Source organism: Amborella trichopoda, chromosome 9 (genome assembly GCF_054954075.1).
Source record: "Amborella trichopoda isolate Santa Cruz 75 chromosome 9, AtrichopodaSantaCruz75HAP2 v2.0, whole genome shotgun sequence".
Classification (NCBI taxonomy): Eukaryota; Viridiplantae; Streptophyta; class Magnoliopsida; order Amborellales; family Amborellaceae; genus Amborella; species Amborella trichopoda.
Genome location: NC_142344.1, coordinates 19,890,638 through 19,962,726, shown reverse-complemented (window position 1 = coordinate 19,962,726; position 72,089 = coordinate 19,890,638). Strand labels below are relative to the sequence as shown.

Genomic DNA, 72,089 nt, shown 5'->3' with positions numbered 1-72,089 from the left:
TCTAGAATGCCACCCAACACAATCTTTCTAGTATTGCATCCGCTTCTCTATTCAGAAAATTACCCACTGTGAGACTTAGGTTGAATAGAGGAAACGAGGTTTTTGTGTTACCTTGTTTTTGGAATTTGGGTGCAATCTGCCGCACCTATTAAGTAGATGTTGGAGATCGTATGAACGTACAATCTATTAGATTTTAAATCAGGTAGTTGTAAGAGTGTCATTGTATAGGCTCAAACTTCAAACTAAAAAAAAAAAAAAAAATCAAACCGAATTTCATGACAGATCCCAAACCATCAAATTTGATATTTACTGGCTAGAAGTAGTTGTGATATTCTTGTAACAAAAATAATGTCTCCGAATATATATGTTATTCTAAGGTACTAAGTGAAATGTCACCATCTACATCAACCGAAATATCTTTTGAGTGCCAAGTCACTTTTGTTATACACGTTTGCAAGGTGTATACTCTATCAAGGGCCCCAAGTAGAGTTTGCTTCACGTTGTAGAGGAAGGGGGACACAGACAAGCTTCTGCAAATTTTGTCCATCTTTCATTGCTTTGCATTTTTATCCCTTGGTCTTGAGTGTAAATAACGAGCAAATTTATATGTGGAGTAACAACTAAATTAGTGGACCAACCAACCATTTGATAACGATTAAATAAACATATCCAATAAATTAACCTACCAACTAAGCATGTGATATATGCAGGGGCTGAATCTAATTTGCTAGCCTTCAGGTGTGGTGCATGACATCCCAGTAGACGTTGATATAAGATTTGGTTGCAGAATATTGACACGACCTTTGGTCGCACGAAACATAAAAAGGCATTTGTTTACTATAAAGTTTGAAAGAGAAGTAAAGTACTAGGAAGGAACAATTTTCCTTGTCACAAAATAAAATAAAATAATAATAATAAAAAAGGGTGGAACAATTTTGATTGGTACAACCAAAAATGCCATGAGGTGCTTAATGAGAGATAGAAATGGATTAACAAGAAAATAAGAAAATATTATAAAAATTAATGTGAAAGGAAAGTATATATTGTATACCTGATTAATATGAAAGGTATATATTGTAATCCGTATGTATGAGAAAGATAGGTACAATATCTATATTTTATGGGAAGTCTGGGTATAGTTTAAGTGTCTCTAATTTATTTTCTATTTTCTCATCTGCAATTTGTCTATATATGACAAGTTTGTATATTCATACAATTAATGGACACTGAGTCTCTTTAGAGAAATCTGAAACACTTCATATGGTATCAGAGCTAAATTCATCTTAGTTTTGTCCATTCCGCGTCTTTGAAGTATTGTTACCGATTTTCAAGACAAGTTTGTAGCTCACTTAGTCAGTACAACTTTTGTCGAGTCGTATTTCAACTCTCTACGAAACAGTCATTGAGTCGTGTTTCTACTCTCGGCTTCCTCTCTTAAGGCATTGTTCAAAGCATCTTGAAGGTGGACCTGCTGCTCCATGGTTTGCAATCGTTTTTGTTTGCAATGCCTCGGGCTTCCGTTCTAGCTTTGCTATGTACGGCATCTTCTTGTCCTTTGATCATGTTGTTGATTGTCCATTGCCCAAAATACCCAAGACCTCCTAATACCTACTATCGGATCTAGAGAGAGAGAGTGGCTCTCCTCAAGACCTACTAAACCTGCTTGAGCAAGGTCGTTTTCTATTGTGGTAATTGGTTGTTTATCTCCCTTTAGAAATTGATGAGTTGGGTTTGTAACTTTGTAACAGTTCTCAAATTTTGCAACCACAAGCCTTACTTTCTCTCTCAATCCTTCCTTCAAGCATACCCGTCATTTTGCAACCACAAGCCTTACTTTCTCTCACAATCCTTCCTTCAAGTATACCCGTCTTATGCCTTCATCCATTATTTTGACTGAACAACCACCATTACCCATACCCATGAGAGAGTTGCTGCCGTGAGAGAGAGTTGCTTCTGATCTGAACTCGCCGTAAAGAGCGAGATGATGAAATGGGTTGCTTGTCCCAAACAGATGTCTCAACTCCTGCTTCTGCTACCATCAGCTCCAAATAACAACATTCGCCAATCTTGCACCATCTTTCAAAGTTCGCCAACCAATCTTTCAATACCAATATTGCATCGTCTTTTGTTGCACCGCCTTGCACCTTCTACCTTGCACCGTTTATTTTGTCGTACCCCTTGAAACCACTAGGAAACAGCCTAAATTGCCGGGAAAACCCCTGTGCACTAGTGAAAAAAAAAAAACCGTCTTTGCCTTTCGGCCCTCGCCTCTCTCTCGTTGGCTCACGCTCAAAATATCTGTTATCCATTGCGTGCAAGCTTCCTCTCTTTTTCTCTTTGTTGTTTCTCTTGGTTGCCTCGCCCCTTTGCTTTTCCTTCTTTAGCCACTTTTCACGTACTTTCAAATGGTGGCCCATGGTAATCTTTGGGGATCCATGTATTCAGCTGATCTTGCATAAGGTGACGGTGGAGGTCTTGTAATAACCAGTGATTTATTGCGTTCCTTTAATCTTGGAACTGTAAGACTCAGTTCTCTTGTTCGCCCAATACATAAGTCATGTATGTTCCTGTCTGTATGATTGAGTCTGTAACTCTGTTAGTCATTCATATTTGTTCTTTTCTATATGATTGAGTTTTCCATTACTCAATCTTGTCTGATGTTCAAGTTTTTGTCACTCGATCATGTCTGTTCTGGTCTACGAGCTGTTGAAGCTTTCTCGGACCTATACTGAGTTCTGTTGGCTCTTCCAAGTGTTATTCTGTTTTCTCAGTTGTCTCGACTGCTTTGTCTGGAATTTTTTTCTGATTGATCGAGCCTACTCTGATATGGTCCTCAGTTCTTGATGCTATTTGTTCCTGAAGCTTGTTGATTCGTTGTTGATGTTGTTTTCTATGCTTGTTGATCAAGCAACTTGAGAATGACAACCATTGCATCTGCTAATCATGCTCTACACCTAAAGATCAAACTGTTTGTTTCTGCAAGTAGTGTTCAAACTTCATCTTCTCTCATAGCATCTTGAGTTTGAGGGGGAGTGTGAAAATAATACATATATTGTGTACCTGGTTAATATAGAAGGTATATATTGTAACCAGTATATATGGGAAGGGTTCTGTACTTTATGGTAAGTCTTTAGGTATCTCTTATTTATTTTCTATTTTCTCATTTGTAATTTTTCTATATATGACAAATCTATATATTCATACAATTAATGGACATTGAATCTCTTGAAAAAAACCTTAGACTCTTCAGAATTAGGAAAATAAGGAAATTTTATAGAGTGGAATTGATTTGACATACCTTGGCTTCACTAAAATGCTATCTGATGCGACACACAAGGGTATCATTAAGGGTTTATCGGTTACAATCAATAGCCTAGTCATCATCCATTTATAACATGATGATGATACCTGACGTGTAATTTATAATATGTTGATGATACCTTACTTGTAATTGAAGGAGAGAAAGGTGATGTCAAGAACAAAAATCAATATGTATAAGATTGCTCTATTGGATATTAATTTCCTAAACGAGGAAGTCAGAGAATGGGCTGATTGGATGGAGTACCAAGTGGAAAGCCTACCTACAATGTACTTGCGTATTCCTCTAATATATGTTAGGTTGTCAAGGGCAGCATGGGGTCCAATCATACACAGATTTTATTGTTAGTTGGATAAATGGAAGTGTTGGGTTTATATTGCCATTAAAGGCCTCATGAGTGTGTATTAAAATAGTTTTATTATAGTGAAACATAAATTCAGTGGCAGTGTGGTCCCTCGAGGACCATACTAAATGATTGATGTTTGCTTATACCGGAGTGTGCTTATCGATCTAGGCCAGTCGGTTGGAAAACCCAATGTACCTAGGCATAAAGAATTAACCGATGAGGGTTTTGGGTTAGCCCTTGATAAGGTCGGAGCTTATGCTTAGATGAGAGAGCCGAGGGACTGTGTGACCCTTGTATGTGATGGTAGGCCTACTGAGACGGGGGTCAAAACCTCATCCATGTTCCATCACACGGTATGCATATTGATAGATCGTTCGAGAAAACTAGATATCCACCTTCTGGTGAAGTGTATGCATGTGCTAGAGATACCCCTATACACCATAGAGCTGTGGTCGCATCAAGTCGTGGGGACCTTGACTCGTCTCTAGGGAAGGACTTGTAATCCACAGACTGGGATTGTGACCCCTTCATCGACCTAACTTTGGTGACCCGCTAATGAGCCCCTGCTTGGACTGTGGGACATGGGAAACACTAGGTCGGTTCGATAAAGCTAGTGTGGTCTGTTGTCCACAGTTGAAGGTGGAGTACCTCATTATTTGCAGATTGAATTCCTAAAACCATATGGATCATTTTCCCATCATATTAATTTAATTATGTTCATTTTATTATTGAAATGATTTTAGTTTTATTATTTAAATTTATGTGAATATCTCAATATTTTATTTATGTTTTTTTTTGGATTTATAAAAATACAGTTATTGATTTTACAAAGTTGTAAAAATTCAAATATATTTTAAAATTATTTTATTAAATTTTAAAATATTTACAAAAATTTCAATGGGGGCCCAAACTGCACATTGGCCCAGCATGTGGCATGTAGGTGGGGGCCCACATGTGCCACAAAAGGGTAGTACGCCCCACCCTTTGGATTCCTCTAGTTTCTTTGTGATCAAGGTCTTTAAGATTATGGTAATTTTGATTTGAGGCATGTGGTCAAATCTTGGAAAGGATGTAGCGGCCATGACATATTTTGTAATATGATAAGTATGCTTTAAAAGGGATATGGTCAATTTGAATATATAGTTAACATTGACCTTATCTTGTTTAAAATTTTTGGTAGTATTTATTTACTTGATAATGTTTGACATATCCTTATGGAATAAGTGATATGATCGTGCTATTTTATGGAATGCATGGTATCTATTTTATCTAAATATATTGATGGGAAAATGGTTTAAGGAAAGGGGGATAATGGTCCAAGCACCTTTCATAATGTTGATGGCCAATCTCTGGATTGGATGACTCAGATCTCTCACACCACAAGTCACTTTGATCAACGGTACAGATTCAATCTCATGAAAGGGGCAAACTATGAAAAATCCTAAAGAAACCTTAGATCTTATTTTCTCTATAAATAGGGAAGTTCTTTCTCATCTCTAAAAAAATAACAACCTCTCTCTCTCTCCAATTGTCTCTCTCGCTCTTTGAGGGGCACGCCCCACTCTCTCTCCTCTGAGTTTCTCTCTCTAACCCTTTCTGTCCTAAAGTTTCAAGGGGGGCCACACCCCAACTCTAGCTACTACTCTTTTTCTCTCTAGACCTAAGAAGAAACTAAAGATTGTAGAAATTAGAGAAAAGCCTAAGTTATTTTTGGAGGTTAGAGTTTTGTGGAGAATTAAGGGTGGTTACATAGTTTTGCCGAAATCAGCTTTCCCGATTCGAGATTGAAGCTAGACAGCAGATCTTACGCCATTGGATGTGGTGACTCGGTGTGGGGTATAAGAAGCCCGGTTGATGTAATCTTCGACATCTTTATCTTATACTTATGTGTTCTTTATTTCATATTCTCAAACATAGTATTAGGTTGTATCAATGGCATCAAGTAGTTGAATTTTATTTTGTTATTATGGTATTCTATTTTGGAATATCTATTAATTGTAGTAACACCATCTTTGAGTGATCTTGTTGCTAAAAGATAAGGAGTTATTATTAATATTATTAAATAATAATAATAATAATTATAATTCATTGACAAAAGATCACATAGGTCTTTATTTTAGGAAGTGCCATTATTTTTTCATTTGGTGGTCGTCTTACCCTAATAAGGGCCACTTGTCCATTATTCTGGTGTATTACTTCTCACTCTATAGAGCTCAGCTACATCTCTTGAAATTGCTGGAAAATATGATGATGAATTTTCTGTGAAGTGAGTCTCAAGAGAGAGAAATTTCACCTTGTTCTCCCTGGACATGAGGGTGGCCTGGGCATCCGAAATGGTCAAGGCAGTTAATGAAGCCCTAGTGGCAAAGTGGTGGTAGAGAATTATTAATCGGTCCTCACAGTCATGGGGAGCAGGTCGTTATTGACAAATATGGTTGGTACACAGAGCACCTGCTCCCCAAAAGGCTTGTAAGCGGATCTTTGGCATCGACGGTATCCAAAGGCATTGATTTTGTAAGAAACCTATTTTTTAGCACACAGTAGAATTCTTGTTGGAGATAGGGCTAACATGGTTTGTTGGTCTTCAAAATGGATTTGATAGTTTCCCTCGAAAAATCAACTCTCTAAAGCATATAGAAGATTAACATAGAAAGCTGCCCTCCTAAGGTGTCTGAGACAAACCAACAAAGTGGTTTGGGGTGTTACTTTGGATGTCAGAACGGTAGATGTTGCCACAAAACAACAGTATGCTGATCTCTTGCACACTCTGTAGTTTTTTTACTATCCCAAGAGGCATGATAGAGTGGTGTGGGAGTTGGAGGACTTTATTGTTAAATTCCTATACTAGTGCCTCATAGAGGATATGGCAGTGGATTTTAGAGAAAAGTGAATGGTTTTGGGTAATGCCCTGAGAAATTATGGTTTTTTTCCCAAAAAAAAACATAGGTATTTTGTTTTTCTTTCTGCAAGGGTGGTCCCCTCCTTTTCCAAAAAAAAATAGGTATTTTGTATTTTCTTGAACGTTCCAAAAATAGGTCTTTATTCGTGGAGAATGGTAATAGCAGCAGTTTTTTCTAGCATATATGGAAGGAAAGGACCTATAGGACTTTTGAAAGTAAGGCAAGAAGTAAAGAATAAGGCAAGAAGTAAAGAACAGTTAAGCATGGCCGCACTTGCATCCGTAGCCTCCAGGGTACAAGGTCAGTCTGCCTAAACGAACGTATCAAAGGTGTTTTTTCTGACCTATCTTAGGGAGCTCCTAGCTTTCCGGAAGAATAAGGTTTTAATGTGAGGATCTTGGATCTCTCCTAATCAAGGGTGGTTTAAATTGAATTTTGATGTTAGCATTTGCCAAAGTGGACAGGTGGCAGAATATAGAGGCCACTAACGAGATAGTAGTTCCGGTTAATGAGGCGGAGTTACGGGCTCTTCACTTTGGAGTTGTTAGACCGGGTGAAATACAGAAGAAGACACCTCCAATGTCATCCAATGATGCAAATCCCTAGAGACAACTCGTTGGCAATGGAGTCAGATTATGGATGGAATCAACCGTAACCTCCAAGTGCGAGAACTATGTTTCACTCATGTCAATCTGAAACAAAATTTGGAGGCTGATTCTTTGGCTAAAGTAACTACGCCCCGATGACGTGACACCGTCATTCTTTTTAGCTCTCTCTCGCTATATATATATATATATATATATATATATATATAGGTTTTCTCCTTGATTTCTCCCCTCTTTTTTCCTATTATCTTCTCTTTCTTTCTCCATCTTATACATTTCATTTACTCAATGAAAACTTGATAACATTAAAAAAAAAAAAAAAAAAGAAATTGACAAATACGCTCTCAAGTCAGTTCGACACTTCAAATGTCAAACCACATTTCGGGTAGAAAAAAGAATTGAAGCTAGTTTTGTACTTGAAGTGTTGAACCAACCTAGTGTAAACGGAGCCTAAGTAGGTTCGGCACTTGAATTGAAGTTAATTCCGTACTTGAAGTGTTGAACTAACTTCGATGGCTTTGTTTTCTTCTTCTTTTTCAAACCTAAGGTTTTGGTTCGGCATTTCGAATGCCGAATTGATTTGGGTTCTTTATTTCTTTTTTCTTTTTTTATCTAAGGTCGGTTTGGTACTTGGAGAACCAAACTGACTTGGTTTCATTTTTGTTTTTTGCTTGCGGTTGGTTTGGCACTTGTCAAGCTAACTTCGATTGTTATGTTTTATTTTTTATTCTTTTATTTTCAACCTAAGATTGGTTCTGCACTCCAAGTGCCGAACGGGTTTGAATGCATGTTTGTCCTAGATCAATTAAAACTCACTTGGGAGTTAGATGCAAAGACTGCCGAACAGGGTTGAACGAATTTTTGTCCTAGATCGATTAAAATTTTCACTTGGGGGTTAGATGCAAAAAAACCATCACCAAGGATGTTTTTTTTTTTTCTTTCTTTTGTTTTTCTTTTATATTTTATTTAGAGTGGGTGGGAGTGGTGAGAGTTCAATCGGAAAGAGCTTTCTATCACATGGAAAAGTGCTTTCCTACCTTAACAGGTATGAAGCCAGTTTATCCAAAATGCGACATGTGTTTACTGCTTTATCGTGGAAGAAACCTGGAAAAGTGGTACTCCAACTACAAAGAACCTTTCCAAAACAAGGGTGCCATGAATCCCGTGACACCACGGTGCGATTTTCTTGAACGTGATTCACAACTGGATCACGTGCCATTAAGATTGAGGTGGGTCCTGTACGATCATTCATCATGCGAAATCCAAATAAATAATCGTGCCTTTTCTTCCCCGAAGGAGTTGCAAGAAATTCCTTAACTCTTTGATTATTTTTTATTAACGAAAATTGACACCTCAACTCTTCATCTTTAATTCGGTGTAATAATATAATATTCCTGTTGGAACGTAAAAAAAAAAATAATATTGCTGTTGGAATGGGAAGAGATGAAAATGGGTGCCCAATAAAAAAAAAAGGGTGCGGTTTGCATAGAGCCCAGGCTCTAAACAATCAAAGCAAAAGCACATCTTCAAATAATATTGAGAAATTTGGTTTCAATACTTTGAAATCTTTCTGGTAGCATTAAAATATATTTTTATTTTTAATTATAAAATTTAAAGTTTAAAAAATAGTGCACATCGAGCTAATCTATGAAAACTTAAAAATCTTGAAAATTGACGGTCCAAAAATACGTTACAAGATGCATAATTTCTAATTCTTTTATGATGTCCATGCATCTTGATGTTGAGATGATCACTTTAAGGATATTTGCGTATCAAAACAATCTCTTCTAGTAAAATTTTTGAGGTAGGATCTAATTTGATTGTTTAGAGCCTTGGCTCTATATACACTTTTTTCCATAAAAAAAAGGGACTGTATAAAATGAGACCATTTACCTTGTATCTCACAATTACTTATAACCATAGTTCGCAAAATCGGCTGGTTAGCTCGGAAACACTAGGGTTCTAAGTAGGATTAGGCCTGGTTTTGTAGTACCAGTAGTCTAACGAACGCCTCAAAAAAACTTTGGGTCCAACACCGGCCAGTTAGGCCTCGAGCCGATGAATTTTATTAAAAACCGATCGATTTCTGCTAACTGGACAGGTTTAACGCTAAAACGGGTGTTTTTTAAAAAATAACGGACATGTTTTTTTTAAAAAAATGGGCATTATTTGAAAAAAGGACTGTTATATAATACAAGAACTCGTGAATCTACCTTTTACAGCTTTTTAGATTCAATTTTCTGCCATTTTTTTGTAGTTTTTAGTGCTTTATTACTGTATAACGCTATCAAATCTCTATAAAACATTGAATCTAGAATGAAAAATCGAAAAAGAATGAGATTTTGCGGATTGAAGTGGCAGATTTTCAAAGCATTGAAATTTCTGCCATTTTCTCAATTGCAACTTCAATACTGCATGGATCTTCATGAACCTTAAGGGCTTTGAATTATTATTGAAGCATTCATCATTTATCTATTTCAATTTGTCCGAAAAGAGGAAGAATGGCTGTTGATTTCGGCCCGAAAAGCTGTTGCTCGAAAAACTATGTTGGATAAAAAAAAGGCTGATTTCTGATCGATCGATTGCTCGTTTTTTATCAAACTGAGCTATGTATTTTGATCATCAAGGTTTCATCCATCAAATATAGTAGGTATGTTGATTTATTATTGAGTAAATTTTTTTTTATAGATTTTTTTCCTGTGTTTTTGTCATAAATATTCATGAACTGAAATTTCCACCATTTTTGCAGAACATTATCTATACTGAATGGATCTTCATGAAATTTGTGGCATTTGAATCATAATCGAAGTATTCATCATATCTCTCGTTCAATTTGTTAAAAAAAAGGAAATTAGAGGTTGATTTTAACTCAAAAATTTTGGTGTTCTTGATGATTTTGGCTAGATTTTCGGGTTTCTTAATAAAATTTTGTTTTTCAATAAATTGCGTTTTTTTTATAAAAATATGTTTTTTGTGATGAATATGAGAAAAATATATATATTCTTACTTTTTAATGTTATATATTTTTTCTAGCAAAAACATAAAATAAGTGTATGATATTGTTGCTCGATCTTTTGCTCGATTTTTTTAGTTATTTTTATTAAGTGCATGACGTAGTTGTATTTGTAATAATGGAGGAAAATAGTGCATCTTTTATCATACGAATTGAATTTCTTTCTATTTTGGGTTAATTCTAGTGTTCTTGATGATTTTGGCTCGATTTTAGGTTTTCTTAATAAAATTTTGTTTTTAAATAAAATTATGTTTTCTTATAAAAATATGTTTTTTGCGATGAATATGACACGCGCGCGCGCACACACACACACACACACACACACACACACACACACACACATATATATATATATATATATATATATATATATATATATATATATATATATATATATATATATATATATATATATATTCTTTTTTAATGTTATGTATTTTTCTAACAAAAAAATAAAATAAGTGTATAATATAGTGCATGGTAATGTTGTTCAATATTTATCTTGATTTTTTTTGTTCGATCTTTTTAGTTATTTTTATTAAGTACATGATGTAGTTATTTTTATTAAGTCCATCGTCTATTCTAACACATCCCCATCTACTTACTATATGGTACAAGAAGGAAAAGTATATCTTGTATCCTAAAAATTATAAGATTTTTATTTATGATAGAAAATATTGGGTACACTATGGTAAATAACATAGTTTATAAAACTATATTGACGTCAAGAACAAAGTAACAAACTATGGATGAGGCAGTGGCATCGCCTAAACTATGCACCACATGTGCACTCACATGTGCACTTACATCTGCATACATGTATACACTTGTTCTTTCTTCTATTTGAACAATATACAAGCATATATTGTTGCATCATCTATAGTTTACTTTTTTTTTCTTCTTCTATGGCCTATAAAGAACTAGATATAAATCTTCGATACAAATATTTCAATTTTGAAAATGAAATTTTGGATGAACTACATTTATTTGTTTGTTTATTTTGTGTGTTTACTTGTATGCTTAATTACCTTGAGTTGCAGTAAGTCAAGAGGGATGGATCAATTTGTAAGGCTTTATTTAATTTTTGGGTCATCGAAAATGTAAAGAGCATCTTGCTTGGGTAAAATATTGAGGCAAATATGTCCCAAATAAATATGCTATTTTAAAAGAAAATTAAAATTTAATGGTAAAATAATTTTTTTAATGAACTTTTATGTCCATGAAAATTTACAAGAAAATAATAAGATGAGGAGGGGAGATGTGGTGTGGCAGTATGGCATAAAGGTCAATGATATATATATATCTGTACTTAGGGTATTTTGGTAATTTGTACCATCTATCTGGGACTCGATATATATTGTTGCGACTCGATATACATTGTTGCGACTCAATATATATTGTTGCGATGGGGGGTTCATTTAGGGTAAGGGAAAAATGCAGATTTCTTTGTAATCAGAGATAACAGAGATGCGTGAGGAAGAGAGCTAATGTAACCCTATTATCCATTGCCAGTAAATAAGCTCTCATCTCCCGTGGACGTAGGCACGTTGCCGAACCACGTATATCTTTGCATTGTGGTTGGTTGTCTCTTTCTTTTGTGTTTGTTTATTCTTTCTTGTTTTCATGGATTGCTTTTCATTTCTATAAATGGTAATGTCACCAGTTGTAAAGATGTGCCACTGACAGTAAAACAATAAATGTTAAAATTAATTACTGATGGAAAGAAAAAAATGTGTAGAGAAAAAGTGATGCAGAAGTAGGGAGGGGGTAAGAAAGTCCTATAGATGAGCTTGATGACCAAGAAGCAGAGTTTGAGGCGCACATGGAACGAGTTAAGACTGCCAACCTCCAAGTGCTAAATTAGAGACAAATGGAAACTCAAGAGATGTATGGGAAAAGGGATCGTGCATCCACTAGCCGTCAGCATCAACAACCTGTAGTACCAGGTCGGGGAGGATGCGGGTCTTCATTGCTTAGAGTCATATCTAGCAGATTGATGTGTAGTTTCTCTAGTCGCCTATCCTCTTATTGTTAGCCATCTACTACTCACTGACATGAACCCATAGATGTGTCACCAATGACCTATGAACCCTCTGGACTTGACCCCCACAAGCTACAATATCATTATAAAAAAATTAAATTTTCGTCAGCAGGTATATTAGTGGAAAAGACAAAAAAGATGATTAACATGTTCTGGTATGCTAATGCACTGCTATTTAATTCTGCGAGTTTAGACTATAGCTGAGTCTATAGCTCATTTTCTAAGCCCCACCTCATATAGCCCCACCTCATATAGCTGACCACATTTTTTATAGCTGAGTTCACTATTTAATTTTGAGAGCTCAGACTATAGCCCCACCTCATAGAGCTGATCACATTTTTTAAGCCCCACCTCTTCTATAGCTGAGGCAGGGCCGAGTATTAGAGGCCCAACTATGAAGGAGCTTGCAAGGCTATGTTTAGAAAGTGATGTTCGTGATGTAGATAAGCATATTGTATAGTTCAAGGTCTGCTGGTCAGGTACATGAGTAGCTACCATGACAGAGGTTGGAAGGACAAGTCCCACATGCATCTTGTCAAATTTTTAATAGGTTTCCTTAGGGGCATTGTTTACCACTCTAACATTAGTATATCAAGAAAAACACATATTAGAAGACTAATATGCACACACATTAACAAAATTGTAGATGAGGTGGGGCTTAAAAATATAGTCCAAGTAGTGATTGACAATGCTGCGAACTACAGAAAAGCAGACTTGTTGCTAATGGAGAGAAGACCTATGCTTTATTAGACTCCATGTGCTACCCATTGTATTAATTTGATGCTTAAGAAAATAAAGAAGCTGAAGAGGATTAAAACTTGTATTTTAAAGTGCAAGCTGATTACAAGATTCATATATAATCACACGTGCTTCTATGCTTTGATGAGGGAGCATTGCATGTGAGAGATTATCAGGGCGATCTCTACTATGTTCGTCATAACGTTCCGTACTATACAATCAATATTGGGCAACAAGGAAGTCAATGATACCCTCAAACGAGTCGCAGACTAATAGTGCAATAACGAGTCAACATGGAAAGTAGAAACCATCTTTGTCGATTGAAGGTTTTTGGCTCGATACAACCATGTTGTTTCTATAATTGAATCTCTAATACAGGTGTTGAGGTTAGTTGACTCTTATGATAAACCAACAATAGAGTTTTTGTTCGACGCACTAAGATGCCCGCAAGGGAAGATATATTTTATAATAACATATAGATTGATGAGATATTGGAGATCGTTGATCGTAGGTGGAGAGACCAACTACATCCGGGATGTGGTAGATAATTTATGATTCCCAATTCATGATTCTTTTTCAACTGTGAGTAAATTTACTGTAATTAATAATATAACAAATCATGTGGAGGTTCTTTCTTAACCCACAGAACTTATACTCCAATGCCACCTTAGATGATGCAGATATCATGGAGGGGTGAGAAACTGCATCTACAAGCTTGATCCTAATATTGAAACATAGATCGAGTGTATACAGCAAGTAAACCTTAATAAAAAAGTGTCTGTCATAAAGTTTCAATTCAGAATAATGCATTATATTTCTATATTGTACAAATTTCTTGTATATGCATCTTGATATTTGTAGTTTATCATATACATGGAAAAAAATGTGGAATTTGCATACAATAATGCAAAAAAAAACAGCTGAAAAATTGCACCCAAGTTAGTTTTAAGTTAAAACTTATAATAGTTTAGTACAATACTATTTGTGGTTTTTTAAATCAATTTCTTTGCTATTATTAAGTATCTATGTGTTTGTCTGTTTCAGCACAATGGTGGATGATACACAGAATTCGAATAAAGCAATTGCAAATGATTGCAGTTAGAGTTATGAGTCAAACCTGTGCTTCCTCGAGATGTGAGAAAAACTAGAGTACATTTCAATTGATACACGCCCTGAGGCGGAATAGGTTAAAAACTCATATGCTGCACAACTTGGTATACGTTCATTACAACTTGAAATTGAGAGAGATACATATAAAAGAACCCCCACAGACTACACGTGGATCAACCTTGATTACATCTTCCGGAAGGACCTCGCCGATGAGTGGGTATCATAAAGGACCCTACTACTAGACCAGGATTTTCTTAATGATGCAGTTGCCGATATGGATGATAATGTGGATGTCACGACACCCAATGAAAGAGACACGGTAGTGGACATAGATACCGCCTATGACAACTATACAGATGATGAAAATGAGGCACAGGATAATGAGGAGACAGATGGGACAATGGAAAACGACTAACAAGGTCCAGTCATCCAGGAATGTGAAGGGACGCAACATGATGCGGTGCCTGATGATCAACAAGATCCAATGAAAATGAGGCGCAGGACTACAATGAGACAATGGAAAATGACTGGCAAGGTCCAGTCGTCCAGGAATGTGAAGGGGTGCAACATGATGTAGTGCCCGATGATCAAGAAGATCCAATAAGATTGGCTCGGGAAGAAGTCCAGGCATCAAGGCGTAATAGCTACTCGACAAGGGAGAAATGAAGCCGTAGCCAACATCATAACCTGGTTATTCATGATGATGACAATATTAAAGCTGTTGAGGGCCATAACCTATAACAAGGTGGGGGTAATACAGAGCATGGTGAGGGAGACCACGAAGGCTGGTGGAGTCTAGGGGACTTTGGCCACGAAGGTACTGTGGGAAATGTTCCTGATTAACGAGGGGGCACAACTGCGGCATTACAGATTCCACCAGGCCTTACTCAGATTTTTCGCCCCATGAATCTTGATAGCGAAACGCATCAGTACCTTGATCCCCCTCGCCACTCTCATTACTACTAGTCATTGTTAGTTGGACTTTGTAACTTCATCAATTAAATTAATGTCAAATTATAAATTGTCTTGCATATCTCCATAGTATTCAAATATTAATTTATATAAAAAGTTATTTCAATTTTTTTTTTTTTTTTTTTTTTTTTGGGGGGGGGGAGGGGGGGGGGAGGTGGTTTTGACCCATTTAAAAAAAAAAAAAATCTATTGGACTGATTAGTCCGGTTAACCGCCAGGTTAGTCTTGTTCCAGTTCTAACCGCTTCCAGCCCCAAATCCGGTTAACCATTCCGATTCGATTTTACGAACACCACTTACAACCATCTGATGTGCAATTTGATAGCTTGGATATGCCACAATGTTTAAAAAAATTGTTTTTAGTAATTTACTTACGGATTTTAAAATTTTAGGTAAAGTATAAAATGCTTTGCTTATAGGCAAAAATTACAAAAAAGGTCAGTCAACCTGTCTTTTTTATTTTTTTCAAAACTACCCTTCTGACAATCTGAATTTTAATTTTGGTTTTTATTATACCCCAAACTTTAAGGCATTTTTCTACTTTGCAATTTTCGCATAAAAGTTGACCGACTTTTTTTATAATTTTCGAAGTGAAGAATTTCATATTTTACCTAACATTTTAAAGTCAATAGGTAAATCAATATGTCTTCCTTTCCGATACCCATTTTAATCCGATACCCATTTTAATTGGTGTTGTCTCGAGATAATACATGCCCATATTCAAGCTAAAGCATGGTATGCAAAGAGAGATATGACAAATTTATATTCAAGATACAATGAATCGAAGTAACAATCGATTTTTACTTTGCCCAACGTAATAAAACAAAAGAGTAAAAAAACACTGACAAGACTAGAGAGTCACCATAAAATGATTAGTTTGCTGTTTTTATATAGAGTGCATAAGAACATGGTCTATTAAAAAGATTCGCTTGTAAATCATGATATTTCAGAGAGCATCATGTCTTGTCACTGTTAACAGCCATATTTATTATTAACCAATGTTTTGAATACTGAACTGCTGGCTGGAGCAGTCAGCTGTTGACTTGGATTGGCTCGACAGGTTTTACATCATGCAAGGATTTTTGTATCGAAAATTTAAAAAATTGAATAATAGGTTGGAAAAGGGCAAAGACTAAGGATCCTTAGACATGAACTGGTACCCCACCAGTTCAAAGCTAGCCCAAGTGACTCTAAACTAGCTCAGTGGCTTTTAAAACACATGATTATAGACAAAGAGATCATTTTTTTTTATTACATAAAGGTCATAACTAGTCCCACTCATTCGATGTCAAGTTAGATAGCTTAGGATGGGTCAAAAGTTTGAAATTTTTTTTTTAGAACTTTATGTCTATTTAGTGATACTCTTACAATCATCCAATTTGAAATTTAAAAAGCAAGGATGATTGTGACTTCTATATACAAAAAAATAAATGTTGTCTTTGAATATTTTCCCTTAAAACGTTATATTAACCAACATGCTCTTCCGCATAATCATGTCACCATCAATCATTAATTGCAATGGTAGTAGCCACTTAATTTCTGAGGCCCTTGAACCCTCATAAAAGTTCTAATCAAACAAGTTCAATAATTAATGATAGCAATAATTAAACAAGTTCTATAAACGTTTAAAGCAAACGACAATAAAACAATAATAGCGAACAAGATTGATTTGGAAGATCACTTCAATCAAATTGATGAGATGATCATACAAAGCCTCGATTGGGCATCCCTCGAAATATAGTAATAGATAACGCTTCCAAGTCACCGCATCTCATATCAATATTTCATATCGCCACTTGTTATTGTTGCGCTTATATATATATATATATATATATATATATATATGAAAAATTTTGGGTGAACCCACTAACTCATAGAATAATATAAGCCCAATGGTCTAGATTGAATCTGATTCGATCTGACTAACACAGATGTCTGATAGTATTTGATTTTTATTTATTTTTTTATAAATCCAAATTACTTGAAATTTTAAGCGTGTGTTCTTCTCATCAAGCCGCACTTAATTGACATATATATAGAGGAAGATACTACAAAACGCCTATAGGTGAAAATGATCAGTGATTTCGCCTACCCTCATCACCGTCTAAAGTTCATCGCATAGCCACGATTGTCTGGTAGTGTTTTATTTTTATTTGTTTTTTCTACAAATCGGAATGACCTCAAATTTGGAGCATATGTTTATCAAAAATAGGTGAATCTACAAAAAATATCAAAAAACTATTTTGCATGAAAAACTTGATCAAAATATCCCCTAAAATATTTTTGGGGTATTTTTGGTCAATTTTTTTCATGAATTCTTATTTTTATATTTTTATTAGGTGCATCTCACTAAGATGTACACATCCTCTAAATTCCAAGTCATTCCGGTTTATAGAAAAAAAATGAAAAATGAAAAATGAAAAACTACCGAACAATCGTAACGGTGCGATGAACTTTGAACAGCGATGAGGGTAGGCGAAATCACTCTTCATTTTCTTCTATAGGCATTTATATGGAAAAGTCTTCCCAATGCCTATAGGCGAAAATGAATGGTGATTTCACCTACCCTCATTACCATTCAAAGTTCACCGTACTGTCACGATTGTCCGGTAGTGTTTTATTTTTCATTTTGTTTTTACAAATCGGAATGACTTAAAATTTGGAGTGTGTGTTCATAAAAAATAGGCAAATCTACGAAAAATATCAAAAATATATTTTACATGAAAACAATTAACTAAAATACACCTTAAAAGTTTCGGGGGTATTTTGATCAATTGTTTTTCACGAATTATTTTTTTATATTTTTATTAGGTGCGCCTCACTAAAATGTATACACGCTCTAAATTTCAGGTTCAATCTGGGGCTACATATATACTCAGATTCAATCTGGGCCGTTGGGCTCATTTTTTCTTGTGAGCCTATTGGCTCACAGGATCATTTTTCTCTCTCTTTCTCTCTCTCTCTCTCTCTCTCTCTATATATATATATATATATATATATATATATATATATATATATATATATATATATATATATATATATATATATATATATATATATATATATATATGCAATGATTTCATGCAATGGTTGTATAGTCATATAATGCAACAACCTTTAATACCATGTTAGAGCCATTTGTTTGATCCAAATTTTAAAATATATACTCTTTTCATCATAATGAACATTCACAAACAAAAGAAAAATTTGAAAATACAACCTAGAAAGTATTTTTTTAGCCCAATTAATATAAGTCTTCCATTTTGATAAGATGCTTAGATCTAGGCTTTAAGAGTAATCATTGTTCTTTTCAAAAATTTTAGATTATTTTATTATCATTAGATTAACAATATTAAAAATAAAAAAATAATTTTGAATTCATAAAAGCCTAGATCTTGAAATTCATCTCATGGATGGTCTAGATTCATTATTGGAGGGGACTCATTTTGACCATATATAGGGTACAAATAAATTTTTTAATTGATTATTGAGATAAAAAAAGTGTGGGTGTAAAATTTTGGGTCATACAAATACCACAAATATGGTTTTCGTGAAGTGTGATTGCATTATACTATGATACAACCGTTGCATGAAATCACTGCTCTCTCAAAACTTGTAGGGCAGTGATTTCATGCAACAATTGTATAGCAATAAAATGCAACAACCTTCAATTATATATAATTCTCAACAATGTTTGAAAATTCAGCTCAAGCCGATCAGCCCATTCCCCAGCCCAATACTCGCCCGAGTCCGGGTAACGAAGCCTGAGTAAGACTAATTATTGTGGCAGCAGAAAATATTAAAAATAACAAATACAAAAAATCTAAAAAAAACAGGAAAAGTATATTCAAAATAAAATTTTATAAAACACAATTAATTGTGGTTAAAAAGTAGTAAAAAAAGAGATTTTAAAAAAAATGTTTGTTACTAGGGGTATTTTTGAAATTTTGTAAAATATAAAAATTAGTATTCATAGCCAAAATATTTTCAAATATTTTCCAAATAATAAAAAACATAAATGAACATTTTAAAAATATATTTCTTAATTTTTTATAATTTTCTATAATTTTATAACTTTTTTTAGTATCCTCAGGTTGGACCTCCAACTTGGGATAACTCTGGCTTGGCAAGAGCCCAAGCCCAACTAACTCGGCCAAGTCAGAGCCCACTTTTCGAACACTGATTTGTGATATTCAAGCGATATCAAGACAGCGGATCTATTATCTCTCTTATCATAACTTGTATAGTTTCTACTTTCATTTTCAGAGAGTATCACAGGAATCAGGCTTGGGCTCGATTGTTAGTTGTTGGTAGCAGCACTAATTACTTCCACTACTGATGTATCCTGAATATGATAATGGAGGCATCCACTATCGTTCCCAGATATCGATGATGGTTGATTTCGTTGGGAGTCAATCAGTCAGGATCGAACCAGTTTCAGGACAGTATACGTCAGGGTTTCAAAACTTAAATCAGTGAGGTGTATCCTTCACCCATAGATGCATATCAGATCATTGGATTGGCCATTCAGATAGAATGTGAATTGATTCAAATCAGTGATTAAAAAAAGGTAAAACATAAATGAAACAACTACAAAAACTAAAATAGCGGTTTAAGGATTGAGGATTTAGAGAAGGTGTGTTTGAATAAGGTTGCCACCATAAAAAATCAAAGTAAGGTACACTCCAAACTATATTATAGGATGCAAATTTGTTATCGTAAATTCTTAAGAGGGCACGAGACTCTATTTTTATAACTAATTATAAAATTTAAACTCCAAAAATAGTTCAAATTAAGCAGATCTATAAATGCATAAAAATTTAAAAAATGGACAGTCCAAATAATATAGCGCAAATTGCTATTTTCGAGACTTAAAATCTATTTTTTTCCCTATAAATACATTTCGATATCGAGATAATCATTTAGATGGTTTTTAAACATCAAATTTATATTTTTCAAGGGGATTTTGAGGTGCACCTTAATTCTACATTTTATGTTGTCAACTTTATATGAACTTTTTTCTTACAAAATCTAAGAAAACATTAGATAAGCATAAAAAAAAAAAGAATTACAAGGGGTTTCAAGGAGAACAAGGCTGGGACCCAAACCATACTGAGATCGGTTCCATCCAGACTGATTCCCATTTGGATCAACGATCCAGATAAAAAATTGCAGTGTTTTAAAGCATAGGTATGGGTCCGGCCTAATTCCCATCTAAGACCCCCTTCATATTTTTGTTTTCTTTTATACCTTTCTAATATTTTTTTAGGTCCCTTCTAAATGTCACCCATAAACTAGTATTTTAACTTTCATGTTTTTTTTTTTTTTAACTATTTTTGGATAACGGATTCATACTTGAACCAAATCGCCAGTCCAATAATCCAACATGAATTTGTGGGTGAACTCTCCATTCCACCAATCCAGAATTTGAAGAAACTAAATTATATGAACTTTCCATTTTTAGTAAAAATACTGAATGGTCAGGCCCAATGCTGTGGTTACCATCTAGCAAGCCCATGACAACCCCACATACATTTAACGTTTTAAAGTTAGGGAAAATTATAGGTACCCCTTTAAATCAACTTTGTAGACATCATATCCTCCAATTTTTTTAATATCACACCTTAGACCCTAATACTGTTTTTTTTTTTTATTTAACCTAGTAAAACAAGTCAAAAAGATTAAGACTAAAATGTCATTTTTCTCTCTTTCCCTATGTTTTATAGTCACGTGTTGTTAGAACATCTCATCTCTTCCTCTATGCCTGAACTCTATCTCTCTCTCTATACAATCTCCATACAAAACCCATTTTGTTCTCTTTCTCTTTCTCTCACTCTCTCTCTCTCTCTCTCTCTCTCTCTCTATATATATATAGATAGCATGATACTACAAAATTTCTATAGGCGAAAATGAACAGTGATTTTGTCTGTCCTCATTACCATCCAAACTTCATCGTACGGTCACAGTTGTCCGATAGTGTTTCATTTTTTCATTTTTTTTTATACAAATCTAAATTACTTAAAATTTGGAGCATGCGTACATATTAGTGAGGCACACTTAATAAAAACATAAGAACAATAATTTGTAAAATATAAATTGACCAAAATACCCCCAAAAATTTACAAGGGCATTTTGATCAATTTATATTTTACGAATTATTGTTTTTATGTTTTTATTAAGTGTGCCTCACTAATATGTACACACGCTCCAAATTTCAGATCATTCAGATTAATAAAATAAAAATAAAAATTGAAATACTACCGAATAACTGTGACAGTGCGATGAAGTTTGGATAGTGATAAAGTTAGACGAAATTACTGTTCATTTTCGCCTATAGGCATTTTGTAGTATCTTCCTCTCTCACTCTCTCTTTCTCTCTTTCTCAATATATATATATATATATATATATATATATATATATATATATATATATATATATATATATAAAGCTAACAATAGCTGACCAGCTCTAGTGAATAGTGTTATAGGTGGAATGAGAACCGTCGGATCTTCATCATACGGTTCATAATGCATGTCATTGTTTTAATTTTAGTTATTTTTTATAAATCAGATCATAATGAAATTTTGGACATGTGTACTAAAACATAGGGTGCACAAATAAAAAATATATAAAAATATTTCTCAGAATATAAAATGATCAAATACCTCTGTAAAATGATGGGGGTATTTTGGTCATTTGAAATTATTGAAGATATTGTTTTTATATTTTTATATGGTGTGAAATAGTATTAGGTATATATATCCAAAATTTCATATTAATTAGATTTATATAAAAAAAGTTAAAATTAAAATAATGATGTGCAATCTGAATCGCATGATGAAGATCTGATGGCTCCCATTCCACCTATATACTATTCATTATTAGCTAGCCAGTTGTTGTAAGGTTTACTATATATATATATATATATATATACACACGCACACTAAAGGCCCCAAGCTGAAATAACCTACTATTAAAAATGGATAAATATCATCAAAGAGAAAGTGTGCACTTCAATGGCATTCCAATGAAGGAACAAGCATTGCGTGAATTGATTTGGTACTAGTACATAGTACATAGTTTTTATTACACCCACCAATTTTTCTGTAGATATTGATTTGGTATTGGTACATAATACATAGTTTTTATTACACCCACCAATTTATCCGTATATATAGATAGGTATCTATCTCAAAATATCAGTGAGGATCCAATTTGACCTGATTCTATTGAATGAAGGAAATCTATTCTACAAAATAAAAAAATAAATAAAAAGAATTTATGATATGAGATAAACAAGTTGCTTAACATTTTTTTTTTTACCCTAGGTGTAATACTAAAAGCAATGGTTTAAAAAGCGGATCGGTGACCCGGATCGAACACCTCAAAAACCGATCCGGATCGGCTAATCCCGATCTGGATCAGGAATCGGCTGAATCGGTCGAATTAAAGCTTCAAAGAAATTCGAAAAAATTATTAAAATTCATTATAAATGTTGCTTTTTAAGAATCCAATAAGAAATGAGGGTACTACTTTATTAACTTTCATTTTTTTATCAATTTGTGAATATTGAGATGTTCTTTCCCCGTATAAACTTAAGTATTAAATTTGCATCACATAAAAGAAAAATCATAAAATTATCATGGATAAAATATATAATTATACATAGACTATAATAAAGAGTAGACTAAATCAATGAAAGAATGGCCATTAAAATCTCGTTTTGGCAAAAAACCCTAATCCGCTAAAGAAACTCAAATTATTACAGCCTAACTAACTATAATCCAAAATTATTATAACCTAACTAATTATAATACTATATACTGAAATTATAATTATTAGTTTACATTTTATAATTATTTTATTAGATAAATAATAACAAATTAAAAATATTTTATAATATTATCTAATTTAAATGTATTATTGACAGCTGTAAGAAAAATAATACATTACATGATTTATAATGTAAAAATTAATAAATAAAATAAAAGATTTGGTTATCAATGTAAAAATTAATAAATAAAATAAAATATTTGGTTATCAATGTAAAAATTAATAAAATAACACTTTAATTTATTATATGGCCCAAGGGGGGATTTGAACTTGAGAAGTCAAATTAAATAACATTAGTGATAACCATTATGCCTCCTTAGCATATGTGTTTAAAATTTCCTATTAATAGCATATATTTACATTCTATTTTCATTTAATGATGTTTGGAAATTATCCCACATAGAAAGATGAGTATTCAAATATGCTATATAAATAACTATGTAATTGGAAGATAAACACAAGTGTGAAAATACTAGGGCATCTGTGCACGCGTACATATGCGTGTCGCACGTGTGGCACATGTGGGAGTGGTGTGTGTCACACGTGTGACGCATACATAGGTGTGAAAGTGTGTTTTTGAGACTTGAACCAGCTAGAATCGGTGCATGCACGTGTCGCATGTGCCACACGTGTGGGAGTGTGTGTGTCACGTGTGGGAGCGTGTGCAACCAGTGCACGCCTGCATGTACGTGTGGGAGTGTGGTGTGTGTGGCACGTGTGGGAGTGTTTTTGAGATCTGAACCAGTTAGAACCGGTGCATCCACATGTCGCACGTGCCACACGTGTGGGAGTGTGTATGTCACGTGTGGGAGTGTGTACCGGTGCACACATGCATGGCACGTGTGGGAGTGTGTACACGTGCCACACGTGTGGGAGTGTGGTGTGTGTGGCACTTGTGGGAGTGTTTTTGAGACCTGAACCAGCTAGAACCGGTGCATGCACGTGTTGCACGTGCCACACGTGTGGGAGTGTGTGTGTCACGTGTGGGAGTGTGTACCGGTGCACACGTGCATGACACATGCCACACGTGTGGGAGTGTGGTGTGTGTGGCACGTATGGGAGTGTTTTTCAGACCTGAACCAGCTAGAACCGGTGCATGCACGTGTCGCACGTGCCACACGTGTGGGAATGTGTGTGTCACGTGTCGGAGCATGTGCAACCGCTGCACGCCTGCATGCACGTGCCACACGTGTGCGAGTGTGGTGTGTGTGGCACGTGTGGGAGTGTTTTTGAGACCTGAACCAGCTAGAACCGGTGCATGCACGTGTCGCACGTGCCACACGTGTGGGAGTGTGTGTGTCACATGTGGGAGTGTGTAGCGGTGCACACGTGCATGGCACGTATGGTACGTGTGTGACTGTGTACCGCTCGTGTAATATGTACACACGTGTAAAGTGTGGGAGTGGTGTGTGTCGCACGTGCTTTTGAGACTAGAAACGGGAGGGAATCGCTAGAATCGGAAGGGAATCGCTAGAACCGAGAGTGAACCAGACAGAACCGGGTGGGAACTGGCGGTTCTGCTCCAGAATCGAGTGGTTCCCGGTTTTGTGTTGGAACCGGCACGAGTTGTGCCGATTCCCGAGTCGAACCGGGCGACTCGTCGATTTTTAAATCATTGACTAAAAGTATTGAAGGGAAGGATGTCAACAAAGTTCATTTTGGGGTATCTATAATTTTCCCTTAGGGCCTGTTTGGGTACATGAATTTTAAGACATGGATTCCTAATATCTTGGATTTTGCCAAAATCCACCGTTTGGATTGCTTTATGACTAAGATACTTAAAATTAAGAAAATCAAAATCATGGAAATAAGATCTACTTTTCCATGATTTCATTTCCATACCAAAACTTGCTTTTTAGCATTTCCAAGGCCCATGGATTTCACTCATTGGCTCCCTCAACCCGAAACATAGGGAGCATTTGGTAGGTATGAAAATTTTAGAAAGAGAAAATACCTAAATTTTTAAAGAGAAAAACTATCTCAAAATTTTTAGAGAGAGAAACTATTTCAAATTTTAACTTTTAGAAAGAGAAAATATGTTAAAATTTTAGAGAGAGAAAGTAGGTTAAAATTTTAGAGAGAGAAAGTACCAGATTTTTATAACAAGATGAACTATCGCAAAATTTTAGAGAGAGAAACTATCTCAAATTTTAACTTTTAGAGAGAGAAAGTATGTTAAAATTTTAGAGAGAGATAGTATGTTAAAATTTTAGAGAGAAAAAGTACTAATTTTTTTAGAGAGATTAATTATCTCAAAATTTTAGAGAGAGAAACTATCTTAAAATTTAACTTCTAGAGAGAGAAAGTATGATAAAATTTTAGAGAGCAAAAGTACTAATTTTTTTTAGAGAGACAAAAGATCTCAAAATTTTAAAGAGAGAAACTGTATCAAATTTTAAAGTTTAGATATAAATTATCATATTTTAGAGAGAAAAAGTACATGCAAATTTTTAGAGAGAGAAACTATTTCAACTTTTTAGAGAGAGAAACTATTTCAAAACTTTTAGAGAGAAACAATCTCATATTTTAATTTTTAAAGAGAGAGTATATCAAATCTTAAGTTTCAGAGGGAGAAAGTATTCTTAAAATTGTAGAGAGAGAAAGTATTCTTAAACTTTTAGAGAGAAATTATTATAAATTTTAGAAAGAGAAACTGCCAAAAAAAATTAGATAGGGAAATATCTCGTTTTTTAGAGAGAGAAGCTATCTCAAATTTTGAGTTTTAAAGAAACAATCTCGAATTTGAAATTTTAGAGAGAGAAAATACATTAAAATTTTTTTTAAAAAAATTATATCAATTTTTAGAGAGAGAAACTAAATAAAAAATTTTAGAGATACAAACTATTTCAAAAATTTTGGTTTCTATCTCTAAAATTTTTGGAGAGAGAAACTATAGTAAAAGTTATGTTTTAGAGAGAGAAATAATTTTAAAATTTTGGAGAGATAAACTATATCAAATTTTAGATAGAGAAAGTACATGAAATTTTTATAGAGAGAAACTATCTCAAAAAAATTTAGAGAAAAACTATCTCAAAATTTAAGTTTTAGAGAGTTAAAATATGTAAAATTTTAAAGTGTAGAGAAAGAAAGTATATCAAATTTTGGAGAGACACTATATCAAATTTTAACGAGATAAACTAATTCGAAATTTTAGAGAGAGAAACTATCTCAAATTTTCTATAGATACACTATCCCAAATTTTGAGTTTTAGAGAGAGAGTACATAAAAATTTTAGAGAGAGAAATTGTATCAAGTTTTGTTAGCAAACAATGGACATGGAAGAGCTTGCAAGGAATCCATTAATTTTGGATAGTTTATCCAAACAAGAGATTTGATAAATCCATGATAAAAATCCTTGATATTGAAAATCCATAAATTTTTTTGGATTTCATATATCTAAAATTCCTAATTTCCTTGTATTCAAACGGACCCTTAAAGTTACGATATCTTGCTACCTTCCTTCCACCATGTGAATTGAAACTATTAATAATACAGATGGTTGTGCTTATGGATGAATATTGAGGTTAACAAACCCTCATGGCCACATCTGCAGCGGCATTTCAGAACTTGCTAGTGTCAGTTTTGAAAATCCTGCAAACTTACTATCTCCAGCCTTAAAAAAAATGGATGTCAAGCCATACAAATTTTCAACCTTTTTTTTATTTTTAAACCATCAAGATCTGCCGGATATGCACCAGTTTTCAAATTTCACAATTAGAACTGGTGACGATATTTAACCTCTATAGGTACTTCGGATCCTCAAGAGATGATTGTTTGAGGTGCCACCTTATTACAGCTAATCATTTAAAAAGTCATGTATTTCACACTAACTTACCCAAACAAAACGCGTATAGAATATGGAAATGGAGTCTGGAGTTGACATCATCCTTATTTCGTTTATTGAAGGATGAATATAACAATTCCATGATCATGCAACTCGCAAGTCAATCTAACAAAGTAATGCAAATGCAATATAATATATGGGATTGTATACAATCGTACCATTTATAGTCATAATTTCCTACAACCATTTGATGCGAAATTTGATAGCTTGGATGTGTCACAAAGTTCAAGAAATTTTTTTATAAAGTTTGAGCTTGGTCAATAGAATAATTGTAGTCACCCAACTTTACATCGAATGGTCAATATTATTGTGATCACTTTGTATCAAAGATAAATCGTCTCATTCAATACTTCCCATAATATATATATATATATATATATATATATATATATATATGGAAAAGTTTATATAGAGCTGAGGCTCTAAACAATCAACTTCCAACCTACATCAAAAATTTCGGTAGAAGAAGTTGTTTTGATGCCAAAATATCTTCAAATTGATCATCTCGACATCAAGATGCATGGACATGACAAAAAAAATGGATTTCAAGTTTTGGAAATGGTGTATTTTGTAACGCAATTTTGCACCATCAATTTTTAAGATTTTCAAGTTTTCATAAATCTATCGATCTACACTATTTTTAAAGCTTTAAAATATGAAAATATATTTAAAGCTATCACAAAGATTTCCAATAATGAAACCACATTTCTCGATACTCTTTGAAGGTATGCTCTAATTTGATTGTTTAGAGCCTAGGCTCTATACAAACCGGGTATACTATTTGAAGGTATGCCCGGTTTCTATGTGGGCATGCTCGTACATGTAAAAAAGCGGGCCTATTAATAAATCTATTTTTGAGATGGATTTTTTGACTTAATTTTTAAGGATACGTAATCTCTAACAAGTAGATCATGAATACGAAAAAATAAATAAATTTTAAAAACTAGAAATAATAATTCTAGTAAGAAAAAATTTGGATCATTAGTTTCCATTATTTTTAGATGAATACCTACTTGCGCATCTTTAAGATAGATGCTTTACACTTTTTGGACTGCATATGTAGTCATGTGGTCCATGAAACAATTTTCCATATATACATATATGAGATTGTATACAATAAGATCATTTACCTTTGATACAAGGCGGTTACAATTCTTTACAACCATTTGATGCGAAATTTGATAGCTTGGATGTGTTACAAAGTTTGAAAAAATTTCCTTTAAAGTTTAAGCTTGGTCAATGGAATATAATTACAACCATCCAATTTCACATCCAACGGTCGAGACATGAGGAAGTTCAGACCACCTTACTGAGATTTCTTTTCTCATATTTATATATTTATAGGGAGGCTTATGATTTGGCAGACACCTTACCTGTAACAATCCTAAACTTTCAAATAGTAAATAAATAAATAAATAATTCTTTATAATGTGATGATTCATTTAAGTATTATGGTCCTTAGGGACCATCACCACTTTTGTTGACTTTTTCCTTTCATTACCATGTCCTTTAATTGACGTGGTGCTTAAATGTCTCACGTTTAATAATATCGTCACACCTCATGTACGAGGTGGAGCTTAATAAATAATATAATAATATGTATTAAGAATTTAAATTCGGAGAGGTGAGGACTCTCACCCTAGAAAACTTTTGAGATCTTTCTCTTTCTAATCGAAACACAGTGAGCTCCTCTCTCAAGCCGAACTTTTATCGAAAGCTCCCTCTCAAATATTTTAGGTAAGTGACTTCATTATCTTGAAAAATAATCCGTTTTTTTTAAAATAAAATAAAATAATTATTTCTTCTTATTATCATGAATTTTAGGCGCGATAAATTTTATGCGCAAGCGACCTCATTATTTTGAAAAATAATCTTTTTAATAAAATTGTGATATTTTATCTATGTAAGAAATTTTAAATGCTGTAAATTCTTAAAAATAAATTTATTTATATTTTCTTGTCTATTGTTAGAAAATTTTAGATACTGTAAAATTATTAGAAATAAATGTGATATTTCTTCTTTTAGTAAACTTGTGAGATTTCTTTCTACTGTTTTTGAATATTTAGACATTGTAAAATTCAAGTGCAAATGACTGCCTTATTCTTTGAACACTGATATTTTTGCAATTGATTAAAGCATTGTCTGTGAAATGTTTATTTGCGAATTGACATTCCATAAATTGTGATAATTCTTTATTCTTGAATTTCTATAAGAGTTTTTCTATACATATTAGATTGGCAATTATGCTAGAATGTCTTTACGAACTGCTACCTTTCTAAATTTGAGCCAAAAATATTTGACTGATTATTTTTGAAATGTTATTGAAAGTGACTGTTATTAATGGTTTCAGTGAAATTCATATTAATAATTTCAGTGATATGTTGAGTACATGATATTGCTGCTTTCGAATGTTTAAAGAGATTTAGAAATACTTTAAGTATGCAAGTGGACTCATATGGTTCGCCGGTGAGGTATAAGTGGACCTATCCGGTACACCAGTAGGAATTAAGTGGACTCATCTGATACGCCGGTGAGGTATAAGTGGACCTGCAAGGATTAAGTGGACCTATCTGGGACACTGATAGGAATTAAGTGGACCCATTAGGACGCTGATGGGGTATATAAGTGACCTACTTGGGACGCCAGAAGGGTATTTTGTGAAATCTTTTGAATTATGCACTGTCGTTAAATGTTATATGCATTTCAATTATTTGGATTATACTTAATTATGTATTTTTTAAAGTGAAACTGTTAATGCATTTCTGTTAATAGATCTCCCTTTTGAAAATATTGATATCTTTCAACCATGATTATTTTTAGGATTATGATGATCACTTACTGAGTAGTTAACTCATCAAATTATGGTAAATATTTTTTTTCAGGATAACTGCGGTTTCATTTTGAGTGCTCGTCAGAATCAACTCCGGAAGATATTGTAGTTGTGCTTAAACTTTCTTTTGTTACTTTGTAAGAATTCGCCATGGTAAATTTGTTCTAAAAAAGAGTTGTATATATGTTTTGACAGTCACATCTCAGGAATATCAGTATTGTAAATTCTTGGGGCGTGACAACTATGGTATCAGAGCGATAGGTTTAAGATTCTTAGGAAATTTAAAAAAAATGTACTTTAAACCATATTTATTGCATGTATAGACCGGGACGAAGTCAAGATCAAGAATAGCTGAAGCTAATATAGAAGGAATTCACAAAGCTTTGGAAAATATGGTTGCTCTAATGCAACATCAGATGGAAAACAACAATTCATCCAGGCAGTCAGATATGGGAAATGGTGGAAGTAATATCGAACAATTTAAGAAATTGAACCCACCTTCTTTTAAGGGTACTGTAAACCCACTGGAAGCCGATGGATGGATTATGCAATTGGAGAAAATATTCAAGGTAATGGAATGTCCTGATGATAGGAATGTCCTTATGTTAGAAGGTGAAGCACAACATTGGTGGCGAATGACAAAAGGAGTATTGGTCAAAGAAAATAAACCCTTGACTTGGGAAGTATTTCTAGAGGCATTTAATGAAAAGTATTTCCCAGATTTTATTCGAGACCAAAAAGAAATGGAATTTCTGGAATTAATCTAAGGAAACCGAACAGTAGCACAATACGAGGCCAAGTTTACTGAATTGGCTAGGTTTGCACCACATATGATTAACAATCAAGCAAGAAAGGTGAAAAAATTTGAAAGGGGTCTCTGACCAACTATTAGAAGCAGAATATCAGTCTTAAAATTGAGAACTTATACTGAAATAGTGGATCGAGCCCAAATTGTCGAAAAAAATTTTGAATATTACCAAAAGATGACAAATCAGAAAAGTCAGGTTAGACCCACACCATCTAATCGACAACAGTTTGAAAGGGCAAACAAGAAGCCAAGGCCCTTGTCAATTCAAAGCCCAATAGAACCATGTAAAAAATGTGGGAAAAAGCATAGATTGAGCCCTTGTTATTGGAATTCTGGAGCCTGTTTTAAATGTGAAAAATTGGGGCACCAGATTAGAGAATGTCCTAACCTACAGATGCAACAGCTTCCAAAGCAAGGAGAGATAGCTCAAAAGCCTCAGATGAATGGAAGAGTATTTGCGATCACCCAGCAAGACGCTCAGGCCCCAAAAATAGTGATCCAAGGTACTCTTATTATCTTCCAAAAAGTAGCTCATGTTTTGATTAATCCTGGATCTACTCATTTATTTGTGTCACCACACTTTGCATGCTACTTAAAGGTAGAACCTGAACAATTAGATTACATTCTAGAGGTAGCCACACCGATGGGAAATTCAAGTGACACCAATATAGTGTACAAATCCTGTGTAATAAAGATAGAAAAAAAGGAATTGTTGGTTGATTTAATACTCCTAGAAATTCAAGATTTTGATGTAATCTTAGGCATGGACTGAATTTCTACATACCATACAAGTATTGATTGTTACAAGAAAATGGTTACCTTTAGTATTCCGAATCAACCAGTATTTACTTCAATGGTATCAAAGAAGACTCTCCATCATATTTAATCTCCTGTATTCGAGCTAATCGCTTCCTTCGAAAAGGGTGTCAAGGCTTTCTTGTCTATATGAAAGAAGATAGGAAGGAATAGATAAATTTGGATAGCACTCCGGTTATCCAAGAATTTCCTGATATTTTCTCTAAAGAATTGCGAGGATTACCGCCTGACAAGAAAATTGAATTTTCTATTGAATTATTGCTAGGGGTAGCCCCAATTTTTAAGGCACCTTACAGAATGGCACCTGCAGAACTTAAGGAACTTAAACAACAATTGGAAGAATTATTAGATAAAGGTTTTATCAGGCCTAGTGTGTCACCTTGGGGTGCTCCGGTATTGTTTGTTAAAAAGACAGATGGGACCATGAGATTGTGTATCGATTATAGACAATTGAACCAAGTGACAGTGAAAAATAAGTATCCATAACCGAGAATTGATGATTTATTTGATCAATTACAAAGATCACAAGTGTTTTCAAAAATTGATCTTAGATCTCGATACCATCAAATTAAGATTAAAAGTGACGATGTTCCCAAGACAATTTTCAGAACAAGGTATCGCCATTATGAATTTTTAATCATGCCTTTTGGATTAACCAATGCACCGGCTACATTTATGGATTTGATGAATTGGGACTTTAAGCCCTTTTTGAATAAATTTATTGTGGTATTCATAGATGATATTTTAATTTATTTCAAGAATCAAAAGGAACATGAGCAGCATGTAAGAATAGTATTGCAAATATTAAGAAAAAAGAAATTGTATGCCAAACTTAGTAAATGTGAATTTTGGCTTGAACAAGTGACATTTTTAGGACATGTCATATCAAAGGAAGGTATATCAGTTGATCCTTCAAAGGTTGAAGCCGTTGTTAATTGGAAACAACCAAGTAATGTGACTAAAGTTCGAAGCTTTTTGGGATTGGCAGGATATTACAAAAAATTTGTAGAAGGATTTTCTCAAATCGCAACCCCATTGACTCTATTGACACAAAAAAATGTCAAATTTGAGTGGACAATGAATGTGAGGAGAGTTTTCAAGAACTAAAAGTTCAATTAACTTCAGCACCTATTTTAACTATTCCTGAGGGGAGTGGGGGATTTGTGATTTATAGCGATGCTTCACATAAATGCTTGGGTTGTGTATTAATGCAATATGGGAAAGTAATGGCATATGCATACAGACAGTTGAAAGAATATGAGAAAAAATATCCAATTCATGACTTGGAGCTGGCTGCAATAGTATTCGCTTTGAAAATGTGGAGGCATTATCTATATGGTGAGCAATTCGAAATATACACGGATCATAAGAACTTGAAATACCTCTTCTCTCAGAAGAATTTAAATATGTGGCAGATAAGATGGATGGATTTCTTAAAAGATTATGATTGTACAATCCATTATCAATCAGGAAAAGCTAACGTTGTGGCCGACGATCTAAGTAGAAAATCTACGGGAGTCTTAGCTCATCTAATGATCCAAGATATGAGATTGTTAGAAGAAATAGTGGATTGGCATCCGGCTCCGTCCAGTAATGGTGTGGTAAGTATGATTGCCAACATTAAGGCAGAACCCCAATTAATCCAACAGATTCGATCGGCACAAAAGAAAGACCCTCAGCTTATAACAATTGTAGAAGAGGTGAAGCTGGGAAAGAAAGAAGAACTCTCTATATGTAGTGAGGATTTGCTAAGATTCAAAGGTCGGGTTTGTGCCCCGAATGATGAGAGTGTGAAGAAAGTTATCTTAAAAGAAGCACATCACTCTCGTTATACGATACATCCCGGAAGTATTAAAATGTATCAGGACCTGAAGAAAACCTTTTGGTGGAATAATATGAAAAAAGAGGTAGCATTATTTGTGTCTAAGTACCTAATATGTTAGCAAGTAAAAGCTGAGCATCAAAGGCCCGCTGGGTTGTTACAGCCTTTACTCGTACCAGAGTGGAAGTGGGAGCACATCTCTATGGATTTTGTCTCTGGCTTGCTTAGAACAAATTCAGGATATGATAGCATTTGGGTCATTGTGGACCGGCTGACCAAAGCTGCCCATTTTCTGTCGATTCACACGACGTACACTTTGGATCGACTGGCCTAATTGTACATTGAGGAAATAGTGCAGTTGCGTGGAGTTCCGGTCAGTATTTTATCAGACACGGATACTCGGTTTACTTCTAAATTTTGGGCTAGGCTACAATCAGCCATGGGGACGAGATTCACCTTTAGCACTGCCTTTCACCCCCAAACTGATGGACAATCGGAGATGACCATCCAAACCTTGGAAGATATGCTGAGGGCCTGTGTCATTGACTTTACAGGAAGCTGGGATGATCATTTGCCCCTGATTGAGTTTGCTTATAATAATGGCTTTCAAGCCAGTATTCAGATGACACCATATGAAGCCCTATATGGAAGGAAATGCAGGTCACTCATTTGTTGAGACGAGGTTGGTGAAAGAAAGCTTTTGGGGCCAGAAATTGTCTAGGTAACCACAGATAAGATAACATTAATTCGAGAAAGGCTCAGGAGAGCTCAGAGTCGGCAAAATAGTTATGTCGATAACCAACGGAGAGATCTTGAATTTGAGGAAGGTGGTCGAGTTTTCCTAAAGATCTCACCAATAAAAGGCATTATGAGATTTGACAAGAAAGGAAAGTTGAGCTCACGTTACATCGGACCACTTGAAATCTTGGAAAGAATGGGAGGTGTCGCTTATAGACTTGCCTTACCACCCGAATTGGCAAACGTCCACAATGTTTTCTATGTATCATCACTACGAAAATATCAGCCCGACCCATCCCATATCTTGAAATATAAACCTTTACCGATCAGGAAGGACCTATCCTTCATTGAGCAGTCAATTTTGATACTGGATAGAAAGGTACAAGTGTTGCACAACAAGGAGATTCTTTTGGTCCGTATATTATGGTAGTACCATTCAAGAGATGAGTCGACTTGGGAACGAGAAGACGATATTAGAGAAAAATATCCCTATCATTTTCAGTAATCAGGTACACAAATTTAGAGGAGTAAATTTCTTTAAGGGGGGAAGAATGTAACAATCCTAAGCTTTCAAAATATATATATATAAATAAATAAATAATTATTTATAGTGTGATAGTCCATATAAGTATTATGGTCCTTAGGGACCATCACCACTTTTGTTGACTTTTTCCTTTCATTACCACGTCCTTTAGTTGACATAGTACTTAAATGTTTCACGTTTAATAATATCGTCAAACCTCATGTATGAGGTGGAGCTTAATCAAGAATATAATAATATGTCCTAAGAATTTAAATTCGGAGAGGTGAGGACTCTCACCCTAGAAAACTTTTGAAATCTTTCTCTCTCTAGTCGAAACACAGTGAGCTCCCCTCTCAAGCCGAATTTTTATCGGAAGCTCCCTCTCAAATATTTTAGGTAAGTGGCTTCATTATCTTGAAAAATAATCTGTTCTTTTTAAAAATGAAATGAAATAATTACTTTTTCTTGTCATCATGAATTTTGGGCGCGATAAATTTTATGCGCAAGCGACCTCATTATTTTGAAAAATAATCTTTTTAATAAAATTATGATATTTTATCTATGTTAGAAATTTTAAACGCTATAAATTCTTAAAAATAAATTTATTTATATTTTCTTATCTATTGTTAGAAAATTTTAGATACTGTAAAATTATTAGAAATAAAGGTGATATTTCTTCTTTTAGTAAATTGTGAGATTTCTTTCTACTGTTTTTGAATATTTAGACATTGTAAAATTCATGTGCAAATGACTGCCTTATTATTTGAAAACTGATATTTTTACAATTGATTACAGCATTGTCTGTGAAATGTTTATTTACGAATTGACATCCCATAAATTGTGATAATTTTGTATTCTTGAATTTCTATAAGAGTTTTTCTATACATATTAGATTGGCAATTATGCTAGAATATCTTTACGAACTGTTACCTTTCTAAATTTGAGCCCAAAATATTGACTGGTTATTTTTTAAATGTTATTGAAAGCGACTGTTATTAATGGTTTCAATGAAATTCATATTAATAATTTTAGTGATATGTTGAGTACATGATATTGCTGCTTTCGAATGTTTAAAGATATTTAGAAATACTTTAAGTATGCAAGTGGACTCATCCGGTTCGCCGGTGAGGTATAAGTGGACCTATCCGACACGCCGGTAGGGACCTGCAGGGATTAAGAGGACCTATCTGGGACGTCGATAAGGATTAAGTGGACCCATCAAGACGCTGATGGGGTATATAAGTGACCTACTTGGGACGCCAGTAGGGTATTTTGTGAAATCTTTTGAATTATAACACTGCCGTTAAAATGTTATATGCATTTCAATTATTTGGATTATACTTAATTATGCATTTTTTAAAGTGAAACTGTTAATGCATTTCTGTTAATAGATCTCCCTTTTGAAAATATTGGTATCTTTCAACCATGATTATTTTTAGAATTATGATGATCACTTACTGAGTAGCCAAACTCATCAAATTATGGTAAATATTTTTTTCAGGATAACTGCGGTTTCATTTTGAGTGCTCGTCAGAATCAACTCCGGAAGATATTGTAGTTGTGCTTAAACTTTCTTTTGTTACTTTGTAAGAATTCGCCATTGTAAATTTGTCCTAAAAAAGAGATGTATATATGTTTTGACTGTCACATCTCAGGAATATCAGTATTGTAAATTCTTGGGGGGTGACATTATCTAACCGAGGGATTGTTTTAAATATTCAATAATCTTTTTTAAAAATAAAAATAAAAAAAATAAAAAATAAAAAAACAACTAAGGAAGTTGGTGATTGTTGTGTTTGGTTTAGCTTGTGCCAAGTGCTTAATGTTGTACGAGGGTGGTTAAGATTTTGTATTTAATTTGTTTTACATGCTAAAGAAGCTAACCAAACCCAATTTAAAAACTACAAATAGGATTTGGTTTTCATTCAAATAAGATGAAATTTAGACATGAGGACTCGTGGTTGACGTGTCAAACAAGACAACATTTTGCCACATTGTGGCACATTCCTTAGATTAAATAAGAATTAAGAATGTGGAGGGTATATGATTCAATTGGAATGGCTGGTGTGCATATTTATTGGTATATACAATGCGAGAAATTGAGTATCATACAGGTGTTTGACACAATTGCAGCCATCAATGCCAATAGCGGACGGCTGTGTCAACGATCAAAGTTCATAAAATTCGGTTAGGGTATAATGTTCATCCCGCCTCCTGCTGTTGAGATCTGACTACTAAGGTGATGTCAAAGGTAAGAAACTCATTTGCTCGCATGTAATTATCCACTTTTGAGAAATTTATCAAAATAAAACTATTTTATATTTTATCTATATAGTTTAATTTTGAAATACCCATCATAAGGTACATGATTTAAATCGGAATAATTGCGAAGTGTCGAACGATAAATAATGCAATTCTCACACCATTTAAAAAATTTACCCCTTTTTTTAGTACACGCGCAGTAGCAAAATTTGCATTTCCTAAACCCTAACTAGATGTATTTTGAGGAGTGCAAATGTTGAGAATGTGACTTTTTTTTTTTTTGGGTAAGTTTATATAAAAGGTGACGTCTTTTTAGTGAAAATGGAGTCAAAGATTTCATCATAAAGCTTGTTGATACTACCGCTAAGACTCCAACCTACTTAACGTAGCAAACAACGACGATAGCAATAAAAACAACAATAATAACATAACCCATCGATTTAACAAAAAAAAAAAAACAATTTCTATAAGGTTGCAACCTTAAACAATCCAATTATGCCCTGCAATTGCATATGGACGATCCAGTTTTTGGAAGAGCGTATGTAGGCACTCAGAATCTATTATTTTTCCAAAACAATACTCCGCCTAGTGATTCTAAAATGGTAAATCTACCCATGGGAGTCAAACGAATTTTTACCCTTATGCGAGAATGGTACATGCTAGTTATTTTGTGCCCGTTCTTTTTTTTGAGAGAGAGTCGTACCTTCCATCTTAGAAGGTAGATAACAGTTTCCCTAAATTATACATCATATTCTTATGGAGGAGTTTTCAAACATTTGGTCCTTGAAACTATCTAAGTTGAAAAGACATTGTGGACCTCATCATTTCTTCAGTAGTCCGAGAAATTAGAAGACCTTATTCAGCATAAAGTTGTTTGTATGGATCCACTCTGCAAGTGAGAGATGACCTTAAATTTTCTTTTAGCCCATCCCCTACCCAGGTATAGAGGCTGAATTGTGTTAGGTAGACAGCCAACATAAAATTTGCCTTATCATGATGATGGATCCACTCTGCGAGCAAGAAAGAAATCCACAGGGTGGAGCCAGCATAAACAAAGAGCCAACTATAAAAAATCACAACCACAAACATAAAATACATTTGATTGCTTTCTTAATCTGACAGAATTACATATTACAACAAATTACGTGAACGTTTCTTCCTTTACAGAGAAAAACAAATGAAAAAACAAATAAATATTCCATTTTGCCTCAGACTTATATATACAAACTACACCACAGGAGGGTAAACAGGATTTACATTTAAATTTGATTCTGCCCTTTCTATGGACCTCCGTATGCTCCATTCATGGCAGCATTCCAGTGCAAGACGAAGCGCAGTTCCAAGTCCAAGCACAACCAAAACACCTGCATATGCCCGTATAGACGCATGCAGATCTATTATGTGTATGCCATGTACATATGTATAATGTGTATCATGCATATCAATGACAATAAAATTTCATTAGTGTAGTTGTCTATGGATGCATACAGTGCAAATCAAATGATAATATCATACGCAAGCACATATATTGTAGTAAATGCCAATCATTAACTTTGCATCATCGAGTTTTCTACTCTTAGCCCAGTCTGCAATCAGAGAGAGAGAGAGGAAGAGAGAGGATACCAATTATTATGTTCACTGGCAGAGCAGAGATACCAAGGGAGATGGATATCAGCACATCAAGTAGAAGTCCTCCGATGAGAATTGAGAATGCAATCCAAAGTGGATTGAAGCATCCCTAGGAAAAAGCATGTAAGAACCAATTTCTTATTTTAATTAAAATGAATAATATAAATAATCATGATGATGACCCCATCACGTGCCTCTTGATGATCACGAGTCAACAAGGAAACACATCACATGAACAGAAAAGATGTAAACAATAGAGGGTTATGATGATGCTGATATGCATACCCTTTGACGGCCTCTCTGTCCAGAATCTGGTCCTCCACGTGGATCAATCCTCCAAACCCAATAATTGGGCTGTTACACAAACATAAAACTAAGGCAAATATCAATGAGAAATCTGAGAAAATGGAAAGTAAATACCATGCAACAACCATGTTCCGGTGGATGTCCTGTTTGTGTAACATGCATGGTGTAAGATACTCTTCCCCTTTGAGAAAGTATTGTTTTCTAATGATGAAAGCTCGAAACATGAAAGAGGTAATCAAGGTTTCCTTATACACAGAAGGTCACTTACCGTGGGTTGCGAATCTGGAGGGGGAACATTTACCGCAACCTGCCTGAAAAGGACACATAAGAGACGTCACTGAAGATTTTTTTTTCTTAATTTTTTTTTTTAAGAAAGTAGATGTCACCAAAGATTTCAATCCACAATAAGTAACTCTTTAGTATAAGCACACTAAGGTCATTGCGTACTGGCATATCTCGCATCTGTTGGAACCTCTAGTACGAAACCATAACTCTATGCAGGATTTATGAGCCTTTGCGAGTTCACCTCGGCATCGGCAACCCAGTTCCATCAGGGCTTCATCTGATGGCTGCTGACACACCCTGTTCAGAAGTATAAATCAGCAACCCTGTGTTCCTCTTTTTAAGTTATTCAAGCAAAGGAAATTAGATTTAAATGATTAGAAGGCAATAAAATTCCTCTCATGAAAAGAATTCAGGGCCACAAAAACCCCTTTACCGTTTTCTTTTGAGGAAACATAGCACTATTAAATTGGTATGTAAAACAGATACATATGAAAATTGGATCATACAATAAACTCTGTATAAATTTGGAAAGAGCATTCCCATTAACAAAAAAAAAGGAGAAACCTGCTCAGCCTAGAATAAGCAAGCAAAAGAAAGAAAACAATTTACAGATGGTTTTGTACTCCAAGGTGGATGGAGCACTGGAGATGTGTTGAGAGCTCCATGTTTAGCCAAGCCATCCACAGTGCTATTAGCCTCTTGCCAAGTATGACAAAAACTGGTGTTCAGCAAGGTACTAAGAAAAAAAATCTCTCTAAAATCTGATCCAGCCACCATGAGCAGATAGGTAGTCTATTCACCCAGTTGATGGTGTTTTTCCCTAACTTCTATCCAATAGCTTGAGATCTTGTAGAAGGCGACAAGCCTCCGCGATTGATGAGGTGGCAATGCCCACGGGCCCCCAAAAGGATGAGATTAGGGATCCCTAGCTATCCCTAAATATTCCTCTAACACCCACCCTTCCAAGGATTCACCATCAATTTTTAATTTGATTATGCCCTGTACTGGTGGTTGCCTAGTGTTTTCTACCAGATGTGGCTACATTATCCTAGTTCAGTATGAAGTCCAAGGTCGTGTAAGTTTTGAAACATTTAAGTTTTCTCACCCATTCTATCACCGTAGTTTTGATGCTCTTCATGACACTCGGAATGTACTTCCCCTTATCTTCAAAGGTCCTCCTGTTACATTGTAACCCATACATTTCCATAACAACTCAAGGGTCCAATATCAACCCTACCTTTGACAGAGGGTGAGAAATAGGCCTGAAAGAGTAGTTCAACGATTCCCAGCATTACCCAATCTGCCACAAAACGTCTGTAAATATAAGCTCCAAATGTACCCTGCAGTAGGTTAATGGAGGAAAATGTGGTCTACTGTCTCTTCACTATCTTTGCAAAGGATACATCGAGTCAGCCGTTCCTCATGCTTTCAGTTTCTTGGTTGGGGTACATCATTAATGCAAACAAATTTCTCCCTGCATCAGTCATCTCTCTCGGAAAAAAAAAAAACTGGGCAAATCTCCTCATGAGATGATACCCTGACTTTTGACAATATAGTTTGAAGTAATTGATCACTCTCCCCTTGATTTGATCCAATTTCATTGTTTTCTTGCATCTTGCTTAACAAACATAAATTGAATCCTTAGTTGCAGGATCTCATTCTATGTTAGACATGGTTTCCCTCACTTCTATATTTTAATTCATAATTGTCTAAGAGTCATGACTTTTGACTTATTCAATTGCCTTGTATATGTACGACATTATAACTAGTACATTTTATCTTGGTTTAGTCAACCCCAATTAATTGGGAAAAGGCCATGATGATGAAGATGACATTTTTATCTTGGTTAAAATTTTAAAATATGTTGAAAATGTTCCAAATGTAAGTTCGAATATTTTATGTTATGATAGCATATCAAATTTCTCCATATTATTTAATTTGCAACTTAAAATAATGATTTTTTGCATGCAATTTTTGTATATTGGTTGAAAAAAGTATAGTTGTTACTCCTCTTACAATGAATGGAAAACCAAAACTGAAGAAAAGAAGACTTGTCCTGAAAGACAAAGAACCTAAATAACAAAAGGGAATAGATGGAGGAGAATGCTGTTGTGTCTCTCTCAGTCGCTCTCACGATATATTCCTTGAAGCCTTCTCACAATTGTTTTTGAGGGCCTCTACATAGTCTTTGTTATAAGCATACGAGTTAGTTTTAAAACATTTAGAATGTTCTCAGTTTTTTATTTCTTTCAATGTGGATTTTTGTTAATATATTTTGTGTTCATATGGTCAGACTTTTGGGTTTCTTCATGAACACTACGTCAAAAAAAAGAAAAAGAAAAACAGAGTTTTGGGTTTCTTGAATTGCTTTTGTTTTCTTTTTGATAGATAACATATGTCAAGTTGTATGCTAGCGCAACCAAAGGTAAGTATTTTCGAAAGAAAACAGGAAAGGAAGTAATTAGAAGATGGATTTTCCAACTTCTTTTTCGATGGGTTACCTTTTCACTCCATTGTGGTCAAGGTTGAATTTTTGTTGAAACAACAATCTTGCTTTGTACTTGCATGATGCAATAAGAGGTTTAGAAGCTGCACCTTTGAAGTTTGTCCACTGTTAGAATCTTTTCATGTATAGTGATGCATCCAAACAGCTGGATTATGGTGAGCGCAGGAGGGACCCCGGCCCTATTGACCACCATTTTAGGCTTCATTCCCAAGAATATAATAGATAAGATGCTGAAGAGACTTGATGAGGCAGGGCTCCAAATGAATTTGTCCCTAGTGAACCCAGGCAAGGTAAAGATTTGAAGGGTACAAAGTAGCTTTTCTAATTCGAGTAGTTCAACATCATTGATATGGAGTCTGAATCTTGGGGTCCATACCTGGTGCCCCCTCAACTATGGAGCATGCTTGGTTAGGGGGCAGCAAGAACAGAGATGGGAACTGATTCGCAATGAAGTCTCCCAACCAGGTGTCTAGCCCAAACTAAATTTTTTCCTCACTTTTGGTAATAAGGGAACCTCTGTCGGAAAGGGAGTGTAAGCTGAGAGAGCTCCCATTCCATGCTGCCAACATACATGGGTTGGCATTAGGTATTTGCAGCATACAAGATTCATATGAACCATACTTCTGCTGGGTGACCTTCCTCCCCAGGTGGGTTTTCTTGGGCCACAAATCCTTGCCCAGCAAAAAGGTTTCGTATCTTCAAGAATCCAATACCCAAGCCCCCAGTTTCCGTGGACTTGCATACAATGGACCATTTCACTAAGTGCATCTTTTGGCTATCTTGTGCCCCCAACCATAAGAATTCCCTAATCATTTTCTCTAGTATATGGACTACTGACATTGGCATTCAAAAAGGCACAGATTACAGATCGGGATGCTTGAAAAGGTGGCTTTAAAGAGTGTAACTCTTCCCCCCAAAGATAAGTAGAAGCCTTTCCAGGAGACTAGTTGCCACTCAAACCTCTCAATGACGCCATCCCACTGGTGTATCCTGATTTCCTTATACACAGGTTACCAGAGGAATTCACCTAGCAACAATTCTACACCATAATCCAATCTAGCAGACAGATTCCACCAGGTTCCATTTTCCACCCGAATATCCATGAGATTCGTTTTTTGCATGTTGAGTTTGAAGCTCATCGCGAATTCAAACCCCGACATGTCGAGGCTACACTAGCTTTTTGACCCTAAGCAGTAGATATTTTAGACATGTCTTAGACACCAAGCACCGATGTCCATGTAACACTAATCATAACTCCCACAATCTTGGTTCTCTCTCTCTCTCTCTCTCTCTCTCTCTCTTCCTTTCCCACCTACAGCATGCTTCAAAACCCCTACAATGGTCGCTTTTCTCTTTGCTGAACTCACTCATCTCCATCACCTGAGCCCTGTACAAGTCTTAGGTGCCTGCACCACCATGCTCAAACTCAAGCAACTTCATTCCCATATTACCATGGCATGGCAAGTCTTTCAACCCCTTGACCATACTTGGTTCTCTCTCTCTCTCTCTCTCTCTCTCTCTCTCTCTCTCTCTCTCTTCCTTTCCCACCTACAGCATGCTTCAAAACCCCTACAATGGTCGCTTTTCTCTTTGCTGAACTCACTCATCTCCATCACCTGAGCCCGGTACAAGTCTTAGGTGCCTGCACCACCATGCTCAAACTCAAGCAACTTCATTCCCATATTACCATGGCATGGCAAGTCTTTCAACCCCTTGACCATACTTGGTTCTCTCTCTCTCTCTCTCTCTCTCTCTCTCTCTCTCTCTCTCTCTCTCTCTTCCTTTCCCACCTACAGCATGCTTCAAAACCCCTACAATGGTCGCTTTTCTCTTTGCTGACCTCACTCATCTCCATCACCTGAGCCCGGTACAAGTCTTAGGTGCCTGCACCACCATGCTCAAACTCAAGCAACTTCATTCCCATATTACCATGGCATGGCAAGTCTTTCAACCCCTTGACCATACTTGGTTCTCTCTCTCTCTCTCTCTCTCTCTCTCTCTTCCTTTCCCACCTACAGCATGCTTCAAAACCCCTACAATGGTCGCTTTTCTCTTTGTTGAACTCACTCATCTCCATCACCTGAGCCCGGTACAAGTCTTAGGTGCCTGCACCACCATGCTCAAACTCAAGCAACTTCATTCCCATATTACCATGGCATGGCAAGTCTTTCAACCCCTTACCATAAGCGACTCTTAGCTTTCTACAGCATCTCAGACCATCGGAATCTTAACATCTCTACCCATATCAAAAGTTTAGCTCCATTTACGAATAGCACCATGATCAGTGGCTCTTCTCAGAGCCCTGAACCAGCAAAAGAATAATTAGATTTGACATTAATATAGATGCTAATTTTACCTACCGATGTACAAGGCTATCTGACCTTCATAATGAGAGCTGATCTTGATGTTTGATATATTTGTGCAGAATTCTGATAATTATTTATCCGTGCAGAATACTCTGATAAATAATCTCAAGCAACTCCTAGCCCCATGTCACCCTGGCTGGACAATCTTTCAACCCCTTCAGCATTAGCAAGTTCTTAGCTTTCTACCCCATCTCAGACAATGAGGATCTTGAAATCTCCACCCATTTCAAAACTCTAGTTCCACCATGATCAATGGCTTTTTCTCGAGCTCGGAAGCAGTAAAAGCTGTTGAAACCTTCAACCAAATGCCTAGATTTGACATTTATATAAACGCTAATTTCACCTACCTACGTGCAAGCCTACATGACCTTCAATTGGGTTTGAGCTTCATGCTCACATAATACGAGCTGATATTGATGTTTAATATATTTGTGCAGAATAATCTGATAAATAGGTATTGTCATTGTGATAAAATTCCTTTAACACATTAGATGTTGATATGAAACAAAATTCAGAGAGAGAGAGAGGTGGTAGTTTTTTTTTTTGGCTTGGGGAGGGGGGGGGGGGGCGGAAATGGGTATGGTATTTATAATAGTAAAGGGATATTAAACACTCAAAATAAAAAAATAGTAGGTGGATATTGGAGAGGAGCCGAGGTTCTGGGGGAAATTGCGGGTAGAGAGTAAGAGAGGGAGAGAGAGACATAGAGGTGGGGGTGAGGTTTGAGATTTTGGGGTAAATGAAGAGAGATAAGAGACAGAGGTGCCAAATTCTGGAGTAACTAAAGAGAAATTAGAGAGGGAGAAGGTGGCAAGATGTTTGGCGTAACTGAAAGGGTAAATTTATAATATATATGTTGACCCCCCAATCTACCATATCGTGTGAGATATTTGGGAGGTAAGAAAAGGGTAAGAAGGAGAAGTCCCTCTCCCAAGTGAGGGGGGATCTTTCACTACAAAATGTTTTCAAGGGATTGCCATTTTCCCAGTTAAAAACTAAATATTGATTTATGGTAGGATTGAATCATCATTGTCAAAGCCTTTTCCCAACTAATTGGGATCGGTTACACAAATTTTGGTTCACCATTCTACTCTATTAAGGCCATACCCTCAGTGAAGCCATAAATCCCAATATCTTTTGTCACTACTTCCAACCATATCCTCTTTGGACCTACCCCTAGCCCTTTTTGAGCCTTTCACTTGAACTAACTTGCACCTCATAAGAAGTGTTGTACTGGGTCTGTACAACACATGTCCAGCCCACCAAAGTCTACTCTCTCTCATCTTATCGCCTATTGGTGGCACACCCCAATTTTCCCCAATGTATTCATTTTGAATTCTATTCCTTCTTGCCTTACCACTCATCCATCTCAACATCCTCATCTCCACTACACTTATTCTATGGGTATATTATTTTATGACCACCCAATATTCCACCATATAGAACAAAGATCATCCCACAACAGTCCTATAACACTTGCCCGTCACCTTCATTGTTATGAGGCAATCACATAAAATTCCAATTGCAAATGTCCACTTCGCCCACCCAATGCTAATTCTATGTGCAACATCTTCCCCAATCATTGTTCCAAAAGGTGGACTGCCTAGAGTCTAGGCAGCCTGCCCCTGGGCGACCGCCTAGGCCCTTGGGCACCCGCTAGGCGAGCCGTTCAGGGGCAGAAATGCCCCTCGTTGAGGGATATTTTCGGGTTCTTTTATAAAAATAAGAGGGGAAAACGATGGGTTTTAGGAGTATACATCCTTTCTTTCAAAATCTGAAAATATATTTTCCCACTAAACGATTTCATCTATTGGAAATAGAGCACCTTCTCATTTGTTTCCCAAGAGTTGAGTCATCAAAATCTTCTTCCTTAAGAGAAGATATCTAAAGGATAGTGATTTCCTCTTTGATGAATAGATACAAAAATAGTAAATTTGTTTGGCTTACTTTCATCATATAAATATATTGAATAATTATCCAGTACCAAGTACATATTGCCATTTTTTGGCGAAGTTTTTGTTCCACCATGCTTCACTGCAGGAAAAAGGGAGCCAAAGGAGTGAACTCCAATGGTGTACGTGAATTCAATGAATCTGATGCAAAACATATTCATTTACAAAGAAAAAATAAATGTAATAACGTATATAACATGAAACAAAGACTAAAAATGCCCTACAAGCTATAATATCATAACTGAAAATGTGACATCGCATTATATATCTGAAAAACAGTATAGATTACCATGGCAAGCACTGCAAATAACTTGCTGACATAACAATTAAATACTAAACTAAGCACACAAAACTTTAGCACCGGGGTATACATACTTTTAACCATACACCATACAAGGATATAACAAATCTATGACAAATGAGGAAAAGAAATCTATCTTTCACATTACACAAATTGAAAATGTCAAAATGATACTAATAAATCAAAAATTCAGAACTAGAACTAGGAAACACGAAGTTTTAGCAATAAAATATGTTTGTTTTTAATTTGTAAACACAATGTCAAATCCAATACTTTTATCCGAAAAGAAAAATAAACTTTTAATTTCAACTTTTTCCCACTTAAATGTTAAAAGAAAAAGTCAATTACATAGCCAAACGTACCACAAAAATTTCCTAACCATCAAAAATCTTCTGAACACATCAACGAAGAAAAAGCTCACCAGAAACTCCAAAATTATTGCCAATTGCGACATAAATCAGAGCATGGAATACGATGAGAGAAAACAACAAGTACCTGCACTGCTCACCATAGCTCTGGCTTCTCGAGTGGGCGACCTTTTTTGGTGATTTCTCATCCTTTTCATCCTTACAAATGTCCAACTTCACAATAGCAATAGTTTCCAACTGGTTATTATGAGAATCTCCTCCACCTGATATCAAAATATTAACTGCTGCAGGTGTTGAGGCCTCTGAAACTGAGACCTCTACACCAGAAGTGACCTGAACTCTCTCCAGCTCCACACGTGCCAGATCCGCAACATTCCCACAAGTGCCACCATTCTCATCTGACCGTTCATTACGCATCTGCGTTTTCCCTCCTCTATTCCAGCCCTTGCGCAAGGCTAGACCAGCTCCTTAACCAAACAATCACTGCATAAATGGGAAAGCAGATAAAAAACAGGAAAAAACACCAAATCACACCGGATTTATAAGAAAATAAGAGAAGACAAGGAGAAAAACATATATATCATATTTAGAAGATAAATTACGGTCTTTTAAGCAAAATTGAAGGAAAATCAATAACAAAAAAGGGATGAAAGAAATTAAAAATACAATTGCAAACCGAGCAATGGAAAGAAGGAAGCGAGAGAGATGCTACAGGGATGGAAGAAATTAAAAACATAATTGCAAAACAGACCAATGAAAGAAGGAAGGCAGAGAGATGTTACCAAAATGAGGAGAAATCCAGCAGGTGGAGCTGAGAAGGGAAGGATTCCGGCCAAATCTTCGGCAAAAAGTCCATTCGCCGGAAAATCACCGCTTCCGCTTCGGGGAAATGTCGGTCAGTTAGAGATAGTTAAAGATTGAAAATTTAGTAAGTCAGAGGAAAGTGAGGATTCAGACATCGGTTTCTTCTTAAAGGGAAAGGGTGGCCGGTGGCGGACCAAAGGGCATGTTTTCCTTCGTTTGACCTTTTCAAAAAGGTGCAGCCCTATCAAATTCCTAAAGGAAGATTGAGGTTTCTATAAAAGCTTACGCTTTATAAAAATAAAAATAAAGCCTCCCTTCAAATCTTCATCCTGACAGGCATTTTGATTGCGGAAATATATATGATGCTCTGAAATCAATTTACAAAATTGGTAATAAAATTTAAATTTAAAAAAATATAAAATCTTGTTAATTTACCAACATTTATTTTTAAGGCAGGATGAACGATCTAGATAATTTGTTATAAATTTAAATTTTTTTTACAATCATAATGTTCAAGTCAAGATAATAGATGTAAAATTGTTTCAATACTTGGATTGCAATTTTCAATGAGTTATGAAGTGAAGATTTATTTATTTTTTGATAGCGATATAACCCTATCAAATTATATATATATATATGTATATATATTTTTATTTTTTTTAAAAGGTTAAGTAAAAGAAAATTCACCCATATATATATTCTTTTTTATTTTATTTTATTTATTTATTTATTTTAAAAAGGTTAAGTAAAAGAAAATTCACCCACACAAAAGAGAGGGGTCGAGTTTTTTTTTTTTTTTTTTTTTTTTTAAAAAGGTTAAGTAAAAGAAAAAAGAGCGGTCGAGACATCAGCTTCTTCTTAAAGGAAAACAGTGACAGGCGGCGGTCCAAAGGGTGTGTTTTCCTTTATTTGACCTTTTAACAAAGGAAAATAGTTTGATAGGGCTGCAACCCCTATCAAATTCAGTAAAGAAAACGGGCCGGTAGCGTTCCAAAGAGGGTGTGTTTTTCTTTGTTTGACCTTCTAACAAACGAAAATAGTTGATAGGGCTACAAAACAAGTAAATAACCACCTTATAATTCATTAAAAATGACAAGTCCAATATTGGAAAAGCTTAATGGTTGTAAAAAAAAATTTCAAGCTTTAAAATTAAAAGTATATTATAACAGATTATCTAGACAGACTTTTTTACCTTTAAAATAAGGGTTTACATATTCGCAAGATTTTATACTTTTTAATTTTAGATTTTATTGCCAGTGTTAGAAATTAATTTTAGAGCCATCATTGCTTAAAGTCCTTGCCAGATGAAGATTTAAGATGAAGCTTTATTTTGTTTTCATAAACCCTAACCTTTATAAAAACTTCATCCTTTCATAAATGGGAAAAGTTTATATAGAGCTGAGGCTCTAAACAATCAAATTAGAACCTACCTCAAAAATTTCATTATAAGAGGTTTTTCTTTGTTTATGCCAAAATATCTTCAAATTGATCATCTCAACATCAAGATGCATAGACATAAGAAAAAATAGATTTCAAGTTTTGGAAATAGTATATTTTGTAACGCATTTTTGGACCGTCAATTTTCAAGATTTTCAAATTTTCATAGATATGTCGATTGACACTATTTTTTATGCTTTAAACTTTATAAATAAAAATGAAAATATATTTTAAGTCTATTACAATGATTTTCAGTATTGAAACCACATTTCTCGATACTATTTGAAGGTAGGTTCTAATTTGATTGTTTAGAGCCTAGGCTCTATACAAACCGCACCCTAAATAAACTAACTTCCCTGGCTGGTCTTTCAATAAAAAGATGAAGGTGCATTTCTTGAATTAAAATAAAAAACAATCTTTTTTCTCCATTTTCCCTTCTTTCTTTATTTGTTTTGTAAACTTCGACAAATATTTTATTTGATATTTTTAAGGGTTTTTTCAAGATAAAAAACTACGTAAGATGTTTATGAAGACATTAAATGCCCTACTCTTAATATTTTCGAAAAGGGTTTCCTTAGCCCACGCAAGGGATGGCCCAAGAAAACATTCTAAAAATTTATATCTAATTAGGACCTAATTGAACAAAATTTACGCCGCATATTAATGAGGTAGTAGACCGAATATTGCACCCACTTGACCAACCGGTTACAAACGCGTCCATTCATTGGGTGTCTTGCGTAATGCCACCATCACCCACAACGCAGGGGTTGTTCGGGGAGTTGTCATATAACAAGGACATCTAAAGGGGTTAAGATCCTGGTGGTAGCACCCCGCCATTGAATTTGTGAGCATATTTTAGGTAAACTCATGGACCTCAATTCCTTCAGCTCTAATGCATCTCCAGCCGTATTTCATGGGAACCCATGACTTCACTCCCTCTCAATAATTGAGAGAATTAAACATATATGGTGCACCCAGGTGGAATTTGAGTGAAATGTCCATAATACTCCCAATTAATTTTAAACTGCCAATATTTTACATGAATTATTTACTCAAATATCTTAAATGTGTGGTTAGCTTAAGGGCGCGGTTTTACGATATAAAGTAAGGCCACGCCCTATACCTCCGCTAGAAAATGCGGTTCTCATGCTAAAATTATTGTCAAGGCCTAAAATCTCTTTTTTTTTCATGTTTATAAAATTTGAAACTCTAAAAATAATGTAGATATGATGAACATGAGCGCAAATGAATACTAATATGTCACAAGGCACATTGTCTTTAAGGTTTATAATCATTTTGCTTCAATATTGAATATCCTTACTTATCGAGGTTGAGAAGATAATTTCAGGGTTTTCTAATACCAAAAATATAATTTCTAGAGGGATTTTAAGTTGACCTTTTCCTTTACAAATTTTCAATATCGTGCTAAGCAAATGGCTCCTACGTGAAAAACAACATTAGGGCTTGCAATGTTTTGAGCCTGGGAGGGCAGCCCTTGCCCTAGCCCGGCCTTGGTACTTATAGGGCTAGTCCTAGCTGGGCCCTATCAGGGCCGGCCCAAGCCAAATGGAAAAAAGGAAAAAAAAAGTGTACAGAAAATGGGCAAGCCGGGCCATACTTGTCTTGCTTCTAGCTCTTGCTCTAGCCCAAGCATGCTCCAGCTAGGCCCTCATGTCACATTTTGTGGTTTAGGTTGTAACTTTTCAGGGTTGAGCAGACCTGGCTGGTACGGGCCTCCAGACCCATCTCCACCCCTAGGCATAATACAACAAAAAGTGTGGTTTGCATAAAGTTGCAACCCTAAAAATCAAAGTAATGTGTACCTCCAAATTTTATCACAAGATTAATCTTGGTAGAAAAAAATCTTTGGACATGTTGAGAATCTATTTTCATATCTAAATACAAATTTTTAAATTTCAAATATGGTTCAAATGAAATAAATTTATAAACACATGAAAATCTTGAAAAGAGATAGTCCAAATAATATGTTGCAAGATGCTTTATGTTTTGGACTCAAAATCTCTTTTCCCTATACATCTCGATTTCAAGATGATCAATTAGAGGGTTTTCTAATATCAAAACAGGATTTTTTCGATTGATTTTTGATGTGCAACTTAATTCTGTCATTTAAGGGCGCATCCTTGTAAAACAAAAAATGGCATGGGCATTTTGGTGATTTGGTAATCAAGTTGGGGACATTGAGCATATAGAGCAAGACAAAAACAATTAAATGGTAGCAATCCCTAATAACGAGGGACACTAAAGGTATGTCCCTTAATAGAGCATAATATCGGATGAAAAAGCTAACTCCTAATCTACTTGAAAAAACAGGTAGGGGCTTCTCTTACCCATTGAAGTACCCAAAAAAAAAGCTTTCCTTTTTGGGAAATTGTTTTATGCGGGTTGGACTGCATTTCTACATATGTGGTCTAGAAGTACAAATATTAATCTTAAAGATGGATGCAGTTATGTGGTCCATCTAAAAATAATTGAAACTACGGGTCCAAATGTTTTTTTAATAGAATTAATAGTTCGAATTTTAAAATTTATTTATTTTTTCATATTCATGATCTCCATGTTAGAGATTACATATCCTTAAAAATTAAGTCAAAAAATCCATCTCAAAAATAGATTTATTATGGGGCCCACATTTCTACATGTGCGGGCTTCACCCGCATGATAACGGCATCCTTTTTTCTTGATGAGGTTTCTATAAGGCATGAGTTTTATAAAAACAAAATAAAACCTCACCTCTAATTATCGTCCGAAAAGCACTTTCGGCAAAGGAAATGTCCATAGTGGCTCTAAAATCAATTTCCAATACCAACAATAAAATTTGAAAATAAAACAATGGTACAAATCTTGTGGTTTTGTAACCATTTACTTTTAGGACGAAATAAATGGTCTAGATAATTTGTTACAATATACATTATTTTTAGAGCGGAAAATCCTAATTGTTTTTCACAACCATAATATTCAAGTCGAGATGATCGATGTAAAGATTTTCAAATACTTGAATTGTAATTTTGGAGGAGTTAATGAAGTGAGGCTTTACTTACTTTGATAGGTCCGCATCCCTATCAAACCACTATCCTTCTTTTAATCTTTCCTGAGTTTTTAATCTTTGGTAGGTGCACTCACCATTTTCTCATCGTGCTTTGAAATAAAGTAAAACAAAACTATTCGATTTCCGGGGTCCCTTTCTAATGAAATATTTTACCCAGTCAACGAATACATTGAATAGCATCTGAACGTTTTCCCTTTTGAAAATAGTCTTTATGACATCCATCATAAGTTTCTTTGCTGATATTTATCATTCTTTTTGCCACTTTTGGGAAATCCGATTTAGCTTGAAATGGCGAAGATGGATGCTTGCCGACAGTGCAAGACGAAGCATGCTTGAAATGGAAAACTTGTCAAGTGGATATTTGGCTTTGCCGCCAAGGACCTTATCTCAGAGGATTGACAGCTGAGATTTTAATCTCATTTTAAATAAACTGTATTAAAACAAGAGAATTTTATGTAAATATTTTTTGGAGTATTAAAGAATGTCGGACCTATTTCCTATTTTAAGCAGAAAAAAGTTTATATGAGGGGGCGAGACACTAAAAAATCAAATTAAAGTACACCTCAACAATTCAAGAGATGAGAGACGAGGTTGTTTTAATGCATAAAATCTATCATCTTGACTTCGAGATGTATGGGCATAAAAATAATGGATTTCAAGCATTGGAAATAGTGCGTCTTCTAATGCATTTTTTTAGACCGTCAATTTTCATGATTTTTAAGTGTTTATAGATTTGTTTGATCTACAATATTTTTGAAGCTTTAAATTTTATAATTAGATTTGAAAATAAATTTTTAGATAATCACAAAGATTTTCAATGTTGAATCAACATCGAAAGACATCATTTGAAGGTGCGCCTTAGTTTAATTATTTAGGGCTATACACATCACATCCTTATATGTGTATATATCTCTCTGCTTGTTTTCCTTAATGTAGCTTTGGTTTGAAACTCCAAGTTTTGATTCACAATATCTTATTTTTTGAAAAAAGTTTATGTAAGGATGCTACCTTATAATCTAGAACTACGGATGCCCCTCAAAAATCCATCGGAAAAAGGTAGTTTTAATGTTGAAAACCCTTTGATTGATCATCTCGACATCAAGATGTATGACTACAAAAAATAAAAAGATTTTAAATCTCAAAAATAGTGCATTTTACAACATATTATCTACACCGTCTATTTTCAAGATTTTCATATGTTTATAGATCTACTTGATTTTAACCATTTTTTAAATTTAAAATTTTATAATTAGATATAAAAATAGATTTTGAGATAATCCTAAGAACATTTTAGATCAAAATTATATACCATGATAAAATTTGAAAGCGCACCTTACCTCTACACCTATGGATGCATCCGTATGCCAACTGCATCTTTTTTTTCTTTTTTTTATGGCTTAATTCATAGTTTGAATTTTTGGGTTTAAAACCAAATTTTTATTAGAAACACCTGTTCCGAACTTAAAGCTCCGGGCGGGTGACTTGTACTTTTTTTTGGGGAGATAGAGATAGGGTGAGTGAAAGGTCATTTAGAACTTTAAGTACCAAAAGAGCGAAAGGAGGGAACTAAATTTAAAATATCATTAAAGTCGCCCTTAAGAAGAGCGTTCATGGAACATATTGTAAGGGGCGCCTAATAACGTAGAAAAGGGAAAGGTCGTTTTCACCCGTTTGAGAAGAGTAAAATTTCGGAAAGTCGAAACTTATTGTTTTCCTCATTTATGAGGAAAGTGTCGGAACATAGGCACCCATGCGTTCCGACTTTTAGAGAAAATTAAAAACCATCAACGAAAGACCTAACCCTAGGGGTGGCACCATGTCGGGATGGATCCACCGGGACCTAGACCCGATTGGAACCGACCCAAAAATAAATAAAAAATATTTAAATATAATTAAGTATTATGTTAAATTTATACATATATTATTTAAATATTGTAACTAAGAATATATGTTATATTATTAAATATTATTAAAATATTATATATTATTTAAATAATAATACTATTGGGGTTTGCATAGACCAGGCTCCGGACCTGAATATTGTTTGGGTCAAATATTTGGACCTAGATCCGACCAACTGCGTCAAGTTTTTGTACCCATACTCTGAACCAAGTTGGGTTCGGGTCCATGGCCACCGCTACCTAACCCTTTTGATAAATCATTCATTTAACTTCCTCCAACAATTGTTGGGTTGTTTGATATTTTAACAATATTTTATAATAAAATTTTCAATTTTGAGGGGTAGGGGGGAGTGTGACACGGAGAGAGAGAATATACCCCAATTTCTAAAGAGAAAAAGTTTATATAGAGCCAAGGCTCTAAACAATCAAATTAGAGCCTACCTCAAAAATTTCACTAGAAGAGATTGTTTTGATGGAAAAATATCCTTAAATTGATCATCTCGATATCGAGATGCATGGATATGAGAAAAAAATAGATTTCAAGTTTGGAAATAGTGTATTTTTTAATGCATTTTTGGCCCGTCAATTTTCAATATTTGCAAGTTTTCATAGATATGTCTATCTACACTATTTTTAAAGCTTTAAACTTTATAAATAAAAGTGAAAATATATTTTAAGGCTATCACAAAGATTTTTGGTGTTGAAACCACATTTCTTGATACTGTTTGAAAGTAGGCTCTAATTTGATTGTTTAGAGCCTAGGCACTATACAAACCGCACCCATTTCTAAAAGGATCCTAACCCAATATTATCTCTAAAGAGAGAGAATTCTTAAAACACTGGTCTCATTGTATACAATCCAGAAAAGATATTCTCTTCCTTTTGAGAATTATTAAAGAAACATAATCCTTAATTCCCAAATTTTTAGGGATTTTATTTTTTTTGAAATGTATATTTTCTTTTTTATCATAGAAATCAAGGCACCGATTGGTCCAATTTGTTGGACTACCAACTAGTGCATTAGTCAGTTTGGTCCAAAATAGGAACTTAGTTTGAATGAAAACCAATCCAAACCAATATTAATTAGTTTTGCTCGTCTGATCCGGTTTTGACTAATTAGATCAGCCAAACAAAATTAGGAATTTTTGAAAATATATTCTATAGTTTTAAAATTTTATAGATATTCTTAACATATATATTAAAGTCATCTCCAACCGATTTAACTGATGATTGGACTAGTTTTGATTAAACCGTGCACTCACTAATTGGATCATTGATCCGATCATGATAACATCAGTTTTGACTAGATCATACCCCTCATCTATTTCGATGGCCAATCTGATTCTGATAACATTGCTTATTATGTGTTTTTATCCCATTGAATAATGGAAAGGATCATATGTATCTTACTAACACATCTATTAAACCTCAATTAATCAATATATTAAACCATAATTAAGGGCAAGAACACACGTTGTTCCATGAGAGTAGAAGTATGCTGGGAGATGGGACTTGGGGTATAGTACATAGTGAGGGGGACCTGAGAATTCAGGGTGGCTACCTCCTTGTTTATACTCGAAAATGCAAGCAACAAGCTCGGTCCCTGCCTTGGTTTCGAACGTAAACTCATGAATGAAGTTGATAGAGAAAGGGTCCGGTCAAAGCGATAAGATCTTATCTCGCTCAGATAGCTGACAAATACCAGCTTTCTCACACACCTTAGCCATGGAGTTTGAAAGAGATTTTTGAAGTATTTTATAAAAAGAGCAGGGATTTAATGAAGAGTTTCAAAATAGAACAAGGGTAAATGATTCAATAATGAAACTTAAGAAAGCTCATAAATGCCATAAGAGCAAAATAAAATGGAAAATGATACCTCAGACTGGGCCCTTAGGCCCGGCCCAGGAGTCGGCACCGGTTCAAAGTCGATAACTACACTGTTAGTCCCAATCCTTCAAGTTTTTACCAATCAAAGCTATGGGTGGAAGAGGGTCCGAAAAGTTCGATTATCCAGACTGCCTTTGATTTTTATTGAGTTCGATAAGATTCTTAAGATTTAAGATATGAGATTTGGGTTTGGTTTCAAGGATCAGATAGGTTCGGGTCTGGTCCAGCAGAACTCATGCACATTTTATAAAAATTCTCTTTTTTGGCTCGAAGAGGAGCCCAGTATTTATAGACAAAATAGTTCCATGATCACCGTTGGGCCATTTTTATGCAATCTAAGTGCGGTTGGGCCTTCTTTAGGGACATTCAGTGTTTTGAGCTCTGCTGAGTGGTCTAGATTTATGGAGGATGATTTTATGAAGGGGTGTGAGTGTTTCAAGTTCTGGTGTAACTTCTTCTACAGCTTCCTCAATCGGGATCTAAGTATCTACACTCCTAATCCAATTTAATTTTTATATTATCATGTTATAAATACCTTTGTTGATAATTTATATAAGAATATATAATATGAACATGACTCTCTCTATTTAATAAATACTCAAAATCTTTTTTTGAAATCAAGAATAGATACTTTTGATGTTATTAAAGAGTAATTCTCTCCTATTTCAAATGGTCTAAGAAGGGTGATAACCTTAAACTTTGTCTTAACACGTCCCATACCAGGGTAAAAAGGCTGGGTTGTGTCAGGTAGACAACCAACGTAAAAACGTATCATGCATCATGAACTTACAAAGGTATGTGCCCTTTAATAAAGCAGAATAACAGATCGAGATACGTGTAACCGACCCAAATTAACTGGCAAAAAGTTACAATGATGATAATTTCTCTCCTATTTTAAAGCTTAATAAATCTAATCCTTATTTCCCCAATTTATGGATTTTAGTTTTTAGAAATTTATACAATTTGATCATTTGAGAATGTAAACACAATAATCAAAATGTGCATTACGCATGCCTTGTCCTAGTAATGGTTAAAATAATGTGATAAAACGGGGGAAAGGGGAGAAAGATATAAGGTCGCAATTGTTATTCATGTTTTCAAAGGAGTTTGAAATATTAATCATGAATAGAACCATTAAATTAGCCAAAATAATGTATACTCCTACAGGAGTATACTATCTATTACCCTTGGGTAAAACCCAATATAGGATTAGTTTTAGAACCCTATATTTTGGGGATGTAATCTCTTCAACCCAAAGACTTACCTTAATAAGAAAAACTTTTCAAATTGAAATCTGTGTACTAGAAAAAATAATGCCTCAAGATGATCAGAGGCCGCAAGATCACTATCAAAAAAATTCAAAATTTCCTTCTAAAAACAATCATCTAGAGAGAGAGAGAGAATGAGAAAATTTGTGTTAGGCATAGCAAGGGTTTCAAGGATCATTACACTACCTAGAATTGCCCGAGTTCGCTTGGAACCGGGGGTTGAGTGATCCGAGTCGACCCCAAAATCAAAACTATTAATTTAATTGTCCAATTTATACATCGAATTAGAATCATATATAGACATAATTTTCAAGTGGTTGGTTTTTTAGCTCATAGAGTGGCGTGCCTACCTCTAATCCATAAATAGAACCGTTGTTTAGGCCAAATGGTAGAGTTGATTAGATGTGATTGCATGCAAATCTTAATAGCAAATACGCATTTTATCTTTGATTTGCGATCTGAAGTTTCAGTTTATAGTTTAAAATGTTGATACTAGTGTCTCAGTCTCAGTTTATTGTGCATTCCTGGTATGCTTTGATATGGTTTGACTACTCTTGGAGATTTATCATCCAAAGTGTTGCCTTTGTAGATACTACAAAGAAATAGTTCATGAACTAAAAGTAGGTAATGGTTCACGTTTGCATCCATGGGATGCTTGGTCATACATCTTCCTAAATTACCAAGCCGTCACTGCACAGTTTCTTTAGTCTAATTGGGTTGAATATCAATTGTTTTATTTGCCTAAGTTGCAACTATGAGTATATTAATGCAAAAATAAATAACAAGGCCATGAACAAACATAAACAAGAAGTACATGACTGCTCGAAAGATAACATATTTTGTGTTATCTTTACAAAATATAGTATCTTAAGTGACCAAGTGGTTGACTGACACTGATAACCATTTAGAAGGGAATTCTGAACATATAATCCAATTGGCAAGGCCATATGAAAAGAACCTGCAGCATCTAAAGGACAGAGGCAAAATCAAGTAATCCATCATAAGTATGAGATTGCAGTATGGAGAAAGTAAAAAAAAAAAAAACACATCAGAAAACTTTTGGGGTTTCTGCAACTCCTGTGTATGAAAATTTGGGGTTTCCTGTGGATTTCAAGCATTCATCAAATGCATATATGAGGAGTATGCATAAATAGAGTGAGAAGCTAAGGATTCTGCACCTGCATGAGTAATATATAGATGGGGAAAAACAAATGGGACTGAGAATAATGGAGAGAAACAGAGGTCACGACAGCTGCTTGCACAAGCTCAGTCAGGGCCATAAAACCTACATTAAAAATAAGGATAAAACACCAAAAAAAATCAGAAAATGGGAGACCAATATATTGTTTTGAAAAATAGGGCTCTATGATGATTTATAAAGATGGATACCTAGAGACAGAGCACTGCTAAAGAGGGGCTTTAATCAAGAGAGAGAGAGAGAGAGAGAGAGAGAGGCCTTAATCAAGAGAAGAGCTGAAATAGAGAAAGAGAGATGCACACTTGAATTTCGATACCCTATTACCATTGTAACATGCGCACCAAAAAAAGAAAGAATTAACAGTCCAATATTTGAGTGTAATAGATAGGAATGTGCATAATGTCTAAGTGTAATAAGTAGGAAAGTACTTACCCCAAAAAAAATATTCATAATAGTAGGTAGGAAAGAGTGAGAATGTGAAGTTGTATAAAAGTTGTACCCATTACCCCCATATCAACAATTTTACATATAGTGATCAAAGTACTACAAAGTGAGGTACAATTTCCTTCCAATGTCTCGTATTTCTGAATTTTATATCCAGGACCAAGAGTAATATATGAGCTCGCAGAGATGTCAAAAGAATTCAAAACAGCTTCTAATAAATGTTACTGGACTCGCCTAAGTCCACTTGGACTCAGGAGTAACTCTACCTTGCCAATGGGGCGAGGCTGAGTTACCCTAAGTTGTGTTTACAACTTGGGGTACATACACAAATTTAAAGAAAAAATTGTAAAAATATATGGGAATATTGTTGTGAAATTTTTTTCTAGGCAAAGATTGGCAAGGGTTTTTTTTTGTCATAACCCTTATTTTTATATTTTCTGTTTTTTATTTTTTGAAGGTCCGTAACTCAGAATCAATTTTTTTAAATCCAATACATTTTTATGCTTCTTTGGACTTTTTAAGTTTGCTTTTGCTTTTATGTTATTTTTACTATGCTTATTTTAATTTTCTATATTCTTTTTTTTTCTAGGGTTAACTTTTTCTAAGGCTCTGTCCCAGCCTCGGGTGAGAAACTCATCCTCTCCAAATCACTAGCCTTAGCCAAGGGCCGAGTACCATGGCAGATGCGATTCTTGTAACATTGCTTTTAATGCACTAAATTTCATTATGTTTCATATGGCAACCATAACGCAAGCTCCATGAACTATAATCTCCTAATCATGTACGTAAAAAAGCATGAAGCTTTATGATGAGAAAGAATAAAAGAAACTGAAACGAACATCAGAGGAGAAGCTATGAAGAAAAGAAAGAGAAAAGAAAAAAACTCACATCAAACCATTCCTTGGAAGTTTATACAATAAAAATAACAGATCAAAATGGAAAAAAAAATATCATTTCTTGCACCTATGTAGGCCTAGTAATTATAAAAAAAAAGCACATCATATTCATGAGCACAACTCATGAAGGCATAACCCATAAGAAAATCCACAATAGAGGTATCATTTTCTTTTTCAAAAAAAAAAAAAAAAAAATTTTCAGGATTCAGGGCTTTTACCGATACTGTGTGAAAAAAACCTCAAATATCAAACCCAGGAGAGGGCTCCTTCTTCAACCATGGAACTGGAACACAAGATCAAGCGCTTGCAGGTAGTCTCTACGATCTGGCAAAGTGCTCCGAACAAGCTCACATGGAGAGCGGTCATTAATATCTCCAGGAGAGTGAGGGCGCTTTCTTCTCTTGCTTTGTAACCCGAACTCACTGAGCCCTTTTCTTAACCCATGGACTCCACTATCCTCAACCTCCCCCATCTGCAAATCTTTGGAACCAGAAACTAGGGTTTCAGAATCATCCTTACAACCAAGACAACCATTCAGGTTTTTCTTGTGATCACGAAATGATTCAGAGTGCGGGGTTTCATAGAACTGATGTGATTCATGAGTGCATTCATGAATTTGAGGTGATATATTCCTCTGTTGTCTTTCTAATTTTTGTTGCATACCAATTAATTTGAACTTTTTGTCCTTGTGAGATATGATTCTTTTATGGTGGGTCATATGAATTGTTCGGATTTTTAAGTGGTTGAATGAATTGGAATGGGGTGAATATGTTGATGCTATGATTAATAGCTGTTTATTTTGTAGGTTAGTTGATTTGGATTGTTAGTGTGCCCTTTATTCCCATGTTTTTCTATTATTGTTGCAGCTGAATCAATTTGAGTTTTTCACTCGGAGGTTGGGCCTTCTTGTATCAGGCTACAATTTTCTTGTAACTGTTGTAGCTAAACCAATGCGAGTTTTACGGTGATACAATTTTTCTGTAACTATTGTAGCTTAACCAATGCGAGTTTTACTATGATTGGTCAGTGGCCACCATTAAAATTTATTCTTCTTGGATAAGAAATGTTTGAATTCCCTAAAAAGTATGTGGGCCATATGTCTTTCAAATGTTAGAATACTCGATGCTTTTTTTTTAGATTTCATTTAGCAAGAAAAAGAGAGTGATGTGTTGTTGGGATGATGTTCTTTTTTTCACTTGCAAAATTTCTATGGTTTCTTCCTATAATTGGGTGCTCTTCCTCTTTCTCAATTTCTTCTTCTTTTTTTGGTATGGTGGATTGCATAGTCCTCCCTCTCTTTCTATTGTGCTGAATTGGAAGCACTTTAATGAAGCAGTTCACCGCGTCATTGGTCATTGAAGATGCCGTGGCATACAACAACTAATGCTTTAGCGGGGATAAGTGGACTTCAAATTGCTGGTAATGCATTCCCAGGATGGGAGATTCAAGCATGTCGATTCTCGATAGAGCCTGATTGTAATTTTGTACAAAAAATATGAAATATTTGTATCTTGTTTTCTATATTTGTTATTGCTAGTGTAGGCAAGTTGATTGAGTTCTAAGTGGATTTTTCTCCTTGTTATTGCTAATTCAAATGGTTTTTTTGTCGATATTCCCTATACTATGGGCGATGCGTTGGATTGATATTTGGATGGCTCTTTCTCTCTCTCCATGTTCTTGGTATACGACTCACATATATGATACAACCATTTCTTCAAGGATGCACTTTATTTGTTCTATTAACAAGCTTCCAAAGGAGCACCAGATTTTTGCAATTGAAATATTATTTTTCCCTTATTTTGTCTGAGTATACGGGAATGGAAGCACCACATGCCTATTCTTCAGCACTAACAAGAAGCTTTGCTAAGGAAGACGAGAAAATAAATACCTCTCTTTCTTTCATTAGATTGAAACAAAGAAGCTTTGCTAGCAAGTCTCAATAGTGGAAATTAAAGATGAGTTATGGGTTTTAGAAGGTCTATACAAAGAACAAAAGGTTCGTGCAAGTTAGAAAATATTTAAAAGACATTTACAATACAGAGACCTTTGGTTGAAACCCCCACCATCTCTCTCGTGCAAGTTAGAAAATATTTAAAAAACGTTCACAACATATAGAGACTTTTGGTTGAAAACCCCCTCTATCTATCTATCTCTCTTTCTCTCTCTCTTTCTCTCTCACACACACATGCACGCACACAGATTTAGAACTTCTAGAGGTAAGATTGTCTCTCTTTCCCACTCTTGAGGGTTAGGAACTTCTAGACCTAAGATTCTCTCTCTCTCTCTCCTTGCTAATTAGCACCGCAAATTTGAACAAAACAAATCCCCATCATCCAACCACTTGAAGACTACCAAGATGGCTAAGATTTTGTTGGCATAATTTGCCTTGCTATATTTATATTGTCATTTCAATTCATTTACTCAATCAAACATTAAACCTTGCTAAAATATATACACGACCAAAGAAAATAAGCAATTATAACAATTGTTCGAGCACATCAACATCACAACAATGAGAACAACTCAAATTCAATGAACGTAAAAATCCTGGAACTAATACGTGCATCAATCAAAATGACAATACATTCTTTAACAAACTGAAATCATATACATAACTATCAATTGATAGCATAGTCTTTAACAAGCGCTTGTCATCATGAAAAGGTTATTACATTCCCATATTAATAAAGTGGAGACCCTCAAATTAGTTGCTAAACTTTTTGACAAAGAATATCAAACAATGGCGATGCTGCAACATTTAAGGTCAATCTCTGCCGCTCCAAAGTCATGTTGTCTTAGTTGTTATACTTTCTATAGGCCAATCTATGCCACTTAACATTTAAGCCCAATCTCCTTCTCAAAATGCAAGCAATAACTCTTGAACACCTTAGATCTCACCGTGACGCCATAATCCAACAAGACCAAATGTTGTAATAACCAAGTGTAGTATGTCTGACCTGCAACTCATCCAAGACTTGTATTAATTAACATATATTCCATTTAACGGCACAAACTCTCATGCTATTAATCAAAATAAGATACATTGCATATAGCTCATTTGATATACACATTATGAACAACATACAAGCATTGAAATCAACATATGCACATTGTTAAAAGTGTGTACACTCTGCTAGCAGTATATAAACACTGTTAATAGTGTATTCACTGATGCCACAAAAATATGAAGAGCTAATTGCATGGAAATTTGTTGCATAATGAATTGACTGAACCTAGCACAAGTCAGTAGCAAATATTGTGATGAAGTCTTCTCAAACTAGGGGCTGCATTAACTATTGACAATAGAAGCCAAGTACAAAACATCAACAGTCTGCCAACGACCAAAACTATGTTGAATTTGAAAAAGATTCTAACTCCCACACAACTTTATTCAATTTACATACTTGATCTATTTCAATATGGGAGTTTGTACAAGGTATAGATAAAAAGGGCAGAAATTTTGGAACAGTTACACAACAAGAAATCAAACATGAGATAACATTGTCTTCCACCATTAGGTTGCATATAGCTCATATGACACTGCATGAACCTAAACTCCTCAGCCTTTGTCCATACTGCATGAACCTAAACTAGTCAACTTTTGTCCAAACTACATGACCCCAAACGGGTTAGCCTCGGTACGTACTGCATGACCCTAAAGGATTAAGGCTCGATACATACTGCATGACCCAAAACTGCTCAACCTCGTTTCATACTGCATGACCTTAAACTGCTTAGTCTCGTTCCATACTGCATGACCCTAACTTGCTCTGCCTCGATCCATACTAGACGACCCTAAAGTACTCAACCTTGTTCCATACTGCATGAACCTTAACTTCTCAGCCTCGATCCATACTGCACGACCCTAAACTGCTCAGCCTCGGTCCATACTGTCTCACCCTAAACTGGTCAGCCTCGATCCATACTTCATGACCCTATATTGCTCATCCACGGTCCATATTGCATTACCCTAAACTTCTCAGCCTTGGACCATACAACATGACCCTAAATTTCTCAGCCTCGGACCATACAGCACGACCCTAAACTGCTCTGCCTCGTTTCATACTACATGACTCTATACTGCTCAGCCTCGGTCCATACCGTATGACCCTAAACTTCTCAGCCTTAGTCCTTACTGCATGGCCCTAAACTGCTCAGCCTTGCTCCATACTACATGAACCTAAACTGCTCAACCTCGATCCATACTGCATGACCCAAAACTTCTCAGCCACGGTCCATACTGCATGACTCTAAACTGCTCTGACACGGTCGATAGTGCAAAACCCTAAATTGCTCAGCCTCGGTCCATACTGCATGACCCTAAACATCTCAACCTCAGTCCATACTGCATTACCCAAATCTGCTCAGCCTCGGTCCATACTGCTTGACCCTAAAAAACTAAGCCTCAATCCAGACGACATGACCCTAAACAACTCAGTCTAGGTCCATATTACTTGACCCTAAACGAGTCTACGTCGGTACCGACTGCATGAGCTTAAATAGCTCAGCCTCGGTCCATGCTGTTTGACCCTAAACTGCTCAACCTCCTTCCGTACTTCACGATCCTAAACTGCTCAACCTCTATCCATCTTACGTGACCCTAACCTTCTCAGCCTCTGTCCATACTGCATGACCCTAAACAACTTACCCTCAGTCCATACTGTATGACCCTAAACAACTCAGCCTCAGTCCATACTGCATGACTCCAAACTGGTTAGGCTCCGTACGGACTGCATGATCCTAAACTGCTCAGCCTCTGTACATAATGCATAACCCTAAACTGCTGAGCCTCGTTTCATACTACATGACTCTTAACTGCTCAACCTCTGTCCATACTTCATGAACTTAAATTTCTCATCCTCGGTCCATACTACATGTAAACATCTCAGCCTCAAACCATATAGCATGACCGTAAACTGCTCAACCTCATTCCATACTGCTTGACCCTAAACTGCTTAACCTCAGTCCAAACTGCATAACCGTAATTTGCTCAGCCGCAGTCCATACTGCATAACCCTAAACTGGTCAGCCTTGGTCCATACTTCATGACACTAAACTTCTCTGCCTCGGACCATACAGAATGACCCCAAACTTCTCTGCCTCTGACCATACAACATGGCCTGCTCAACCTCGATCCATAATGCATGACCCAAAACTGCTCAGTCTCGGTCCTTACTGTATGACCTTCAACAGTCAACCTCGGTCCATACTGTATGACCCGAAACTGCTCATTCTCGGTCCATACTGTATGACCCTAAACAGTCAACCTCGGTCCATAGTTCATGAACCTAAATTTCTCAGCCTAGGTCCATACTGTATGACTCTAAACTTCTCCGCCTCGATCCATACTGCATGATCCTAAACTACTCAGCCTCGCTCCATACTGCATGACCCTAAACTCCTCAGCTTCAGTCTCTCTGCGTTTCCCTAAACTGTTAAGCTTCGGTCCATACTGCTTGAACCTAAATTGCTTAGCCATGGTGCATACTGCATGAAGCTAAACTGCTCAGCCATGGTGCATACTTGCAAGATCTTAAACTGCTCAGCGACGGTCCAAACTGCATGACCCTAAACAGCTCAGCCTGGGTTCATAATGCATGACCAGAAATTTGTCACCCTTAGTACATACTGCAGGACCCTCAACTTTTAATCCTCGGTGCATTCTACATGACCCTAAACTTCTCAGCCTCGATTCATACTGCATGTCCCTAATCTGTTGTGCCTCGGTACACACTGCTTGACCCTAAACTGCTTACCCTTGGTCCATGTTGCATGACGCTAAACTGCTCAACCTCGGTCCATACTACTTGACCCTAAGCTGCACAGCCTCGGTCCTTTTTACATGACCCTAAACTGCTCAGCTGTGGTCCATACTGGAAGACCCTAAACTGCTCAGCATCGGTCCATACTACATGACCCTAAACTGCTCAGCCTCGGCCCATACCGTATGACCCAAAACTCCTTAGCCTTGGTCAATACTGTATGACCTTCAATTGTCCAGCCTTGGTCCATACTATATGACGATAATCTGCTCAGCCTCTGTCCATACTGCATGACCTTAAACTGCTCATCCTCGTTCCATACTGCATGACCCTAAACTGCTAAGCCTAGGTCCTTACTGCGTGAACCTATACTACTTAGCCATTTTCCATGCAGCATGACCCTAAACTGCTCAACCTTTTTTCATACTGCAGAACCCTAAACTTGTCTGCCTTTGTCCATGCTGCATGACCTCAAAATGGTCAGCTTCGATATGTACTGCATGTCCTTAAAATTTTTAGCCTTGGTACATATTGCATTACCCAAAACTGCTCATCCTCGTTTCATACTGCATGACCCGAAACTGCTCAGTCTTGGCCCATATTGGATGACCATAAACTGCTCTGCCTCGATCCATTCAACACGACCATATACTGCTCAACCTCAGTCCATACAGCATGACCCTTAACGTCTCAGTCTCGATCCATACCACACGACCCTAAACTGCTCAGCCTCGGTCCATACTGTCTGACCCCAAATTGGTCAGTCTCGGTCCATACTTCACGACCCTAAACTGCTCATCCTCGGTCCATACTGCATTGCCCTAAACTTCTCAGCCTCGGACCATACAGCATGACCCTAAACTTCTCAGCCTTGGACCATACAGCATGACCCTAAACTGCTGAGCCTCGATCCATACTGTATGACCCTAAACAGTCAGCCACTGTCCAAACTGCATGACCTTAAACTTCTCAGCCTCGATCCATATTGCTTGACCCTAAATTGCTCGGCTTCGGTCCATACTACATGACCCTAAATTGCTCAGCCTCTGTCCATGCTGTACGACCCTAAACTCCTCAACTATGGTCCATACTACGTGACCCTAAACTGCTAAGCCTCGATCCGTACTGCATGTCTCTAAACTACTCTGCCATCGTCCATACTGCATGACCCTAACCTGCTCAGTCATGATCCATACTACAAGACCCTAAACTGCTCAGACATGGTCCATACTGCATGACCCTAAACTGCTTATCCTCGATCCATATTGCATGACCCTAAATTGCTCAGCATGGTAAAAAAACCATGACAGTTAACAGCTCAGCCTCGATCCATACTGCATGACCCAATACTACCTGACTCTAAATGGCTCAGCCTTAGACCATACTGCATGACCCTAAACTGTTCACCCACGGTCCATACAGCAAGTCCTTGAACTGCTCAGCCACGGTTCATACCGCAAGACTCTAAACTACTTGGCCTCGATCCATACTGCATGACCCTAAATTTCTCTACCTCGGTCCATGCTACATTACCCAAAACTGCTCAGCCTCGGTCCATATTGCATGGCCTTAAATTGCTAAGCCTCGGACCACACTGCATGACCCTAAACGGCTCAGCCTTGTTCTATACTATATGACCCCAAACTGGTCAGCCTCGGTACATACTCAATAACCCTCAACTACTCATCCTTAGTAAATTTTGCATAACTTTAAACTGCACTACCTGGTTTCATACTGCATGACCCTAGACTACTCCATCTCGATCCGAACTTCATGACGTAAAACTGCTCAGCCTCGGTCCATACTGCTTGACGTTAAACTACTCAACCTAAGTCCATACTGCATGACCCTAAATTGCTCAGCCTCGGTCCATACTGCATGACCCTAAACTCCTTATATACAACATGACTCTAAACTCCTCGACCACGGTCCATATTTCAAGACTCTAAACTGCTCACCCATGGTCCATATTGATAGACACTAAACTGCTCAGCCTTGGTTCATACTGGATAACCCTAAAATGCGTAGCCTCGGCCCATACTATATGACCCTAAATCGCTCAGCCTTGGTCCATACTGCATGACCCTAAACTGCTCAGCCTCTGTCCATACTACATGACTGTAAACTGCGCAGCCTCGGTTCATACTGCATGATCCCAAACTGCTCAGCCACGGTCCATTCTGCATGACTCAAAACTGGTCGAACACGGTCGATAGTGGAAGACCCTAAAATTCTTAGTCTGGGTCCATACTGCATGACCCTAAACATCTCAGCCTCGACCCATGCTGCATTACCCAAATCTGCTCAGCCTCGGTCTATACTGCCTTACCTTAAAATGCTAAGCCTCGATTCATGTTGTATGACCCTAAATGGCTTAACCTCAGTCTATATTGCTTGACCCTAAACTAGTTTGCCTCGGTACCTACTGCACGACGCTAAACTACTCTGCCTCGGTACATACTGCAGGACCCTAAACTGCTCAGCCTCATTTCTTTCCGCATGACCCTAAACTGCTCAGCCTTGGTCCCTACTGTATGACCCTAAATGCTCAGCCTCGATCCATACCACATGACCTTAAACTGCTTAGCCTTGGTCAATACTGCATGACCTAAACTGCTCAGCCTCAGTCCATACTACATGACCATAAACTGCTCAACCTAAGTCCATACTGCCTGCTAAACTGCTCAGCCTCGGTCCATACTGCATGACCCCAACTCGCTAAGCCTCTATCCATTCTGGATTACCTTAAACTACTTTACCACGGTCCATCTGCTCAGCCTCTGTTCATACTGCATGACCCTAAAGTTGTCAACCGCGACCCATATTGCATGACCCTAAACTGGGCAGCCTCGGTATGTACTACATGACCCTAAATTGCTAAGCCTCGGTGCGTACTGCATGAACTTATACTTCTCAGCATCATTTCATACTGCATGACCCTAAACTGCTCAGCCATAGTCCATACTGCAAGAAGCTGAACTGCTCAGCCACGGTCCATACTGCCAGACCCTAAATTGCTCAACCTCGCTCCATACAACATTACCCTAAAGGTCTCAGCCTCGTTCCATGAGGCATTACCTGAAATAGCTTAGCTTCGGTTCATACTGCATGACCTTTAACTGCTCAGCCTCGGTCCATACTGCATGACCCTAAACTGCTCAGTCATGATCCATACTGCATGACCCTGTACTGCTCGGGCACAATCCATATTGCAAGACTTTAAATTTCTCAGCCTTGGTCCATACTGCATGACCCATAACATCTAAGCCTTGGTCCTTGCTGCATTACCCAAAACTGCTTTGCCTCGGTCCATACTGCATGACTGCAAACTGTTAAGCCTCGGTCCATACTGCATGACCCTAAACGGCTCAGCCTTGGTCCATAATGAATGACCCGAAACTGGTCAGCCTCAGTACATACTGCATGACCCTCCACTGCGCATCCTTGGTACATTCTGTATGACACTAAACTGCTCAGCCTCGTTTCATACTGCATGACTCTAAACTGCTTCGCCTCGGTCCATATTGCATGATCCTAACTGCTCAGCCAGTCCATACTGCATGTCCCTAAACTCGTCAGCTTCGATCCATATTGCATGATCCTAATTTGTTTTGCCCCGCTCCATACTACTTGACCCTAAACTGCTCAGCCTCGGTCCATAATGAATAACCCTAAACAGCTTAGCCTCGGTCCATACTGCATGACACTAAACTGCTCAGCCTCGGTTCATACTGCGTGACCCTAAACTGCTCAGCTTTGATCCATACAGCATGACCCTAAACAGTCAACCTCGACCCACTCGGCATGACCATAACTGCTCAGGCTCGGTGCATATTGCATGACCACAAACTGATCAGCCTCGGTACTGCATGACCCTAAACTACACAGCGACGGTCCATACTACACGACTCTAAACTTCTCAGACATAGTCCATACTGCAAGACCCTAAATTGGTCAGCCACGATCCGTACTACATGACCCCAAACTGCTTAGCCTTCGTCCATATTGCATTACCCTAAATTTCTCCGCCTCGGTCCATAATGCATAACCCTAAACCACTCAGTCTCGGTTCGTATTACATGACCCTAAAGTGTCGTGCCTCGGTCCATACTGTATGACCCTAAACTGCTCAGTCTCGTTCCATGCTGCATGATCCTAAACTGCTGAGCCTCTTCCAATACTGCATGACCCTAAACTGCTCAGCCTCTGTCCATATTGCATGACCAGAAACTGCACAACCTAAGTCCATACTGCACGACCCTAAACTGCTCAGCCTCGGGCCATACTGCATGACCCTAAATTGCTAAGTGTCTATACATATTGCATTACATTAAACTACTTTGCTACGGTCTATACTGCATGACCCTAATCTGCTCAGCCTCGGTTCATACTGCATGACCCTAAACTGGTCAGCCTCAGTCCATACTGCATGACCCCAAACTGGTTAGCCTCAGTACGTACTGCATGACCCTAAATTGCTTAGCCTCAATACATACTACATGACCCTAAACTGCTCAGCCACGGTCCATACTGCAACACCCTGAACTGCTCAGCCACGGTCCATATTGCCAAACCCTAAATTGCTCAGCCTCGCTGCTTGCAACATTACCCTAAATGTCTCAGCCTCGTTCTATGCTGCATTACCCAAAATAGCTCAGCTTTGGTCCATACAGCATGACCTTATACTGCTCAGCCTCGATCGATACAACATGACCCAAAGCTGCTCAGCCACGATCCATACTGCATGATCCTGAACTACTCCGGCACAATCCATATTGCAAGACCCTAAATTGCTCAGCCTCGGTCCATAATGCATGACCCTAAACAGCTCAGCCTCAATCCATATTGCATGACGCTAAACTGCTCAGCAATGGGCAATACTGCAAGACCCAAAACTGCTTAGCTTCTGTCCATAATGCATGACCCTAAACTGCTCAGCCTAGGTCCTTACTGTATGACCCTAAACTGCTCAGCTTTAGTCCATATTGCATGATCCTAAACTGCTCAGCTACGGTCCATACTGCTTGACCATGAACTTCTCAGCCTCAGTCCATACTGCACGACCCTAAATTGCTCAGCCTCGGTCCATTTTGCATTAGCTTAAAATGCTAAACCTCAGTCCTTACTGCATTACCCTAAGCTACTTAACCATAGTCCATACTACGTGTCCTTAAACAGCTCATCCTAGCTCCATACTACATGATCCTAACTGGTCAGCCTCAGTATGTACTGCAGGACCCTAAACTGCTTAGCCTCTGCACATACTACGTGTGCTTATACTGCTCAGCCTCGGTCCATACTGCATGACCCTAAACTGGTCAGCCTCGGTCCATACTGCATGACCCCAAACTGGTTAGTCTTGATCCATACTTCATGACCCGTAAGTGTTAAACCTCGATTCATACTGCACAACCCTAAACTGCTCAGCCTCAATCCACACTGCATAACCCTAAACTGCTCAGCCTTGGTTTATACTGCATGACACAAAACTGCTCAGCCTCAGTCCATACAACATGACCCTAAACTGCTCATCCTTGATCCTTTCTGCATGATCCTAAATAGTCAACTTGGTCCATACTGTATGGCTCTAAACTGCGTAGCCTGGGTCCATTTTGCTTGATCCAAAACTGCTCAGCCTCAGTCCATACTGCACGACCCTAAACTACACAAGCTCGATTCATATTGCATGACCCTAAACTGTTATGCCTCGGTCCGTAATGCATGACCCTAAACTACTCTCCCTTGGTCCGTACTACATAACCCTAAATTGCTCAGTCATGGTCCATATTACAAGAGCCCAAATTGGTCTGTCAGGGTCCATACTGCATGACCTTAAACTGCTCAACCTCGGTCCATATTGCATGACCCAAAACTACTCTGCCTCGGTCCAAACAGCATGAACTTAAATTGCTCAGCCTCGAACCATACTGCATGACCCTAAACTGGTTTACCTCGGTCAATACTGCATGACCACAATTGGTTCTACCTCAGTCCATACTGCATGACCCTAAACATCTCAGCCACAATCCATACTGTAAGACTCTGAACTGCTCAGCCACGGTCCAAACTGCATGACACCAAGCTGCTCCGCCTCGGTCCATACTGCATGACCGTAAACTTCTTAGACTCGATCCATACAGCGTGACCCTAAAAAGTCAACCTCGGTGCACACTACATGACCTCATACTGCTAAGCCTCGGTCCATATTGCATGACCACAAACTGATCAGCCTTGGTGCATTCTACATGACCGTATACTGCTCATCCTCGGTCCATAATGCATGCCACTAAACTGTTAAACCTCAGTCCATACTGCATAACCATAAACTGCTCATCCACAGTCCATACTGCATGACCCTAAATTGCTCAGACATGGCATGTACTGCAAGACCCTAAACTGCTCAGCCATGATCCAAACTACAAGACCCTAAACTGCTCAGCCTCGGTCCATACTGCATGACCCTAAATTGCTCGGCCTTGGTCCATACTTCAGAACCCCAAACCACTCAGCCCCGGTTCATATTACAAGACCCTAAACTGATTAGCCTCGGTCCATACTCCATGACCCTAAACTGCTCATCCCCGATCCATACTGCATGACGCTAAATTGCTCAATCTTGGTCCATACTGCATGACCCTAAACTGCTCAGCCACAGTCTATACTACATGACCCTAACTTGTACAGCCACGGTCCATACTGCATGATTGTGAACTACCCGGCCTGGATCCATACTGCATGACACTAAACTGTTTCGCCTCGGTCCATACTGGATGACCCTAAACAGCTCAGCCTCGGTGCATACAGCGTGAACGTAAACAGTCAACCTCGATCCACAAGCCTCGGTATATATTGCATGACCACAAACTGATCAGCCTTGGTCCATAACGCATGACCGTAAACTCCTCAGCCTCAATCCATACTGCACACCCCTAAACTGCTCAGCCTCGGTCCATACTGCATGATACTAAAGTGTTAAGCCTCGGTCCATACTGCATGACTGTAAACTACTCAGCCACGGTCCGTACTGCATGATCCTCAACTGCTCTGACATGGTCGATACTGCAAGACCGTAAACTGCTCTGCCACGATCCATACTACATGACCTTAAACCTCTCAGCCTCGGTCCATACTGCTTGACCCTAAATTGCTCAGCCTTGGCCCATACTGCATGACTCTAAACTACTCAACCTCG

General features: G+C 36.5%; 1 protein-coding gene and 1 long non-coding RNA gene across 5 annotated transcripts; both read right to left on the bottom strand.

Annotated features, from left to right (window-relative positions):
- Window positions 1–37,604: 37,604 nt before the first annotated feature.
- LOC18436383 (RING/U-box superfamily protein) lies at window positions 37,605–47,371 on the bottom strand. Of its 4 annotated transcripts, none has more exons than XR_016041510.1 (7): window positions 47,016–47,369; window positions 46,361–46,716; window positions 38,903–39,037; window positions 38,724–38,766; window positions 38,435–38,522; window positions 38,144–38,258; window positions 37,605–37,884 (listed from the first exon to the last, which is right to left on the bottom strand). XR_016041510.1 is itself a non-coding variant. In XM_006846404.4 (7 exons), exons 2-7 carry the CDS (start codon window positions 46,648–46,650, stop codon window positions 37,748–37,750), a joined length of 789 nt encoding a protein of 262 aa, XP_006846467.1. In that variant the 5' UTR covers window positions 46,651–46,716; window positions 47,016–47,371; the 3' UTR covers window positions 37,605–37,747. The 4 variants fall into 4 exon arrangements, 3 of the variants coding, with proteins under 3 accessions (XP_006846467.1, XP_020524279.1, XP_088704208.1); XM_006846404.4 differs by having other exon boundaries at window positions 38,435–38,503; window positions 47,016–47,371; XM_020668620.2 differs by having other exon boundaries at window positions 38,435–38,598; window positions 47,016–47,368.
- A 9,957-nt stretch (window positions 47,372–57,328) lies between these two features.
- Window positions 57,329–59,626, bottom strand: LOC110007462 (uncharacterized). Its single transcript, XR_002281276.2, has 3 exons — window positions 59,354–59,626; window positions 57,776–57,882; window positions 57,329–57,564 (listed from the first exon to the last, which is right to left on the bottom strand). It is a non-coding gene; the product is annotated as an uncharacterized LOC110007462 (long non-coding RNA).
- Window positions 59,627–72,089: the final 12,463 nt, after the last annotated feature.

Bases quoted from the DNA above. Each gene is read 5' to 3' on its own strand.
- LOC18436383 (XM_006846404.4), bottom strand. From the start codon at position 46,650: ATGCGTAATGAACGGTCAGATGAGAATGGTGGCACTTGTGGGAATGTT. The intron at 38,259-38,434 runs GTATGCATATCA...GCTTTTTCCTAG, and splicing joins GACAGAGAGGCCGTCAAAGG to GGATGCTTCAATCCACTTTG. The intron at 37,885-38,143 runs GTATCCTCTCTC...GGGCATATGCAG, and splicing joins GCCAGTGAACATAATAATTG to GTGTTTTGGTTGTGCTTGGA.